We start from the raw sequence: 72,089 nt of genomic DNA on the forward strand, positions 1-72,089 counted from the left end.
TGCTCTTGCCATCCTTGTACTTCGCGGAGAAGTTAAAGGATTGCAAAAATTCGACCCATTTAGCATGACGCGGACTCAATTTTTGTGGACCGTTAATGTACTTAAGAGACTCGTGATCCGAGTGTAGAATAAAATGATTAGGACGTAAATAATGACTCCAATGATTGAGTGCCCTAACGATAGCATAAAACTCCTTATCATAAGTACAATAATTCAACCTAGCCCCTCCCAATTTTTCCGAGAAATAAGCAATGGGTCGCTTATTTTGAATTAAAACAGCCCCGATCCCCAACCCACTAGCATCACACTCGACTTCAAATGGTTGACAAAAATCTGGTAATGCTAAAATTGGGGCCGAGCATAATCGCTGCTTGATTAATTCGAAAGCCCCTTGAGCCTCCTTAGTCCACTCAAAAGTCCCTTTTTTTAAACAATTAGTAACTGGACTCATGATTGAACTAAAGTTGTTGATGAACCGTCTATAAAAAGAAGCTAGACCATGGAAAGAACGCACCTCACTTACATTTGTAGGAATTGGCCATGTTTTAATAGCTTCAATTTTGGTTTGATCAACGGACACACCGTCTTTGGACACCATGTAACCCAAGAACAGTACACTATCCACCATAAATGAGCATTTCTCCTTTTTCCCAAAGAGCCTCTGATTTCGAAGCACCTCAAATACGAGACGTAAGTGCTGCAAATGCTCGTCTACATTTTTGCTATATACCAAAATATCATCAAGATATACAACAACAAATTTACCCAAGAATGGTTTTAATACCTCGTTCATCAGTCGCATAAAGGTACTCGGAGCATTAGTAAGACCAAATGGCATGACGGTCCATTCATATAGACCGTGTTTTGTCTTGAAAGCGGTCTTCCATTCATCCCCTTCACGCATACGAATTTGATGATACCCGCTGCGTAAATCAATTTTCGAAAAAACCTGTGAACCATGTAATTCATCGAGCATATCGTCTAGCCTTGGCATGGGGAAGCGATATTTAATAGTGATGTTGTTGACTGCCCGTGAATCAACACACATGCGCCATGTACCATCTTTTTTTGGAACGAGTAGAACGGGAACGGCGCATGGACTCATGCTCTCTCGAACAAACCCTTGTGCAATCAACTCATCAATTTGTCTTTGAAGCTCCTTTGTTTCCTCCGGGTTGCACCGATAAGCAGCTTTATTAGGTAACGAAGCCCCGGGAACGAGATCGATTTGATGCTCGATGCCTCGAATAGGAGGCAAGCCAGGCGGTAATTCCTCTGGGAAAACATCGAAAAATTCCGTTAACAATTTATCAATATAATGATTAGAGTTCAGACCGGAACTTGCGCTCGAATCGTCCTTAGCAATCAACAAATACACGGTATCCCCTTGATTAATTGCTTCTTCAATCTCCCGTCCCCTAACCACCATAGCCGCCTTCTTCTTCTTGGTGCTCATAGACCGAATGGACTGAGAGGACATGGGTTTTAACACAATTTTTTTACCCTTATCCCTCAACTCGTACTCATTGCTTCTTCCCCGATGAACCACATCCCAGTCAAACATCCAAGGACGCCCCAATAAAACGTGACAAGCATCCATCTAATTACGTCGCAAAGTACATTATCGGTATAAGAACCCATCGCCAAACCTATCCGGGCCTGTTTTGTAACCTTCACACTGTTTCCGTCATTTAACCAGTGAAGAGCATATGGCTTCGGGTGCACAACAGTCGCCAACCCAAGTTTTTTGACCATTTCATCCGACGCTACATTAGTGCAACTACCACTGTCGATAATTACACTACACCATTTGTTATTAACTTGGCACTTGGTATGAAATAATTGTTCGCGCTGATCCGAATCAATAGACTCGGCTTGGACCTGCAACGAACGCAGAACCAGAACAGTGTCGAAATTGGGCGCCTCATACCTCTCTTCTTCCTCTTCGCTTTCAGCCTCATCAAAATTAAACACACTTCCCAATCTCTCTTCTTCCTCGGCTAACTCATCACGGTACGACACAGCCTCCCTCAATGTCACGACTCTCTTGTTTGGGCACGAGCTTTGATAGTGTCCAAACCCCTGACATTTGAAACACCGAACTTTCGACAAACTGGTCTCCTTAATTGACTCAGCGATTTTTGGTGTGGCCTTGATCGAACTGTTTACGTTTGGTGTAGGTGTAGTTTTAGGAGGAAAATTGGGTTTTGAATAATTATTAGGGCTACTGTATTCTTTACTAGAACTCCCTGTTTTGAATTTCCCTTGGGCCTCAATTTTAACACACAGATTGCACAAAGTATCAAAATCCGAATAAGGGTATAATTCGACTGACAGGGCAATATTACGATTTAAACCACGAAGAAAACGCGACATTTTTTGTTCTTCGTTCTCCTCCAATTCCCCCATTAGAATTAATTTTTCAAATTCATCTATATACTCGGCAACACTCAATTTCTCTTGCATAAAATCCGAAATTTTACGATAAATACTCAGCTTATGAGTAGCCGGTACATACCTCTTTCTCAATTTACGCTTTAAGGAATCCCATGATGAAACCTTGTCCTTTCCGGCGCGAGATCGACTAGCCTTCAACCCTTCGTACCAAAGTGAAGCCCCCTTGCTCAATCTCAGAATAGCATATTTGCATCTCTTCTCGTCACTGAGATCTTTAAAATCGAACAAACGATCGATTTTTCTTTCCCAATCCAGATAATCTTCCGGGTTGGTTCCTCCTACGAATTCAGGAAGTTCCGACACCTTGAACTCGTCCTGTTTCGGCTTCCCACCACTCCGACTTCCGGTGGGCCTATTTCGCAATAAATCTTGGAGCTTCTCATAAAACTCATCGTCAAATTGTTCACCAGCCATTTTTTTTTTTTAAAGTTTTTTTTTTTTTTTTTCTCTCGGATGAACAGTACCCGTGAACACTAAAGTTTTTTTTTTTTTTTTTTTTTTCGGATGAACAGTACCCGTGAACACTAATTTTTTTTTTTTGTGACGGAATAAGATTTCGACGAGCCCAAATGCCTAGGATCGTCTTGATAAATGGAAATCAAGAGCCGAAGCTCTGATACCACTAATGATACGAATTAAAAATATGCGGAAGCGAAATAAAATACGCGAACGAAGTTCGAGTATGAAGTTTGTTTGAAACGGATAAGTAGTTGTAGAATTAGACCTATAATTCGACAACAACGAACGAACTCAAGACCTATTGAGATCGAACAAATTAATAATCCAATACGCGATTGAATAATTAACGGGAGAATTGCCGAAAGCAAGCAAGACTGATTTTTTGTATGATTTACGAATGAATAAGAACTACAATCTCAAGACTATAAATAGCCTTAAGGTGACAACCGTACAAAGCAAATAAAAGACCTTTAAAGATAAAATTAATCTAGCTAATTATGACACTCACTAAGTAGGGTAATAATCACCCTTTATTGACACAATAAAGTGGAAGTGGAACTTGATTGTCCTGCACAATCCTTGTGCTTAGGGGAATCCCAAGTATTGTGCTTAGGGGAATCCAAAGCATTGTACTTAGAGGAATCCAAAGCATGTGACCAAACTTACGAACCGCGCATTCGGACTCGACAACCCTTCTGCCAACAAATTATGACCCAACGAACCATGGGTAGCCACATTAGCCACATCCGTTTCATTACTCATATCATTAATACAGTAGCAGAGATTCACATTTGGTCTTTGTTTTGTGTTGTGTGATTTGTTTTTTTTTTTTTTTTTTTTTACTTTTTCGATTTGGTGTATTGGTGTTATTAGATGTCGGTTGTGTTTTGTTTTGTTTATCTTTTTCTTTTTTTTTGTGTTTTGTTTTTTCAATTTCGTTTGTCTTTTTTTTTTTTTTTTTTTTTTTTTTATGTTTTAAATCTGGTATTCTTCTCATTATTTTTTAAATTTTAGATCTAGTTATGAAAAAAGTTAGATCTATTTTTTTCAGATTTTCTTTTTATTTGTTGATTTTTATAGTAAAGTTACACTTTGAAAATTAAACCTAGATCTATAGTAAAGTTACACTTATATTCATCTTTATTAAAGTTACATTTTTTTTTTTAAACTTACACTTTTCTCTATTATTAAAATTACATTTTTATCTATTAAAATTACACTTTTTTTATTAAAATTACATTTTTTCCGTTAAAATTATATTTTTCTCTATTATTAAAGTTATACTTTTTTCTATTAAAATTACACTTTTACCTATTAAAATTACACTTTTTTCTATTAAAATTACACTTTTTTTTTTGTTAAAGTTATATTTTTCTCTATTAAAATTACACTTTTCTCCATTAAAATTACACTTTTTTCTGTTAAAATTATACTTTTTTCTGCTATAATAACATTTTTTTCAGCTAAAATTACACTTTTTCTGCTAAAATTACACTTTTTGTTGTTAGAATTACACTTTTTTTCATTAAAATTACACTTTTTTTCTGTTAAAATTATACTTTTTTCTGCTAGAATAACACTTTTTTCGGCTAAAATTACACTTTTTTTTGCTAAAATTACATTTTTTGTTGTTAGAATTACACTTTTTTCAGTTAAAATTACACTTTTTTCCGCTAAAATTACACTTTTTTCTGTTAAAATTACACATTTTTCTGCTAGAATAACACTTTTTTCGGCTAAAATTACACTTTTTCTGCTAGAATTACACTTACTTCTATTGGACTAATGTTACACTCTCAATGGACTTGGTCATATTCTCATATTCTCATTGGACTAATGTTGCACTCTCAATGGACTAAAATTACATTCTCAGTGGACTGAAATTATACTTTTCTGGACTAAAATTACACTTTTTTGGACTAAAACTACATTTTCCTTGACTAAAAATAACAATCTCATTGGACTAAAATTACACTTACCTGGACTAAAATAACACTTTTTGTCATTAAAATAACACTCATAAAATGCTAAAGTACAATAACTTGTGATAAAATTACAAAAATTCAAAATATTATTCGTTAAAATCACTCGGAAAAGATTGAAGTTAAACTTGTAAAACGCAAAATTCTCGAAAATATTCCTTAAAATTACACTTTTTGCTGTTAGAATTACACTCGTAAAATCCTAAAATGTCGAAAACTTGTCTCGAAAAAAAAAATGAAAAATCCGAACCAGGAAAAATGTTAACAAAATTTTCACAAACTTTGAAGTATAAGACAAAAGGTGGTGTTAATTGTGTATGATAATGAATTAGTGAATGTATTACTAAAACTAGAGAGAGAAGTAAATTAATTAGTGTTAAGTGTGTTTCTTGCTTTCAATCTCAACCTTCCACCGTGCATGATCCAAGGGTTGTGGGAGGGACTTATGGACTCAAAATATATAAGGGACTCATTTGAACTTTACTATATATATATATATATATATATATATATATATATATATATATATATATATATATATATATAGAGGAAGGATCAACTAAGGTCCTCTATATATTTGAGTCCATAAATCTATTGTGAGCCATTGGATGGAGGGAGATGGATGGCCAAGATCAACCTCCAAAAGTGTGTTTATGTACTAATATCACTCATTCTCTCCTCCTTCACTAATCCTTCTAATTAATCACTAATTCACTATAACTTCTTTTCCTCTCATCCATTTCTCTCATATATCACACAACTCATCTTCTCTCTAAAACCCCAAAAAATAAAAACCCAAAAAATCCAAATAAATAAAAAACCCAAAACCCAAATAAATAAATAAAACCCAAAAATCCAATTAAATCAAAAAACCCAAAAAATCCAATTAAATCAAAAAACCCAAATAAATCATTCATTCTTCTCTTCCTCATTCACCACCACCCACCACTATCCCACCCGACACCAACTCACCGCCCACCACCGCCGCCACCACACCGCCGCCACCGCACCGCCGCCAACTTTTTTTTTTTTTTTTTTTTTTTTCTTTTTTTTTTTTTTTTTTTTTTTTTTTTTTCGTTTGGTCTTTATTTTCATGTTTTGAGTTGTTTTTTCCATTCATTTTTTGTTGTTGTCTTTTATTTTCTTTTATTTTGTTACTTCTCCTTTTTTATTCATTTTCTCAAATCTCTTCTTGTTATACTTTTTTTTAAGATTTCGGGTTTTAAATCTTGTTATTTGGTTTATTTTAGATTTCGGGTTTGGTTGGGTTGTTGGTTTTTGGTTTTATTATTGTTATTTGGTTTTTTGTTTTTGTTATTATGAGTTTTTTTGGTTTTTGTTATTATTTTTTTTTTCATATTTTTCATATTTATTGTTTGATTTTTTAACTATTTACGACTAAAGTTATACATTTTATGACCAAAGTTATACAAAAATGCACCAAAGTTATACAAAAAATGGACTAAAGTTATACAAAAAATTGGATTAAAGTTATACAAAAATGAACCAGAGTTATACAAAAATAAACCAAAGTTATACAAAAATGAACCAAAGTTATACAAGAATGGACCAAAGTTATACAAATATGGACTAAAGTTATACAAATATGGACTAAAGTTATACAAAAAAAGACTGAAGTTATACAAAAATAGACCAAAGTTATACAAAAAAAGACTGAAGTTATACAAAAATGGACCAAAGTTATACAAAAATGGATTAAAGTTATACAAATATGGATTAAAGTTATACAAAAATGGACCAAAGTTATACAAAAATGAACCAGAGTTATACAAAAATGCACCAGAGTTATACAAAAAATGCACCAAAGTTATACAAAAAATGGACTAAAGTTATACAAAAATGCACCAGAGTTATACAAAAATGCACCAGAGTTATACAAAAATGCACCAGAGTTATACAAAAATGGACCAAAGTTATACAAAAAATGGACTAAAGTTATACAAAAATGGACTTTGGTGCATGTTTGTATAACTCTGGTGCATTTTTGTACAACTTTGGTGCATGTTTGTATAACTCTGGTGCATTTTTGTATAACTTTAGTCCAATTTTTGTAGAACTTTAGTCCAATTTTTTGTATAACTTTAGTCCATTTTTTGTATAACTTTGGTGCATTTTTGTATAACTCTGGTCTATTTTTGTATAACTTTGGTTCATTTTTGTATAACTTTGGTTCATTTTTGTATAACTTTAGTCCAATTTTTTGTATAACTTTGGTTCATTTTTGTATAACTTTAGTCAATTGTTGTATCACTTTAGTCCAATTTTTGTATAACTTTAGTCTTTTTTTGTATAACTTTGGTCTATTTTTGTATAACTTCAGTCTTTTTTTGTATAACTTTAGTCCATATTTGTATAACTTTAGTCCATTTTTGTATAACTTTGGTCCATTTTTGTATAACTTTGGTTTATTTTTGTATAACTCTGGTTCATTTTTGTATAAATTTAGTCCAATTTTTTGTATAACTTTAGTCCAATTTTTGTATAACTTTAGTCTTTTTTTGTATAACTTTGGTCATAAAATGTATAACTTTAGTCATAAAATGTATAACTTTAGTCATAAAATGTATAACTTTAGTCGTAAATAGTAAAAAAATCAAACAATAAATATGAAAAATATGAAAAAAAATAATAATAACAAAAACCAAAAAAACTCATAATAACAAAAACAAAAAACCAAATAACAATAATAAAACCAAAAAACCAACAACCCAACCAAACCCGAAATCTAAAATAAACCAAATAAAAATAAAAAAAAAACCAAATTTAAATATCGTGTGTATAACTCTAATGCACGCAGTGTATAACTTTAATAGACAAGATGTATAACTTTAGTCCAAAAAATCAAATAACAATAACAACCAAATAAAAAAATAAAAAAATAAAAAATAAAAACAAAAAAAACAAAAACAATTGAATCAAAGCTCATTTAAAACAGCTCACCTACATTTCACATTTATTACGTCAATCATCAAAACCAATGAATAAAAATTAAGGAAAAGAGAAAGAGAATCTATCATGCAGATAAAAAATTTGGAACAAAAAAAACGGCAGAAAAGCAATTATGAATGAATGACGCCAATAAGATGACCACCATCTTTGCACAAATAATAGTAATCTTTTCAATTTTACAGATCTAATGTGCTAGATCTACAAGAATTAAAACGATATTTAGTTGGGTTTTCTTGCGGTGGTGGCGGTCTGAAATGGCGTCGAGGACGGAAGCAATAGCATCGTCGGTGGTGTATGAGGTGTGGGACGGGTTAGATGGTGGTGGCGCCCGTGTGGTCGTGCGAGGAAGGGGAGTAGATCCGGTGTCGGGTGGTGGTGGGTGAGTCGTGGGTCTGCCGGCAAGGGGTGGTGTTGGTGTTAGATCTGGGCACGGGAAGGTCGCGTGGTGGTGGTCGTGTGGTGGGTCTGGTGGTGGTGTTGATGAGGTGAATGGTGGGTGGTTCGTGGTGGGCCGCATGTGGGTGGTTGTGGGAATGGTGAAAGGAGGGCTGTCGGTTGTGGTTGTTTTTTTTTTTTTTTTTTGGTTTTTTTTTTGTTGGTTTTTTTTTGTTGTTTTTTTTTTTTTTTTTTGAGAGAATGAGAGAAAGATGAGAGAGAATGAGTGTATGAGAGAAGTGTGAATGAATGAATAATGAGGAAGTGAGTTGGGAGATTAGAATGGTGGAAGAGTTGTACAAAATTAGGTGGAGTTATACACAATTAGGGAGGGAGATTAGGGAGGTTCATTTGTGACCCTTGAATGAGATGTAATCTCATCCCTCCATCCCTTCCATCCAAAGGCCCTTATAAGGACTTAGGGACTTATTAGATGTAGTGGCCTTATAAGAACCCTTCTCTATATATATATATATATATATATATATATATATATATATATATATATATATATATATATATATATAGTGAGCATTTTGTGAGTCCAGCATCTTAGATGGGTCCGTCCTATGAATAAGGACCATTAGATCAAAAGATCCAAGAGTCCTCGTTCAACCACGTCACTCCAGTCATTATGTCAAAATATAAAACCTAAACATCTCTTATCTTACGTCTCTTTATTGTCAGAATTTTTCTCTCTCTTCAAAAATTTCCCCACCTCTCTCTCTAGATACTGCATTCACTTGTTTTTCAACGAGAAAAATCGATGCGCGTCAAATCACTCGTAGTAAATATTAAAAACTTTTCTCAACTTTTCGATCAAGCAAAAGATTCACACAAATCTAGTCAAGATTCATTACATCCGTTTCTCACACAACTAAGAGGTGTAAATTGCTCTCCTTTTCGCTATATTTTTTAAATTATTTTGTTGTGATTGATGTTATCGGATTTTAATGTTGATGTTGTTGATTGATATGAACAAATTGTTGATTAATTTTTTTTTGTGTTTAATTTTATTACATAATTTCAAATTTAATTTGTAAGTTGTTATTGTCGATTTTGAGTGATATGTAGAAAATGTTTAATTTGATTGTTGTTGTTCTAGATCTAAGGTTAACATTTTGCTCGAACTGAGTAATTGCTTTTTCGTCAAAAAAATAGGTTTAATTTAATTTTGTTGTTCTAGATCTAGAATTATATAAATATGAACTGTCAATTGATTGTATCTCCGCTTTTTCTCAAACTTAGAAATTGAGAAATTAATTCTCGTTTCATGTTGTTGTTGTTGTTGTTGTTGTTGTTGTTGTTGTTGTTGTTGTTGTTGATGTCGATTTTATGTGTTCCAACTGTTTGTGCAAAAAAAATTAGGGTTAAGACATGATAAAATCTAGTAATAATGTTCGTTTTATTTTGTACTTGTTAAATTGCGATTTATTAAATTAACTTTCGTAACATACTCGACACCTTGTACTGTAACACTGTTACAGTAACACTATTACTGTAACACTATTACTGTAACACTGTTGTAAATTATCACTAATGATGGTTCACCGTCATTTCCATATGTTTTAATTAGTAATGGCCGAATGTTTTGTTTTGAATGGCAGAAAGAAGAAGAAGAAGGTTTGAGAAATCAACCGACACAAAAAGACGCGCAAGGAGATAATATATATACAAAAAAGAGTAAAACAATGACTAATCAGTCATGAAGATAGGTGTGAAGAAGGCAACGTTAATGAAGTTGAAATGCTAGTTGAGGCTGTTAACATTGTTGTCAGATTTTGATGTGTGATTATGATGTATACTTCTTGTAACCTTTTCACATTAATACGATGTGATATTGACAAATTATTTTAGCGGATCAACTGGGCTAGTCTGTTTTTACTTGATTTTTATTGTTGAAGTAATTAAAATTTGATCTTTTAACACTGTATCCGTATTATTTTTATGAATGAATGATGTTACAGTAACACAATTACTGTATCAATGTTACGGTAACACTGTTACTTTTAAAATACGAAACAGAAAACTTTTTCATTACATTTTAGAACTACTTTATACACCGTCTTATATAATACACAAACTAAATAATAATTATTGTAACATTGTTGTCATGTTAGTTTAATGAATTAATGTTTTTATAGTGACATTGTTACAGTAATATTGATATACCATTGGTGAATTAAATATAACGAAGATGTTACTGATAACAACGTGTAACGTGATTAATGATGATATTCTTTGTAACACTATTATTTGTGTCGTGGCAGAATAAGGATTGGTTGTATTGGAATTAGGAGGAATGTACAAAGTTATCTAATAAACTAAAGCAATAAAGTGGTGTTGACCATACAACAAACAACACAACAATGGTAAAAGTGTCCACTAGCATTCCAACTTCAATAACATTGCTTTCTTCATGCATATCTCCATGATTGATTATTCGACGTCTTGCTTTTTTTTTGTATATATTGTATCCTTGTCCGCCTTTTTTTTGTGTTGGTTGATTTCTCAAACCTTCTTCTTTCTTCAATTCTTCTGACAACCAAAACAAAACATTCGACAATTACTAGATAAACCATATGCGAAAGTCGGTGGTCCATTATTAATGATAATTTCACAGTAACAATATTACAGTAACATCATTGCGAGTTTATGACAATGTTAAACCATCACATTTAATTGGAAAAAAATCACATAACATCAAATATACAATGTTGTAAGAATATATTAAGTTCAATTCTGTCATGCAGTTTTAATGTTACTGTAACGCTATTACAGTAACAGGTGTCGTTGATTATTTTACGAAAACTAATTGAATCCTCACATTTACCGCAATTTCATGAAAACAAATCCAGGTATGAATTTAATAATGTAAAAACCTTAATTTTTTTTACAAACACTAATAACACAAATAATAAACAGTAAATAATATAAAAATGATGTTATACCACAAAATAATCCATAAAACGCAAATTAACACATAAATCAATCACAACAAGGCGTCAAAAAACGAAAGATTGTTAGTTTCACCATGAAATAACCCTACCTTTTCAGAAATAGTTTGAATACAACATATAATCGACATTAATAGTATGAACAATCAACAATAACAATTTTGAAATTAACTAGAAGGCGTAGAACTAACCTGGAAATCGATTGAAGGTAATCGAACGAAAAATGCGATTTCAACTAAAGGATCTGAATCGGAGTTTGATTAAGTTGTTTAAATCGATTGAATAGAATCAATCCGAATTGCTAGAATCATGAATTAATTGAATTGATTGAACTAATAAAATTGCTTATTGCTTGAGTTTCTAAAATTGATGAGATTAATTAAACGTGAATTGTTGAAAATTGAAATCCTAAAATTTGGGGATCTGTAGAAGAAGATGGTTTAGAGAGAGATGGGGGAAGAGAGATAAAGTAATATTAGGTTATGATATTATTAGGTTAGATTTTTAAGTTTATATAGTATGAGCTAGGATTAATATCAGCCATTCATTTGTGTAAAATTGAATGGTGGAGAATCGCGGGACGGACTCACCTAAGATATCTAGACTCACTTTGATGCGGTTTATATATATATATATATATATATATATATATATATATATATATATATATATATATATATATATATATATATATATATATATATATATACATCTGCTCATAGATTAGATCTGTATTATCTTTAAAAAATTTAAATTTAAGATTAAGAAGGAGGGTTTTCAATGCGAGATCTAAAAACATATATTTCCGTCGCACCGGTACTAAGTACTCTATGGTTTGGTTCTTTAGCTGGTCTATTAATAGAAATCAATCGCTTTTTCCCCGATGCGTTGACATTTCCTTTTTTTTATCCGAAAAAATGGTTTGGTTCTTTAGTTGGTCTATATGTATATATATATATATATATATATATATATATATATATATATATATATAGAGTGTCAAGTTCTCCTAAGTCCCTTACATCTATTGAGTTCTTGAGTCCTTCTAAGGGCCTTAGGATGAAGGGGATGGAGGGAGGAGATTGCATCTCAATGGAGGGCTAGAAATGCATCTAGCTAATCTTCCTCCCTAATCATTCTTAATCCCCTCCTCATTCTAATCTTATTCTTATCATCCACTCACTCATCTCTCTTTTATTCATTCCAAAATCAAAACCACATCTCTCATCCTCTCTTCCTCTCATCAACAAACCCAAAAAAAAAAAAACAAAAAAAAAACACCGTCATTCGAACAAAAAAAAAACCCGACCACCACCAACCCGCATCTCCTTCCTTCCACTATCACCCACCACTGCTACCACCACCAGCCCACCCCACGAACCCGCCTACCCGACACCACCTTCACAACCATCGCACTACCAAACCCAGCCTCCCACCACTGCCACCTCGCCATTCGAATACCGCCACCAACACCGTCATTCGAACACAACCACCATCCTCTGCACCACCGCACCTCCTCCTGCGGCTGAATTCCTCCCGCCTCCTCTCCTCATTTCAATTTTTTTTTTTCGTTTTTCTTTTCAGATATGGGCAAAATTTTGTATTTACAAATTTTGGTGTTTATTATTTACAAATTTTGGTGTGTATTTACAAATTTCTTTTCACACCACCTTCACGTATTTTTTTTGGTGTGTATTTAAAAATTTGGTATTTTTTTTTCAGAGATTTGGGGAAGGGGTTGTTAGTTGTAATTTTTGGTTAGTTGTAATTTTTGATTTTTTGTTTTTTTTTTTTTCGTTTTTTTTTTAGATTACTATTGTTGGTGTTTATTTTGTATTTATTTATCGGTATCGTTTGTATGACATTTTCAAATAAATCGTCGTGGTGATGTGGTGTTGTTGTCTAGTGGTTGGTGTTTTGTGAGACGGTTTTTATTAACAAATTATATTTTAAATCTACTTGTGATTTTATTTTATTTTAAAAAATTTCAGATTTACTTGTGAATTTTTATATTTACTCGTCTTATTATTATATGGTCTTGTTTTATATTTCACAAATCTCGCCTTGTTAATATCCGTCTTGTTATATATATTTGCCAATTTTCGTATTTACAATTTTGTCTTGGTATTGTTTGATTTAGGATATATTAAAATTACACTATTTTCTGTTAAAATTACACTTTTTCCCTGTTAAAATTACACTTCTGTTAGCTAAAAATACACTTTCGTTGCTTAAAATTACACTTTTGTCTGTTACAATTACACTTTTGTTAGCTAAAAATACGCTTTTGTTGCTTAAAATTACACTTTTCTCTGTTACAATTACACTTTTGTTAGCTAAAAATACACTTTTGTGTTAAAATTACAATTATATTTTTTTCTGTTACAATTACACTTTTTTTTGGTTAAAATTACATTTTTTTTGGGTTAAAATTACACTTTTTTCCTGTTAAAATTACACTTTTTTCTATTACAATTACACTTATTTCTGTTACAATTACACAATTTTTTGTTACAATTACACTTTTCCTGTTAAAATTTCACTCAATTCTGTTACAATTATACTTTTTTTGTTACAATTACACTTTTTCCTGTTAAAATTACACATATCTCTATTAATGACTAAAGTTACACTCTTGGACTAAAGTTAGACAAACTAATTTGGACTATTTGGACAATTTGGACTAACTAATTTGGACAATTTGGACAATATGGACTAACTAATTTGGACTATTTGGACTAACTAATGGAGTTATTTACTACTAAATTGAATACAATATTTACAACTAAATTTGGACTAAAATTATACAATTTTGGACTGAAAATACAAAATTTGGACTAAAAATACACTATTTACGACTAAATTTGGACTAAAAATACAATTTTGGATTGAAAATACACTATTTACGAATAATTTTGAACTAATAATACACTATTTACGACTAAATTTAGAGTAAAATTACACAATTTGAACTAAAGTTACACAATTCATTTATTTTAAGTCATTGAGATTGTGCAATTTCAATCATTGTCCACTAAAGTGTAACTTAGTAAATTGATAGTGTGTGTATCTTTTATCATTTTAAGAGTGTAATTTTAGTCCACAAAAGTGTAATTTTAGTCCAAAAAAGTATAATTTTAGTCTACAAATGTGTAACTTTAATCCACAAATGTATAACTTTAGTCTACAAAAGTGTAAATTTAGTCCACGAAAGTGTAATTTTAGTCCATAAAAGTGTAATTTTAATCCAAATTGTATAACTATAGTCCAAATTGTATAATTTTAGTCCAAATTTGTGTAATTTCAGTTGTTCTAACTTTAGTCCAAAAGCGTAACTTTAGTCATTGAGAAGGTAACCTTAGTAGAGATAAGTGTAACTTTAATAATAGAGATAAATGTATCTTTAGTGAAGACAAGTGTAATTTTAAAGGAAAAAAGTGTAATTTTAACGGGAAAAAGTGTAATTTTAACCGGAAAAAAAGTGTAATTTTAACGTTAAAAAGTGTAATTTTAACAGAAAAAAGTGTAATTTTAACGGAAAAAAGTGTAATTTTAACAGGAAAAAAACTGTAATTTTAACCGAAAAAAGTGTAATTTTAACGGACAAAAGTGTAATTTTAACCGAAAAAGTGTAATTTTAACCGAACAAGTAAGTTTAATAGATCCTAAATCACACACTACCAAGAGAAAATTTTAAATACGAAATTTTACAAATATATATAATAAGACGGATATTAACAAAGTGATATCAACAAGAAAAAAGTAAAAAATGAGATTTCATAACTAATAGATTTAGTACTAAAATCACACTATAATTTGTAAGAATGTCAATAACCGAAAAAAAAAGACCAAAACATCAAAATTGAAAAAAAAAAAAAAAACAAAACGGAAATGAAAAAAAAATAACGGGTCAATGAAAATTGATCTATTTTAGTAGATCTAAGATTAAAATAAAAAAAACTCACAAATTTAAAACAATATTATATAGCAAGACGATATAAGGAGAAAAAAAACAACAAACAAAATAAAAAGACCACCCAAACATCAAGTTAAAAAAAAAATTAAAAAATTAAAATTAAAAAAATGACGTCGGGGCGGCGGTGGTGGCGGCGGCGGTGGCGGTTGGCGACTGTGGTGGTTTTTGGTGGGTGGTGGTAGGTGGATGGTGAATGAGGAAAAAATGAGTAAATGATTTATTTGGATTTTTTGGGTTTTTTTTTGTTTGGTTTTTTTGGGTTTTTTTTTTCTTGGTTTTTTTGGAGAGAATATGAAGAAGTGAGATATAGAGAGAGAATGAGGAGATGTGATAATGAGTTGATGAATGAAAGATGAGGAAGATTAATGTAGTTAATGAGAAAATTAGAGGAAGATGGCAAAATTAGAGCATTAACCTTAATTTTTTTGTTCTCATCTTAGCCCTCCATTTTCAAGATCCAATGGCCCATAATGGGACTTATGGACTCACATGTAAGAGGAGGACTCACTTGATCTTATTACTATATATATATATAGAGAGATTGAATCATGTGAGGCACCCTTCTTAGGGTGAGGTAGCTGTACCCATTCTAAACCATTGGATCTAAAAAATTGTAAATTCATCAGATTATGACACATGTCCCTATATTATCTAACACATACACTTTACATCTCAAAGCCATTTACGGTGTCCTCCTTCTCTCTCTTCAGCTCAGCTTCATCTTCATCTCGTCACTCGCCATTAACGCCGAGCTTCCGACCGCCATTGATAGTGAGCTTTTCATCCGCCATTATCCTCCTCAACTTAGGTACTTTCGATTCAATAGTTTTCATTTCAATTCATCCGTAATTTTCATTCCGTCTTCTCCGATTCATCTCGTTTTCGCCATTATCACTGTACTTTCATTACTAATTAATTTATTTTAATGCAGGTTTTAATCGTTATTGATCAAAATCGAGCACGAACGCATAAAATCAATTCACCGAAGAAGACGCCTATTCTCTCCTCCAACGGTTTTTTTTCTCTTATTCTCTTATTCATTTCTAATTTATAATCACTCCGTCTCAATCATTTGTTTACCTTTTCTATTACTCCCTCCGTACCAATCTTGAGACGGAGCGAGTATTTACAAATGATTGGGACAATTCAATTTAGTTTCTTATTAATTAATTAAAGAATTAAAAATAGGTGTCCGGCATCGACGATATTATTAGTGCTGCGAGAAGTGGCGCAGTATCCATCGGTAAAGATAAATTGGGAAAACTTGTTGAAGAAGACAAGTAGTGGTATAAAGTCTGCTGCTGAGCTTCAATTGCTATGGCGTCATTTAGCGTATCGACATCCGCTTCCGATTCCTCCTTCTCCTTCTTCTTCACCTTCTGATGACGATAGTGATCTCGAGTTTGAAGTCGAACCGTTTCCGGCTGTTTCGACTGAGGCTGCCTTTGAAGCTGCTAATTGTGTCAAGGTTAGACTCAGTCTGAATCAGTGAATATCCAATTTTGCCCCTAGTTAATTAACTAATTTCCGCTTTGTTGTGTCGCAATTTAATTGTTATCGGTGGAGGGACGGAGTGTTTGTTTCCCCTAGTTGATTAACTAATTTCCCATACTGCATCGCAATTTAATTGTTATCGGTGGAGGGAGGGAGTATTTGTTTCCGTATACAGTTAGTTTTGTGTAAGGCTGTTTTACACGAGACCATTGAAAAACCGTATACTTCCTTTGTGCCAGTCATTTGTTATTAGTTTGTGCGGTATCACTTAGTTTCAGTTCCAGCAATTTGTTATCTTCTTAGGTTAATCTACTTGATTTGTTCGTCATTTCCGAGGTTTCTGTCTTTATTTTAGATTTATTGTAGGAGTTGATGGTTTTACTAATTCTGTTGATGTTATTTTGACACTGATTTCTTTTGTTACATTTTCCATTCTTAAGTTTTGTGCCAGTCATTTGTTATTAGTTTATGCATCTTTTTTGTCTTTTGTAATCATGTCTTTATTTTGGCGTAAATGGCAGGGAGACCTGTGGGGCGTGGAAGGGGCAGAGGTCGTGGCCGTGGGCGTTAATTTTTTGGCATGTTGGTCAGCTTCGTTTGGTCACTGTGATCAGATCTTATATGAGCAGGAGTACATACATCACTGTATGGTATGAGATGCTGGCTATTGCTTCGGCTTTACCGTTATGCTTTCAGTATTCACTAGAATTGCTTATGACTTAAATTTTCAAGTTAAAAGGATGATCGTAATGGTAGTAGGTCTTTGTGGTGTAGTGTGTGAACCTTTTGTAGAATATAGTTATAATGGATATAATCGTAGTTGTAATTTTACCCTCGTTCATGTTGTTTAGATTGTAATTTTAACCTTTTGTAGAATATAGTTATAATAAATATTGCTGAAATTTGAATTGGTATGATATTGGTACGAACTAGTGGTGATTTTTGCGTCGTGAAAGGAATATGTTAGTGTATGTCAATAGTTTTTTTCACAATTTCTGTCATTCTAAAGTTTGATTATGTGCATCCATCTAGGGTACCGTTTATGTGGAGGTAAGGTTTATGAGGAAATCTGCTATGGGAGAAAGGGAGCCAAGTTAACGTGGGTCCGTGGCTTGTTTTCTAAGGTTTACTTTGGAAGTTTGATTTAGGTTATTGCTTCGATTCGTATAGATGACATTGTGACCGATCGTCTGTTTTTAGATGATGTGCTGAACCACTGCCAACATTTTGATAATCGGATTAGCCTACGTAGAAACATTCGTCTTTTTTATGTGTAGATAGTACAATATTACATGTGAGAGTGAGAGTTGAGACCAGTTTGGAGCAGTTGTAAGTTAGATAGAAATCTCTGTAGTTAGCATTAAGGCGTAGAAAAAGACCGCTGAAACCACTGTTTGGGCGATTACGATCTTTGTTATTGTTGTTTTGAGAGGGAATTCATTTCATTTTATATAGAGCCGCAGAGTCAGTATAAGTTGCTCACGAAATTGGTTGTGATTTTTGACTTTCCTGGTTGCGATCCATGTGGCCTAAATTCTGTAACTGAACAACAAGACGTTTATGGACGGAGCAATAATTGTATGGTCATCAATGAAAATAACAAGAATCTCACTTGAGCAAAATGTGAGAGAGACTTTCAGAAGTTCGTTCCTGATGCCCGTTCTACAATCACGGAGTCATATGGTAATGAATCTAGGGTTGTTCATCACATTGACACTCAATCGCAGGTTAGTCTTTTCATTGTTGCATATCTAAAGACTATTAGCTTAAGGTTCCCCTTATTTAATCTTTGTTATGTACTCATATATCTTAACGGCTATTAGCTCAAATGGGAGAGCAATGTGCAAATCTTGCACAAAGGTATGAGTTCGAATCTCATATAGCCTAGTTAATTTAAGAATCTAGTGTATTAAACTTAAATACAATAACATTGAGGATGAGTTAGCCAAATCCGTACTCAGATGTGCAAAATTGAGGATGAGTAGAAGAAGCTCAAACTTAGATGTGCACAAACGACGTGCATAAGCCAAAACGTCGTGCAGAGCCACTAAAGGAGCAAAGGATTACAATTTTGAGTCCTTTGTAAAGTCAATGTTAGAAATTATCTAAATTGGGTGCAATTGGACATGACAGAAAAGGCCAAAACCCAAAAGTCCACTAGAGAAATACCAATTAGGCTTTGAAGTAACGAATGCGAAATCAATAACCAACATGGGAGTCGAACCCACACCTTGTGCATTACACAACGCTCTGCCATTTGAGCTAATTGGTTTTAAAATAATTAAATCATTCCACTAGTTTTCATCATGTGAGTTGTTCCCTTATCTCTGCTCCCCCTGCCATTAGAGGAACGACTGAAGAAATTGATTCTCGAGGAGTGCTCTAGTCCTTACCTTGGAACTTTCCATTTTTTGGTTAATCACTCTGTTGAAAAGAAATAGTTGTCACTTTGGTATTTTGCTCTGTACTAGTATAGTTGTGTATATAGCTTCGATCTTTTCCACCTTCATGTTGAGGAACAAAATTAATTGCGGTTTTTTTGAATATGTGCTGCTTTAGTTCATTCCATCTTGAAAGAATGTGAAAGAAAATCATACCCCCATTTATTTTAACCACTTATGATGACCAAGTTTCACAAAATAAGGTTTGAGATTCACCAAATAAGGAAAAGAGCAAAAATCGTGATTTTAACCACTTATGATGATCAAGTTTCACAAAACAAGCTCTAAGATTCACTGAACAAGGTCTGAGATTCACAAAACACAGTATGAGATTCACCTAATAAAGAAAAGATCAAAATAGGTGATTTTAACCACTTATGATGATCAAGTTTCACAAAACAAGCCTTAAGATTCACTGAATAAGGTATGAGATTCACAAAATAAGGTTTGAGATTCACCAAATAAGGAAAAGAGCAAAAAACGTGATTTTAACCACTTATGATGACCAAGTTTCAGAATATTAACTTATAGGTTCACAAAACAAAGTCTAAGATTCACAAAACAAGATCTAAGATTCACAAAATAAGGAAAATAGCAAAATAGGTGATTTCACCATTTATGGCCAGGTGGGGTCAGAATATTAACTTACAGGTTCACAAAACAAGGTCTAAGATTCACAAAACAAGGTTTGAGATTCACCAAAAAAAAAAAGCAAAATAGATAGTTTCAACCACTTATGAAGAATTTTTACAATATTGCCTTCCAGTTTCACAAAACAAGCTTTAAAATTCACAAAATAAGGCCTAAGATTCACAAAATAAGAAAAAGAGCAATTAGGTGATTTCAACCACTTATGAAGGTTTGAGATTCACAAAACAAAACGTTAAGATTCACTGAATAAGGTATGAGATTCACAAAATAAGGTTTGAGATTCACCAAATAAGGAAAAGAGCAAAAAACGTGATTTTAACCACTTATGATGACCAAGTTTCAGAATATTAACTTACAGGTTCACAAAACAAGGTCTAAGATTCAAAAAACATTGTCTGAGATTCACAAAATAAGAAAAAGAGCAATTACGTGATTTCAACCACTTATTACCAAGTTTCGTAATATTTTCTTCTAGGTTCACAAAACTGGCTCTAAGATTAACAAAACAAGGTTTAAGATTCACAAAAAAAGAGTAAAATACATAATTTCAACCATTTATGAATAATTTTTACAATATTGTCTCCTAGTATCACAAAACAAGCTGTAAAATTCACAAAACAAGGCATATGATTCACAAAATAAGAAAAAGAGTAAAATAGGTGATTTCAACCACTTATGACCAAGTTTGAGAATATTATCTTCTAAGATTCACAAAATAAGGTCTGAGATTTACCAAAAAAAAAGCAAAGTAGGTAGATTCAACCACTTATGAAGAATTTTTACAACATTACCTTCCAGTTTCGCAAAACAAGCTTTAAAATTAACAAAATAAGGCCTAAAATTCACAAAATAAGAAAAAAAAGCAATTAGGTGATTTCAACCACTTATGAAGGTTTGAGATTCACAAAACAAAACGTTAAGATTCACTGAATAAGGTATGAGATTCACAAAATAAGGTTTGAGATTCACCAAATAAGGAAAAGAGCAAAAAATGTGATTTTAACCACTTATGATGACGAAGTTTCAGAATATTAACTTACAGGTTCACAAAACAAGGTCTAAGATTCACAAAACATTGTCCGAGATTCACAAAATAAAAAAAAGAGCAATTAGGTGATTTCAACCACTTATGACCAAGTTTCGTAATATTTTCTTCTAGATTCACGAAACTGGCACTAGGATTCACAAAACAAGGTTTGAGATTCACAAAAAAAGAGTGAAATACATAATTTCAACCATTTATGAATAATTTTTACAATATTGTCTCCTAGTTTCACAAAACAAGCTGTAAAATTCACAAAATAAGGCCTATGATTCACAAAATAAGAAAAAGAGTAAAATAGGTGATTTCAACCACTTATGACCAAGTTTGAGAATATTATCTTCTAAGATTCACAAAATAAGGTCTGAGATTTACCAAAAAAAAAAAGCAAAATAGGTAGATTCAACCACTTATGAATAATTTTTACAATATTACCTTCCAGTTTCACAAAACAAGCTTTAAAATTCACAAAATAAGGCCGAAGATTCACAAAATAAGAAAAATAGCAATTAGGTGATTTCAACCACTTATGAAGGTTTGAGATTCACAAAACAAAACGTTAAGATTCACGGAATAAGGTATGAGATTCACAAAATAAGGTTTGAGATTCACAAAATAAGAAAAAAAGCAAAAAACGTGATTTTAACCACTTATGATGACCAAAACAAGGTCTAAGATTCACAAAACAATGTCTAAGATTCACAAAATAAGAAAAAGAGCAATTAGGTGATTTCAACCACTTATGACAAAGTTTCGTAATATTTTCTTCTAGGTTCACAAAACTGGCTCTAAGATTCACAAAACAAGGTTTGAGATTCACAAAAAAAGAGTAAAATACATAATTTCAACCATTTATGAATAATTTTTACAATATTGCCTCCTAGTATCACAAAACAAGCTGTAAAATTCACAAAACAAGGCCTATGATTCACAAAATAAGAAAAAGAGCAAAATAGGTGATTTCAACCACTTATGACCAAGTTTCAGAATATTATCCTCTAGGTTCACAAAATAAGCTCTGAGATTCATAAAACAAGGTCAAGAACTAAAGCTGAATGTGCCAAAAGAATCTCATGCATGCATTCAACCATTTATGGCCAAAAGCTGAATCTGCCAAAAGAATCTCATGAATGCAGATCAGTCTCGTGTTTCGGCTTTGACAAAGAATCAGTGAAGGAAGATTATGTGGATTCCATCAACAGTCAGGCTTATAATCCGAAGAACATTCGGACATGTGCGCGTCACTACTACTAAACGATAATGACAAATTAAAGCAAGCAAAACTCAATCTTTACCACAACAACAATGAACTAGCAGCAATTCGAGTGAGTGAGGACGTCAGCTGCTACTAAACTGATAATGACAGACTTAACTTCTGATTTCCAGTAGAAATTATCTGTCACTGATTAAATGCTAAACAAACAATCACATTGGCAAACCAATTTGTACAAATAATCAACTAAGCAATGGCACTTGGCTGAAGATATGCAAAATGTTATAATAAAAAAAAAAAAAAAAAAAAAAAAAAAAAAAAAAACCACTCTCATTGCTAAAATGAGGATGTCCATGAAGTCTCAACTACGAACAGAACATCACGCCACGTCTGCATAAGCAACTGGACTCAACTATGGCAACATGGAAAAGTCACAAGAGTCCCATGTTTTTCGACAACGGTTGTATAGGTACTCAAAATATGAGCATGTACGGAAATGTTGTCCTAAATTTAGAGCTGAATTACTTAATTGATTACTTTGTTGAGCTGGCTCTCCGCCAGAGTACTAGTCCATTTATAACATCAGCTGGTCTATATTAAGCAACAAATGCTATTTAACTATCACAACTCATATTAAGGACTATTTTCAGTTTAGTAAACAGAGCAACTCAACCAAGTAAGCATTAGCAGTGTAGCACAACTAAACTAAAGAAGACGGAATTCCAAAAAAATGAAAAGGTACTCACTCACTCACACACTCAATCTTTACCACTGAAAGGGATTGCTCTCTGCTGTCAAGGCACTTCCAACATCGGAAATTATCAGTGGAGAATTGTGAATTTACGAAATCGCTCATCAATTGTGAATTTACGAAATCGTTCAATTTCGATCAATCGAGCCTTATATCATCAATTTATTATTGAATTTTTCGATCAATCGAGCCTTATATCATCAATTTATTATTGAATTAACAAAATTATATGAATATGCTCAATTTTGATAAAAATTATGAAATTACCTCAAAATTGAATAAGATCGGATGATGAGGAAGCAAATGAGGATGAAGTACGGTTCTGACGACATAGTAGGAAAGTCTTGGAAGTCGTTGAAGACGAATCGGGGAAAATGTCAGATAAAGATGTCAGGATGAAGTGCAATGTGGATGGAGTATGGTTCAACAAAATGATTTACGCAGCTAACCCTGTCTGACGTAAGACGACTTCCGTCGATCCATATCCATTGAACTTATCACTAAACTGACCACCATGGAAGTTCTTTTCAATTTTCTTTAAAGAAAATTGAAATGGAGGGAGTACATATCGAAGAAATTATTATGCATTCCAAGGCAATCAAACAGTATACTTCAATAACAATGCTCTACTCAGGCCATTCAGATGCACAACATGAATTTCCAGTTCTAGGCGTAGATAAGCAGCTTCTCTGGCTCAAAATTGCTCGAAATCTTTAGCTGAAATTGGTTAATTTGATGAAATCTTCTTCTAAAATTGCTTATTTTGATGAAATTTTCTACTGAAATTGCTTAATTCGATGTTGTTTAGATGAAAATGGCTGCTTTGATTCTCCGAAAACGAAAAATTTGGGGAACTTTGCGGGAAATTGTTTTGTTGTTTTTGTAGTGAGAGAATTTGGGCCTGTTTTAGTTTAGAGAGAGGAAGTATTTTGGTCTAAATGAAAAGATTATGAAAGACCCCAAATTTCCAGCCCAATGAACAATTGGAAATCAGTCCAATGTAACAATTTGGTGAGGCCGGCCGCCTCGCCATAATTAACGGCCTCACCGGATCCGGCCTCTCTCTCTCTCTCTCTCTCTATATATATATATATATATATATATATATATATATATATATATATATAAGTTCAAATGAGTCCACCTAAAATGGTGAGTCCACTAAGTCTAATCCTAGCCATTGATCTTCTAAGATTAATGGTTGAGATTTTAAAATTTTAAGATGAAAACTTTGATGTTTTATAAATGAAACTTTAATTTATGAGTGTAACTTTAATTCTTTACAATTATAACTTTAATATTTAAAGTCATTATATAAATAAAAATTTAAATTTATGTTATGAAATTTTATTTTTAATGATTTATAAATGTAACTTTACTGTTTTAGGAGTGAAATTTTAATTTTAAAAATTGAAACTTTAATTTTTTTAGCCGATTTCTAATATAAAATTTGAATTTTTTAAATTTTACTGATTTATAATTGTAACTTTAATGTTTTACGACTGAAACTTTAATACTAAAAATTGAAACTTTAATTTTTTTAAATAATTTCTAATATAAAAATTTGAATTTTTTTAATTTTACTGATTTATAAATGTATCTTTAATGTTTTACGACTGTAACTTTAATGCTAAAAATTAAAACTTTAATTTTTTTAACCAAGTTCTAATATAAAAATTTGAATTTATTTAATTTTACAAATTTATAAAGGTAACTTTAATGTTTTACGAGTAAAACTTTAATGCTAAAAATTGAAACTTTTAATTTTTTTAGACAATTTCTAATGTAAAAATTTTAATTTACTTAATTTTACTGATTTATAAATTTTATGTAATGTAAATACTGTAATTTTATGAAGGTAACTTTATTGTTTTACGATTGTAACTTTATCCATAATTTTTGAAACTTTAGTCCTTGGCGAGTATAGTTAGTCCGTATCAGAGCGTAACTTTAGTCCATATAAGCGTAACTTTAGCCCATGCGGCTGAAACTTTATATTAATAATCACCCACAACCACCACCCTCACCTCCTCCAACCACCCGACCCATGACCACAAAACCACTACCACCACCTCTGACCACCAACCACCACACTCGCCCCTGCAACAACCGCCACCACGTACCACCAATCTGGAAAAAAAAATTGGAAAAGGCCACGACATCACCACCATCCCTATCCCCACAAATGACCCACCACCACCACCAACTATAGATCTAAAAAAACGAGTACCACGCCGCCATCAACAACCAACAACATCACCATCAACAACCAACAACCAACAACTAACAACAACACCAACGTCGCCATGACATCTACCTGACGCCACCATCACCAACAACCGACAAAAAAAAAAGAGAAGAGGAGAGGGAGTAGGCGGTCGGGCAGTGGAGGACAAGAAGAGTAGAGGAAGCAGGCGGCAAGTGACGGTGGCGGGCGGGCTGGTGGCGACGAATGGCGGATCTGTGTGTTGTCGGGGGTAGTGGCCGAGGTAGCACGGGGAAAGAGGGAGGATTAGAGGGGTGGGTGGGAAAAAAAAAGGGAGAAGTGGTGGTGTTGGGGTGGTGGCTTAGAGGGGCGAAGGTGGTGTAGTTATGGAGTTGGAGAGAGAAAGCGAGGAAGAGAGAGAAGTGAGAATTTTTTTTTCTAAGGCAGTGAAATGGAGAGGTTAGGGTTTTGTTGTGTTTTTATATAGTCCTTTTATTTTGAGATTTAATCTTGGCCCTTGATTTAGTTATACTTTAATGGATAAGATTAGAACTCATGGACTTATCTAAAGGAGGTGGACTTAGTTGATCTCATTTATATATATATATATATATATATATATATATATATATATATATATATATATATATATATATATATATATATATATATATATATATATATAGGTTGAGATCCCATGAGAACCCCCTTCATATGAGAACCATGAGAACCTCAAGTTCAGAAATTATGTACCAAAGGTTCAGAACTTTTATACGTCGGGGTCAGAACTTTAATACCAAAGGTTCAGTCATTTAAGAGAATATGGTACTTCAATTTCTAATTCAGGTACACACGTGATATCCTCTTAATTGTTTTGTGTCACGGAACCAGATTTTCACAAATGGTGCTTTTAAATATAATGAAGTTGTCTACCGTTATTATCAAAGTGCTGATTTTGTAGTTATGCAGGATGATAAATCCATACTAGGTACAAGTAAATTATTATCACTTTTTAATTTGTATTTGATTATCCACAGATCATGGAGGTTCCTAGTTTAACTTGCGATTTAGATGAGAAAAATGAAGGGACACGATATAACGAGATGAACAGAAAGAAGAAAAGCGGCGGCTTGCGGCGGTGCGGCGGGGAAGACGCGGTGGTCTTGGCCTACACTGGGCTCCATGGAAGGAGGAGGGAGCAGGGGTGGTGGTTTTGGTGCGACACGAATAGGAGATCAGCAAAAGGGGAAAACAGAGGGGTATGAGGCTGTAGTGGTTGATGGTGGTGATTGGCGGCCAATGGTGAGTACCAGGTTGTTCACGGTGGTGAATAGAGTTTGGTTAACGGTGTCGATTTTATGATCGACGGTAACGATGGAGGTAATTTAGCTTTTTGGGTTGTTTGTATTTGTTTTTAATGTCGATGATGATGGTCATTTATGCGAAAATATTGGTCGAAGTGCATGGAGAATGGTGGTTATTGTGTTACAGTAGCGGCGTTGGTTTGGGTGGTAGGCTATTGACGCAAATGTGGGTGGTGGTGGTAATCGGGAATGGTTGTGATTTGTGTAGGCGTGGATGGTTGTGATAATGATGTAGTGTGGTACGACTATGGTGGCGATAAAGGGTGTTTTTGGGTTCTGGACATTTGGTATTAAAGTTCTGAACATGGGGTTCTCATGGGAAGGGGGTTCTCATAGGATCCTATATATATATATATATATATATATATATATATATATATATATATATATATATATATATATATAATTAGGTTCAACTAAGTCCATCTAGTTTAGATGAGTCCATAAGTCCTCATCTAAACCATTAGATGAAAATATAATGGATGGCTGAGATTAAAATAAAAAACATATCCACCCATCCATCCACTTACATTAAATTTCGTCAGTTCCCAATTTTTTTTTCATTCCCCATAAATCTCATCTCTCTTACGATTAATCTCATCTCTCTTTTTCATTTCCTATTAACCCAATCTCTCTTTTTCATCTCACTAAACTGATCATCATCCATCATCTCACCTTTGGGCTTCCACCATGAAGCTACTATTCGAAACACAATCAGACCACAAACACCATCAACTCTCTTCCTTCAGTCAAACAATAATCTTCTGTCAAGGAATTAGTAAAGCGGGTTTGTCAACGACTCAGCGACAACGGAACAAATAAAGGGAGAAAATAAAGGGGGTCAGTAATTGGCTAGTTTCGGTGGCAGTCTCGGTCTCGATTTGAATACGAGGTATGCGGCTGCTAAAATGGTTATGGTGTTGTGTTATAATTGTGCCATCTATTTGTGTGTCTTATTTCATGTTAAACAACTATGATTTTTTTTTTTATCAAACTATTTTGCGATTTTAATTTTAGATGTATTAAAAACAAAGTAAAATTTCCTATGGTGCTTTAGATCTTAAATATTTTGGTGATTTTAATCTTAGATGTACGTATTTGATTTTAATTTACTTTGATCTTGTTTTTAGTCGAAGTCATCATTCTATATGGTCTTGTTTTTAATTTACTTTAGTGGACTTGAGTTATTGGGTTTTGGAAAATAAAAAGGGAGATAATTTCCTATTGTTTACTACTTTTCATCTGGTTGTCAATTTGTTGTAGAAATACAGTACACTAAATTCAATTTTATCAAATTATAGTTTTATTGTCACTATTAAATAATGCTCATCTAAAAATATAAGGCCGGCTACTAATTTTATGTTTGTTTGATTTCCTTGCTTGAAGTTTGAAGTTTCCACTGATGGTGGTTGTGTACGCAGGATCGAAGTCTTCGCCGCATCAAATACTAGCCTCGATTTTTATACATCTGCCACTAGCCTCGTAAATAAGAGTTGCTAATGGTGGTTAGGGGCGACTAAGACGATAAGAGTGCAATGGTGTTTTATGTGGTGGGTTCATGGTGTTCATTGGTGGTTCTAGTGGTGTTCCATGGTGGTCGCGGTGATGATGAGCGCTAATTGTAACGTTAGGAAGTAGCATTGCGTAACTTTAAATAAATACTGTGTAACTTCAAATCGTTATTTATGTAATTTCAATTCATATTTGTGTACCTTTAAATTAGTATTATGTAATTTCGAATCGTTATTTATGTAACTTCAATTCATATTTGTGTAACTTTATTTAGTATTGTGCAACTTTAAATTAATATTGTATAACTTTAATTCATTAGTCGTATAACTTCCATTGATATTGTGTAACTTTAATTGATATTGTGTAACTTCAATTGATATTTTTGTAACTTTAAATCAGTATTGTGAAACTTTAAATAAATATTGTGCAACTTTAATTCATTAGTCGTGTAACTTTAATTGATATTGTGTAACTTCAATTGATATTGCGAAACTTTAAATAAATATTGTGTAACTTTAATTCATTAGTCGTGTAACTTTAATTGATATTGTGTAATTTCAATTGATATTTGTGTAATTTTAAATTAGTATTGCGAAACTTTAAATAAATATTGTGTAACTTTAATTCATTAGTCGTGTAACTTCCATTGATATTGTGTAACTTTAAATTGATATTGTGTAACTTCAATTGATATTTGTGTAACTTTAAATTAGTATTACGAAACTTTAAATAAATATTGTATAACTTCAAATCGTTAGTTGTATAACTTTAAATTAGTATTGCGTAACTTTAAATAAAAATTGTGTAACTTCGAATTGTTAGTTGTGTTACTTTAAATAAATATTGGGTAACTTTAAATTTGTATTGCGTAATTTCAAAACATTAGTTGTGCAACTTTAAGTAAATATTGTGTAACTTTAAATTAGTGTTGTGTAACTTAAACTGTTATTTGTGTGACTTCAATTAATATTTTGTTATATTAATTTATTACGGAGTATTGTGTAACTTTAAATCAATATTGTGTAACTTCAAGCCGAGATGTTGTAACTTCAATTAAGATATGGTGCAATTTCAAGCAACTTCAATTGATATTCTGATACTTCAATTATATGATTAGATTAATTAATTAATTTCAAATAAATATGATGAAATTTCAAACGGATATAGTATAACTTCAAAAATAAAGGGTAGAACTTCAAACAGTGTAAGTTAAGTAATTAGTAATACTGAAAATTTTGGAAACTCAATGGTATATGAAAATATTACCATTGCGACGGGCTCGAAAAAATAATAAATTTAGACTTTTATTTCGTCTTAATCGGAGTCCGGATGAAGATTTACGGAGCTTTTTTTCAAAATCGTTTTCATTTTACGCGGGTTTGAAAAATTTTGATTATAAGCAATTATTTGGAAGTCTGAAATGGAAATAACAAGTTGATGAAAAAGAGAATATAATTAATTGGTTAATTGAGAATTAAATTTATGAGAGAGAAAAGTTAATGGGTCATTAATTACTAGTTGGTGGGTGTGCTTTACCTTTTAATCCCAACCATCAATTTTATAAGATCTAATGGCTTAGAAATGGACTTAAGGACTTATTTTTTTAGGTGGATGTGGGAAATAATCTGTATATTTCCCTTTAACATGAAGGATTATAACGATTTAATAAAGATGATCTAAGATCATAAAATAAAATATATAAACAAAAGTAAAAGGATTTAGAATTAACCTCAGGTCCTAGCAAAATTGGCCTAAGAACAATATCAAAACTGATATTCGCCTATTAGTTGCACCCAAGACGATCTGAGATATACCCTTTGATTAGGCTAGAAATCAATCTAAAAAGAATTAGGTCAGAAATGAAATAATTCTCTACCTTTAATCAATTAGGAAAGAAACAACCTCCTAAAGTGTGTTAAATTGTCACTACCTTTGATTATGCTAGTTAGGATCGAACCCATGACCTCCTGGCTTGTGTACCCTCACTATTACCACTATGACACATTCAACTTGTTGATATTAAATACAACTGATTATATTTAACTACGAATTAACAGATTAATTCGTCCAAACTAACCTTATATATATTTAATTAAATATAACTTATTATATTTAATTTACGAATTGACAGTTAATTTGTCTCAACTTAATATTATTTAATTTTCATTAAATAATTATCTCATCAACACATTGACTAACTTTTTAGTCATTTTGGGAATCAATGTAATTATATTTCTATAACCACATTTCTCAAATACGTCCTATAGGTGTGACCTTTAGGGACCAGTTGATCACTGCCATCTGTATGATAATAACGTCAAACTTTCTAGCAAACCAACCGTTATTAGGTAAACGTTAATCAACTGATTAAATATACGAAGTATACCCTTGTGAACCTGTAAGAGATTTACAAATGTTATCACACTAATTTGTAGAGGACACCGACTCCAACAGTGGACTCATTTGAAATTGCCTCTATGTATATATATATATATATATATATATATATATAGGCGGAATCTCGTGATTTTGGTTTTTATGGTGAGTTTGTGCTTTAAAATCTCAACCCTTAAATAAGATGAAATTAATGGCTGAGATTGAACTAAAAAAAACATACAAAACCCAACAAAAACACGGATAATACTCCCGCTGAAAACATACCAATCCCATTGAAAAATTTCTCTTCAACTCTTCTCTCTCTCTTACATTATTCGTATGAAGACGGATGAAGTATTGATTAATTAAGTAGTCAATTAAATCCGTGTATTCTGATGATACTGTGTTGATGTTTGTAGATCATTAACGGCCGTGAGACAGGAAGATCAAGAGGGTTCGAATTCGTGACATTCGCCAATGAGAAATCGATGAACGATGCGATCGAAGGAATGAATGGACAAGATCTCGACGGCCGTAGCATTACCGTCAATCAAGGTCAATCCCATGGATCCGGCGTTGGAGGCGGTGGTTACCGTGGTCGTAGCGGAGGAGGAAGCCGAAGATATGGCGGTGGAAGTGGTAGTGGTGGAGGTTATGGAGGTCGTCGTGAAGAAGGAGGAGGTGGTTACGGTGGTGGAGGTGGAGGATATGGAGGTGGTGGATCTTGTGGAGGACCCGACAGCCGTAATACTTGACATTTTTCATTGATGCAATATGCTCAAATGCATAAGAGTAGTTTTAGCTCAAATTAAAGAATTTATTAGAATCTGGTGAAATAATTATAGGGAGAATTACTGTCATTGATGCAATAGGCTCGTGGTGCAAGGTTGAAGACGAAAATGGAAGCTTGTGGTTCGAAGCAGCGGCTGGCTTGATTCGTGTTTGCTGTGATGGTGGCTTCCACTGGTGTGGATGTCCTGTTTGCTGTGATGGAGGATGTTGGATGTACATGTGGCCTTAGCACTGTACTGTAAAAGTCTATATCAAGTAGATTTGACAAGCATATCGTTAGAATTGCATGGTTGAGGGTTCGGTTCATGGTGGTCGAACTGAGGGAAAAGGCAGAGGTACGAGCTAATGTAGGAATTGGTGTTGGAGCATTGCTGGAAACCAACACCCGGACCTTCTCAGATGTGCAATTACCATAAGCTTCCAATATCTAGGAGTCCTAAGTGTTAGACAATTGATAGCAGAGCCGGTAAAAGTGCAATAAGGTTTGGATGTGTGTAATTGTAGTATATATTATCGAAAGTGGTCTACCTTAACAAATGTACAATTATTAACTAGCAATTAGTCACAAGAGATGTCAGCTCTAAACTCTTTGGTTGGAATAAGAGATGTCATCCGTATAACTTGTATATTAGTCATCAAATTCATAGTAGTTAGCTTGCTTTAGTTTTCTCGGAGTTGGCAATTGCTATTGTGGTCTGTCATTTTGAATATTCTTTCCCATTTACTTTACCAATAAGTCTCCCCTATAAAAAAATGTAACCATTTTGTATAAATAAATAATTGGATTTGAAATAAGAGAATATTAACACCACAATAACAGTACAATAACATTGAGAGTAACACCAAAATAACATAAGAATAACAGTACAATAACACCAAAATAACAGTACAATAACACCAGATAACACCAGAATAAAATTACAATACCACGTATTATTGTAGTGTAACAAAAAATAAAATAACACTCCAATAACGAGTATTAACTAAAAATAACACTACAATAACAATACAATAACACGAGGAAAAAAAGTAAAAAAAATCGAAGTAGTAAAAAAAATCAAAGTGACACCGGAATAACATCACAATAACACCAGAATAACAATAAGACCAGAATAACAGCACAATAACATGTGGTAGAAAAAAGTAAAAAAATCAAAAGTAGTAAAAAAAATCAAAGTGACACCGGAATAACATCACAATAACACCAGAATAACAATAACAGCAGAATAACAGCACAATAACACGTGGTAAAAAAAAAGAGAAAAAAGAAAATCAAAGTCGTAAAAAAAATCAAAGTAAAAAAAAAAGCACAATAACAGCATAATAACACGAGGTAAAAAAAAAGAGAAAAAAAATTAAAGTAAAAAAAAAAAAATCTGGTACAAAAAGAAAAAGAAAAAAAGGTAACATAATAAGAAAATTAGAGAAAAAAAAAATCAAAGTCGTAAAAAAAAAGCACAATAACAGCATAATAACACTAGGTAAAAAAAAAAGAGATAAAAAAATTAAATTAAAAAAAAAAGAGTAACACTAGAAAAAAGAGAAAATAAGTAAATGACAGTGGTTTTATATGACAAGTAAGATTAGATCTTGGTCATTCATCTGTAATATACACTATTGGTTGAGATTTCAAAGTACAAATTCACCATAAGAAACAAAACTTAGAAGAACCTAACTCACACTCCCTCTCTCTCTCTCTCTCTCTCTCTCTCTCTCTCTCTCTCTCTCTCTCTCTCTTCTTTCTGTCATTTACTCTCTAACTGTTTCCCTCTCTAATTAATACTCCATATTATTGCAAAACTGTTTATATAATCATTATCAACTGCAAGCGTTCCTCTCTCTTCTATTATTCTTGTGTTATTCTTCTTCAACTGTTCGTCTCTTTCGTGTTTTCTCCCGTTTTCTCTTCGCCGTTCATCATTTTTCATCCGATTGAAGGTAATTTCATGACATTTTCCTCTTTTATTTTGTCATTTTGTTTTATTTCATGCTTTTGTATGCTTTTTTATTCGTTTTTCCAGTTTAATTATCGCTAGGTTTACTTAATCGAGTACTTTAATGTCATTATTGTGTTTATGCAGTTTCTTCATTGTAATATTATGCTGCATTTTTAAGTTTTTGATTTTTCTTGAACTGATTTGCATGTTCTTAGTCGTTTCTGCAGTTTTCTATTGTTTTGAAGTGATTTGCATGTTCTATGTGACGAGTTGTGTTGAGAACTTTACTATTGATCTCTACACACTTTACTTTTTGTGTTATTCCGCTGTTATTCTATCGCTATCAAGTTATTTGTCATGTTTTAATTGTTTAATGTGTTTTTCTAGGGTTTTTGTGTTTGTTCGTGTTGTCTTCACTTTTCGATTTCGTTATTCCGCCGTTATCTTGGTCCTATGGTGTCATTGCAACGTTACTCTTCCCCGTCATTGTAGTGTTTTTCCCGTGTTTAATTTTCTCATTATTCTTTTTGTGTTATTCTCACATTATTCTAGTGGTTTTGTTTGTTTGGTTTTGTTTGTTTGTAGGTTTCAAAGATCACTAATGGACTTAGTTTGTGAGGGATGTGCAATAAATATAGTGAATGAAGATAAATTGTTATTTGCTAGAGAGTTCAAGCTCAAAAGAAAAATAAATTGGGTTGGTTATTGGAAGATAAGAGTGATAAGTGCTTTGAAGTTAATGTACGAGTTCGTCGTCGTAATCAATCAATCAATCGATTTTAAATAGCCAGGACCTAATGGAAAGAGTATTCGATCATGTAGAGACTACTTTGGACAAGAGCAATATGTGTCTTGTTTGTAAGAAATGGTCACAAATATTCCTATTTCATAAAAGTGCGCTCGGTGTTCACGCCGAATATATGAAAGTTCTAACAACAAGTCACAGTGAAGGTTTTAAGATTTTGTCAAGGGGCTCGAAAGTATTTTCCAAACGATGCAAGTGCTACATGCTTACAAGTGAGCCAGCAAAGGCGGTGTTGCATGCTTGCCGTTATATACACGATCGTGACTCGATCCTTGATGCACCTGTATCTGAACGGATCAAGCTAATTCACGAGTACTTTGAAACACTCAGGGACTATCCTGCTGCTTATGATCTTGCTTATGAATTGTATTATAAGTCAGTCGATGTTGTTGACGTTGACTGACTTTTTACGTTATGTCCTGTATTTTCGGAAGTACATTTTGGTTCTTTCTCGGAAAGAATCTATTTTGGGTATTATGTAATTTGAAACTGTCTCTGGTTGTAATTTAGTACGTTATTTTGTTTTATGAAGGCTTATGTAGACCGTCTGTAATTTTGAAACTGTCTTTGACTCTTTATTCAAAGAGGCTTTGTTTTGATTCCCTTTGTGTTTTTGTTTACACTTCCGTGTTGGTCTTTTTGTGTTTTAACTGCTGTATTATAACGGTTCTGTTATTAGTTTGACTAATTGTTAGTGTTCTCGTTATTCTCACTGTGATTTGTGGCGGTACTCTCATTCAAAGCGTCATTTTTAAAAAGTCTAGTTTGAATACCTATTTATCATTGAAAGTGATCCTTATCTTTATTTTCCGGATAGTACAGAAAAATGAAGTTAAGAATCAAATCCGCCGCTTCATCAAAGTCTACTCAACCGTCATCATCAAATTCTCCGGGTCCGTCTCCATCCAAATCCCCTGTCACATCTCCATCAAAGAGCACTGCTTCTCAGAGAAGGAGTACTCGTAGTCAAGAAATATGTACAACCGAACCACCCACTAAAAAAACCAAACGAAAGGCCGAGACCCAAATTGCGAAGTTGTCGTCTAGTCCACCAAAGACTAGTAGTAAGTTGGCTGGCAAAGTTAAGCATGCGAAGGAATTGTGGTAAGTAGCAACCAACCTCGGTCGAGTTGTCTTGAAAAATAACCCAGTGTATGTACTACTGTTATTCTACTTTTATTTTGCTATTATTTTGCTATTAATATGTTACTTTTCGTGTTATTTTTTGATGCTCTCCTGTTATTTTGCTATTATTCTGCTGCTTTGCTTATGTTATCTTAAATGTTTTAATGCATTGTATATTTTTTCCCCTTGTGTGCACAAAGTCTTTGATCCATTTGTTAGTCAGTTCGGTCCCCGCCTTTTCTTTTCAAAGTTATTGAAGCCCTCACCGAGGAGCAAAAGGAGGCTGTTAGGGAAATAGGATTCGGGGGTTTACTTGAGTTGAAGCTTTCTTCCCTCCCCCATACCATGTTCCGGGAGTTTATATATGCTTTTAGGAGTGGGAAGTATTTTGAAATATCTGAAACGGAGAAGTTCGAGTTGACTGCAGATGATGTGCACGATGTGTTTGGTTTACCAAATTCTGGTCCAAAATTGGATTTGGTTATTACTGGGTTTCGTGGTTCTGCAGACGCTGATGGAGAAGCTTTGAAGCGTGCTTGGCGTGAGAAGTATGGTATCGCCAATAACAAAGTTCAGGAGACCCTGCTAGAGTCTTTGGTTGCGGATGATGAGTTTAAGAAGACTTTTGTTCTGCTTGCTATGTCGTGTTTCGTTGCTCCTGTGTCGGGTTATGTGGTTGATCTTAGACTTCTAAGCGCTGTGGAAGATGTTTCTAGGATCAAGGAATTTAATTGGTGTCAGTTTGTCTTCTCAGACTTGGTGACTTCTGTGCGTGAAACGCTTAACGGGAGGAAAAATATTCGTTGTTGTGTAGTGCTGTTGGCTATCACCTATTTTCACCGTTATTTCTTTAGCGGTGATCAGGTGAATAATGAGCTACCGCTCATTAAACATTGGGATTTTAAGTCTTTCAGTGAGAGGTTGCAGCGTGAGGCAGCTGCTGGTGCTCTGGGCACTGGGGAGCGTTCAGACGTTGCTTTCCCATTGTCTCGTCCAAACATCGTTGGCTCTGGTCAACGTACTCAACGTCGATGTCTTGTCTTTGGATCTACCGATGATATTCTTACGGATGAGCAAGTACAGTCCGCCGCGGTCGACGTAAGCACCTGTTTGATTGTTTTAAAACGAATCATTCTAAAATGTTATTCTCATATTGTCTTTAAGCATTAGTTGTCATACTTGTTTATTATTTTACGATTATTCCACTTTGTTATTCCCCGTTTTCCTCTTTTGTCATTCCACTTTATTCTAATTTTCATTCCAATTGTTACTCCACTGTTATGCTACTGTTATTCTACTACTACTCCACTGTTATTTATTCTATTGTTAGTGTACTGTTATTCCTTTGTTATTTTATTACTGCACTGTTATTCTACTATTAATCAACTGTTATCTATTTTGGTCTTAGTGTACTATTATTCCTCTCGTTATTCTACTATTATTGTCTTGTTTTAAGTAAAATTTTGGGATTTTATCTTGACAGGATGTTCATTAACTTATCTTTGCTTAATGAGAGGGACTCTCAGATTTTATGCCGCCGATACTTGGAACAGGCGGAACTTATAAAGTCGAAGATGATGAAGAAGAACCAAAGCAGGCTATGTGTCAAGCACCCGCTTTGCTAAGTTGCCCACCAAGTAACCCGACGAGCCGCTAAAGAAAGCACAAATCGAATAGTCGAGAAAAAGTTGGTTGTGAAGGGTCAGAGAATTTGGTTGCCACCCCATCTTTCTTCACGGATCAAGTTATCCGTGAGCTGGACGAACGGGTAAAGCATGTATTGGCTATGCAAGCGGCAAATAAATCGCGATCAACTGTTCCTGAAGAACCAGCTTCCAAAAAATCTAGACATGAAGATGTCATCATTGAACCCCCATCATTTAATCTGTTTTCTCAATTTTATGAGGAGTGTGTCGGTCATTTGGATGTGCGGCCGACTATATAGCCGAAAAGAAGGGTGTTGAACATAGTCCCGTCATTCAACAAAGTGCAAAGGTGGGGACTCCACAATTGTCACCACTTGGTTTAGATTCTATTACGACGGATATCCTGTGGCCGACATTCGGCCATGTTATGGAGAGCCGGATGATGTCGGCGAAAAAGTAGTTGATGTTGGGGATATTACCATTGACGTGGAGGATGTTAACAATGATGTGGAGGACGTTAACATTCAAGTTGAAGACTATCTTGTTGATAATCCGCCGGAGGACGTGCCTAATCTTTTGTTGAGTGTACACCGGTAGAGGTTCAAGCAACTCAAATTCCAAAGACCGATGCTTGTTTGCCGAGACCGAGGTGACGGATACCGTCTTGACATTCCTTTGCGTAATGACACTCAACATTCCACTCAAATTGGCGGTGAAGCATTTGTGACGAGAAGAGGAAGTAGCGGATGTGGTGATGTCTTGTCATGCGGACTTGTTGCTTGGGGCGTCGAGATAGATAAATCGATAAACGAGGATTCCGAGGTTGTGTTGGAGGCCGGTATCTTTGTTGTTGGTGAGGCTGTCCGAGAGGACAATGGCGTTGCTGGGTTTAATGTTCCTAATATCGGTACAAGTTATTTGCTGCACTCTGCTGCGCATGAGGAGCTACTGTTGTCTGTTGTGCCTCAGAATTTCGGATGCACCTATAATTGTGGTCATGTGGATCCTCAGGTAGTTGTCCTGTCAAAATCAATGATAACGATGGGACATGTTTTCAACCCAATGCTATCCAAGCGGAAAGAGGTCACAGACTCATCGCTTCTTGAATAATCATAACATTTCGCAAGGGTAAGAGCTCATTTTTATTGTAAAAATTTTCTGCTTTCTGTTTAATATATTATACTGCTTTTTGTTCTTCAAAAATATATTTATGTGACTCTTATTTTTCCTGTTTATTCGGTTTTGAAGGGAGAATCTTGTCACTTGAGGTGTGAACAATTACCTAAATCGAGAGGATATGGAATCGATGGTTCCAGATACAATGATAATGCTTGGTGTTGTGGACTGGTGGTCTCTCTTTCTTAATGATACTTGTATAAGAGGAAGTCCAAGTCGACTTTTCTTTGGGATGGGTGCAACGGTTAGTTATTCTATCTTATCGTTTCTTTTACTTTATTTTTCATTTTTGCATCACGTTTCAACTTTTTTCTCTACTTTTTGTTTAGTATCCATTGCGGCGACTTTGTACGCCGTCGAAAGATGAGAAGCCTTCCAGGAGTGATTTATGTGCGGAAGTCATATTGTCATTTACTGTGTTTGTTAATAACAATAAGAGAGAGTGTGATCTTACTTCTGATATGGTATGTTTTCTGTACTTTGTGTGTATTCTACTACTATTCTACTGTTAGTCTACTATTACTCTACTTTGTTATTCTCATTGTGTTTTTACGCTTTTTAAAAAAACCACATAATTAGTAACAATTTTTTTGGCCAAATATTTTCCCAGATTTTCATCCCAATTCTTTTGTATGAGCACTTTAGCTGTTTGTGCATCAACTTCATTGCGAAGAGGGTTGAATATCTTGATAATGTATTTCAAGAGGCGATGTTTGCTGATGATCAACAGGCGTGCGTACGTTTGGTGTATTGTCAAATTGCTGTAAGTCATTTATTGTGCCTAATTTTCTCTTGGTGTTTAGCCTAGTTTGTTTAAGTATTGTTAGTAATTATGTTTTCTTTTCCCTTTTTTTTGAAGGTGAGCTTGATGTCTGATTTCCTGCTCAACAAAGGAGTTGCCCGAGGCGGGGAGGTTAAAGATTATAAAATTGTCAACGTCCCTTTTACCTGGCAAACCGCAGCGATTGAAAATTTGGACTGCGGTGTATATACGATATTGCACATGCTCTTTTACCGTGGAACTGTTTTTGATTGTGACTTGGGTAATTCTGATTCAAGAGCGCTTTACCGCGCTGAGATCGTTGCCTTGTTGGTGCTGTCTGATATGAACGAGTCCAAGGAAGATGTGTTGAAAACTTTGGAGGAGTTGAACAAGACGAGAAAGGAAACCCTGAGTGTGCTTGAAGAGAAACGGCGTATTGAGGATGCGGAAAAGAGGGTTTCTCAAAGCGGTAAGAAACATCGTGGTTCTGGCAGGGTGAAAACTGATGGTAAGAAGGTTAAGACGACGCAGCCTGTTGTCGAGCCCGTCGCTTCTCCTACTGTCATTGATAGCAGTGAATTCTCTACAAACACCCATACTGGCAGCCGTCAAGTGGAAAGCAGGGGTGTGGATAGCACAGTGAGTCCAAAGTCGGCTTTGGGTAGTAGTAAAAGGGGTAAGGCAGACGATGGGTCAATGGCCGCTCTATGGATTGCGGGCCAGAGGACAGTAGTTTTGTTGCGGTGTCGGATTTCTTTCGGAAGAACAAAAAACAGTTCTCTAAGATGCTGAAGGTGCGGAAGCAAGTGGTGGACTTTGTTCTTCGTGAAGACGCTCACTTGAAAGAAGAGTATGTGTCGATTTTCATTTCTTTGATTGTGGTATTCCTGTTCTGTTAGTCTTTTTGTTTCCCACTATTATTATGCTGTTAATCTGCTGTTATTATGCTGTTATTTTGTCAAACTAGTATTAGTAGTTCCACTATTAGGTCCCTTTGTTATTCTGATGTTATTGAACTATTATTTTACTGTTATACCACTATTATTCCGCTGTTAGTCCAGTGTAATTCCACTGTTAATTCCTGTTGTTATTCTGCTGTTAGTGAACTGTTATTCTACTGTCATACCACTATTATTCAGCTGTTAATTCCCACTGTTATTCTACTGTTATACCACTATTATTCCGCTGTTATTCCACTATTATTCTACTGTTATTGTTCTATTATTGAACTGTTATTCTGCTGTTTATACCACTGTAATCCCACTGTTCTTATCATATTTTTTTTTTGGTGAATGCAGTGAGATGTTAGTGTTGTACAACGACGACGTCGGCGTGTTTTTGGACAGGGGGGATATTGTTTCCATTGTGGATGCAACTGTTATGATGTCAACAAGAGTAGTCGATGTTTGGCCGATTCTTTTGAATTCGTTGGAGTTTGAGGAACGTTCAGAACCAAGCTCAATGTTTTTCGGACTTCGTCATATGGTATTTTGTTTTTTGCTTTGATATTTTGCGTTATTACCTACATATTTACTCACATGTACTGATACAAAGTTAACACTTGTGCACTATTTTTGGTTGTTTATGCTTTCTGTTTAGGAGGATGCTCTTTATTCACTCTTAGAGAACTTTGATTCCTCAAGCCCTCTTGACGGTCCGGGTAAGAAGTCATTGAAATTGGAATGTGTTTTTCGATTCTGCCGAATGGAAGATGTCGTCTGAACTCGGACCTTGTGTTTGTGCCGATTCTGTACAATGATCACTACTCTTGTTTCTGCATCAATTTTATGAATGAATCGATTAATATTTTTGACAACATGACTCACGATGCCAACTAATTAGCGGATTACAGAAGATTGACCGAGATTGTGGAAAACTATATGTATGTTTTTATGGAGGGTCATAATGTTATGAAGTCGCAAGATTGCCGCAATTTCGAAATCGTTGATGTTCCTTTTAAATGGAAAAAGAAGGAACTGCTGAATTCCGAGTCGGGGTGTTTATTGTTGTACACGATGGCCGAATATGGTGGAAGTGTGTTTGAGTCCAATCTTCACAGCAAGATTGCTCGTCGAAGCTTCTGTGTTGAAATGTCGGCTTCCCTGATCTTGGCGGATATTAATATTTATAGGCAAGTAGTTCTTGATAAAGTGACGGCTTGTGAGAATCAAAGGCCGAAGACGTTGGGTTTAGCGTCAGCAAGGAACAAGTTGAAAGAAGTGAAACCCCAATAATCTGCTGGTAGTGAAGAGTCAGGCACCGTCGTGAATGCAGTACCTTTGACTGTTGTGTATCCAGGAAAGTCTGACTAAGTTAGTGTAAACTGTTTGTTAAACAATTAGTCTGCTGTTATTGTACTGTTATTCTGTATAATAACTAGTTTATTGTGCCGTTATTCCCCTATTATTCTAGTGTTATTCCAGTGTGTACTCTAATTTAATTGAGTTTTCATATTACTTGTACTTTTTTCAAACACCATCCATTTTTACTCTAATCCCACTGTTATTCTGCTGTTATTGCAGTATTATTCAGCATAATGAGCAGTTGTTGTGCTGTTATTGCCCAATTAGTCTACAATTATTTTAGTCTAATTAAGCTTTCTTATTATTACCTTTGTTTTCTACAAACACTATCCATTTTTATTCAAGTGTAAATTTAGTCAAGTGTAAAAACAGTGGTTTAGATTGCATTTATTCCACTGTTATTCTACCATTATTCTGCTGTTATTGCAGTATTACTCCGCATAATAAGCAGCTACTCTGCTGTTATTGTACTATTAGTCTACACTTATTCTGTTGTTATTCCGCTAGTTTAATTAAGGTTTACAAACACTATCCAATTTCTACGAAGAATGCATTTTCTATTCAACTGTCAATGACTGTTTTTTCTCAACTGTGATTCTATTCTTATTGCACCGTTATTCTGCTGTTATTGCACTATTATTCCGCATAACAAGTAGTTTATTCTGCTGTTATTGCAGTATTTATTCTGCATAATTAGCAGTTATTATGCTGTTATTGCACTATTATTCTGGCAAAGACTTCTGTTATTCCAACATTACTTAAACATAGTAGTAAATAGTACTTAAAGATAGTACTTACATAATAAACATTAACGATCTAAAATATTAAAGCCATTATTTTTAAAGCAATAAATATTTTAAACATATTTTAAAGCAGCAGCCCTGTACCATCATTGTTAGATTTTTATATCTTTATTCTATTCTCTGACGCCTGCGCGCCGGTCCTTGGACATTGCTCTCAACTTCCACCGACTCACCCTGAAAAGGGTTTTTGTATGCTTCCATAAGTTCCATAGCTATCAGAACTGGTGTCCAATTGCCAGAGATTGAAATATCGACTTCAGTGTAATACTTCCTCAAAGCATTCACACCAGCAATGAATTGATTGTCCATGTCGGCTTCTGTGTAGGTCCTATTTTTCTTTTCCTTCAACTGTCTACGCATACGTTCATTTTGAAGTTCAACAACCTTCAACTGTGCCGTAAAATTGTCGACCTCTCTTATTAAGGCCTCTTCACGGTTTTCTGCTGCCTCTAAATTTGTCCTTGTGTCGATCAACTCTATCGTGAGGGACTCTATTGTCCGTTTTGCTTCATCAATTTCCTCCCTTGTCGGGGACCTTCGGTTATCGTCAGTTACGTCACTCATCCTGCAAAGATTGGAAGTATGAAACTTTTTGCATTATAAAAAGATGTTTAAAATATTTCAACCAAATTAAAAGCAAACCAAAGCAGAAGAAAAAGAATTACCTTTTCTGCAGCATCGAGTATAGTGTAGACATATAAGAAAAATAAACATCAAAGAAAAATAAAGAATAGAAAGATAAGAAATTACCTTTTGTAGAGGAGATAAAGTTTTTTTTTGGAATGAACTTCTTCAGTGTGTGGGTTTGTCTTTTTAGTCGAAATAGCAGTATTTATAGGGGCTTGGGGAATAGAAACAGTTTTTGTGTAATAAAGTATAGAAAGATAAGAAATTACCTGTCTACCAAAAAAAAAGATAAGAAATTACCTTTTGCAGAGGAGATGCAGAGTTTTTTCTGGAATACAAACAGTTTTTCTGTACTTATTTAGTGTGTGTGTGTGTGTTTTTTTTAACACGCAATAACAGTGTTTATAGGGGCTTGGGGAATACAAACAGTTTTTCTGTAATTATATTAGATTAGGTTAGGTAACTGTTTTAATAAAAACTGAAAAGTGGAACTGCTTTTTATAAATATTACTAATCTGTTATATTCAACTATTATTGTAGTGTATAAATGCAGTTTTATTTTATGGGTGGTTTGTGAAAAAACAGTCAGATAATATTAACAAAAAAAATTAAAGTAACTAGTATTAATTCTCAAATAATGTAGGTCTCACTTTATTATCTAGAAGAAACATTTTAGGTTAAAATGTAATTCAAACAATGACAAATAGTAAAAGTCTTTGACATTTTTAGGCGAGGTCTTCATCGTAGCCGCTGTCTTTTGCGTCTCTTTTGTCTTTGTTAGTTCATGCATCTGATTCATATTCCTTCAATGTTTGCTTAGTATTTAGCTGCTACATTAATAGCAGAATAGCGAGAATAACATTAATAGCATTAGAATAACAATTAGAGCAAATTTAGCGGCTACTCTGCTTTGTTATTACGATTACTATCCATTTCCACGAAAAATATCCATTTTCTATTCAAAAATAACAACACATTAATAGCGAGAATAGCAAAGTAGAATAACACAACAACAAATGGAATAGCGAGTAACACCGGAATAATAGGGGAATAACAGTAGAATAAGAGGATAACATTAGAATAATAGGAGAGTAATAGTTGATTCATACCTCTTCGAGTTTCGATTCTTCTTCATCATCGTCATCAGAAGGGGGACTTTCAGCAAATGGAAGATTACAAGTTCTATTGTTGTGGTTCACCCACTTCTTGCAGTTACCGCATCTTCGCTTCCTCTTTTGTGGCTTGCTCTTGGCCTTTTCTTTCGGCGACCTTAATCTTTTACCACTGCCCTTATTCCTGGCCTTGTTTGGCGGTCGAAGGTCAATATCATTTGAAGTTGTGATGCCAAGAAGAGCCTCGATTTCCTGGTTTTTAGTTTTCGGTTCAGTTGGTCCTTTGATGTTCTCCCTGAACTGTGTCAGAGTTTTCTGCAGTTGCTTCATCTGTTTAACCGTAGCATAACTGTCCATCACCCCGACAGTTGCATAAATCTCAGACCAAACCTTAGACATCTCAGCTTTCTTGATGTCAGCTTCATCAATGTCTTCTATCACCTTTCCATTTTCATCTCGGACAATTGGCATGTAGTATTTCTTTGTCCATCGAGCAAGGACATAAGGCTCAGGTATCCTGTGTACCTGCCTACCATTCCACACCCACAGTATATGCCGACAGACAATGCCATGCCTCTCAAACAGCTTACATGCGCACATTTGCTCTCGTTAGTTTTGGTGTTAAATTCAACTCGGAAGCTTCTGTGCTTCAGTCCATCACGAACGTCTTGGTACTCCACTACCCCTACTGTTGTCAAACCCCCGACCCCCATGCTGCATATCGCATGTTTGACTTCATTCTGAAAGTCTGCAAAGATAGGATGTGTGTAGACAAGTGAGACATGCATCTCAACCTTCATCGGCCCTGCTTTCTCGAGCATATTATGCTCATTGGCAGTGACCATCCTCCTTTGTGTATACCTTTGCTGTTCTATTGTGGAATTGTACCTCATCCAGAACTCGACAAGGGTTCCAAAGAGGCTTTCAAACCGCTTGAAATAGTTGTTTGAACTTTCGGATCTCTGGGTTGTTCGCAACAAACAACCAAGAGGCAGATCCCGAAAGTATGCCGGTATCCACTTTTGTCTGATTGCAAAGACATACTTCAACCACCGGTTGCTTTGCATACCATGTGCTTCAATAACAGTTTTCCAGTTCTGTTCAAATTAAATGCTGTTCAAAGTCACATCCCAAACAACGGCATTTATGTCGGTCATAAATTCCGTATCATTGCAGATTGCCCTTCCCACTTTCTCAGGCATTTTCTGCATGATATGCCACATGCAGTACTTGTGCACAGAATTCTTGAAGACATTTGGGCAGGCCTTTTTAATTCCAGGGCACTGGTCTGTAATTACACAGTGAGGTTCTTTCTTTGCCCATTGCTTCGAGGAATTTTTTAAAAATCCACTCAAATGAAACCTGACTCTCGAAGTCAAGTAACCCAGCTGCAAAAGTTACCGTCTTCTTGTTGTGGTCTACTCCGGTGAACGGAGTAAACACCATGAAATATTTGTTTGTCCCATAAGTAAGGTTAAACAAGATCGTGTCTCCATATAACTTGTAGTTGTTTATCCCTTCTTTATCAGCCCAAATAACCTTCGTCAAGCATTTGTTCTCATCCTGATCATAAGCAAAATAGAACCCCTTTGTTTCAGCCAGCATTTTGAAATGCCCAATGAACATACTAGCATCCTTATCCCCAATGTAACACTTGATATTTCGTTTGAAGTTTTTGAAGTCTAGCAAAGAGGCGCCGATATTCTGATAACCATTTGAGTATTCCTTGAGAATTCTGAAGCTGAATGTTGGACCTATGTTGAGCTTAGTATGATCAATAATGGTCCTCTTAATGTAGTCATGGACGTCCCTTGAGAGCTTTTGGAACTCTCTGTTTTTGACAGAGTAAAGAGAGTGATTGTGAACGTCTACAAAGACATCCACAATATACCCAACGGTCTGTCGTCCTGTTTTTCACGAGGTTCTCAACCTCATGTGCGCCTTGCAACCACACCTTGTCAGAGCATGCTTCTTTGGGTGTCTAATTCGTCGCTCTTTGTTCTCTACTGTACTCAAATTAGCAGCTTCGTGATTTGTTGCTTCAAGTCGCAGTTTTCTTTTCATATCCCTTTACCCCTATCTGTTACAGACCAGTGATTTGACGCTGACGCCCCCCTTATATTGCGCATTTGTGTACCTTCTCACATCAAATCCGCAAGCCAATGCATATATCTTTGTAGAACTGCATCTTTGCATCGTCCAAGGTAAGAAAGAACATGCCACGTTTAGGCGTAAAATCACTCTCAACAGATCGTTACCCACTTTCGGTACCCCGGGTGTCTGCTTTGTAATGAAGAGTTGGAACAAACTCATCGTTTTCTTAAATCACGAACAGGTTGGGCTGGTGAATATATTGTTATTAGAAGAATCCCCAATAGTTAAGACGCATTGTCTTCAACAATAGACACAATGAGAAAGATCTGGGATTTAAATTATTATAATGAGTACGATCGTGGACAACAAAATGACAATAACATTACAATAACGATACCATAATATCGAATAACATCTGATAATATCATCATGTTTCTCTACTTTTACAACAATAGTACAAAGAATATCGAATACCAAAGACTCGATTCTACTTTATTACATACGAAAAATCGTATTTTTATTATGTTACTCTTTTGCAAGACATATATTTTCATGCTCTTTGCACAATAATAGCACAATAATATTACAATAATATCACAATAAATGATCGAATAATATAATCATGTTCTTTGTATTGTTACAATAATAGTACATTAATATCATAATAACAGTTCTCTTTTTCTACTCTAATACAAGCCAGACAAGATAATAATATCGAATAACAATTTGAGAAACACATAGAAATCAATAATTGATTTATAAACAACGGGATAAAGAGATAAGAATCAATAGCGATATTACATGTTTCCATATTTCTTGTCGAGTTGATTTCTTCGCTAACATTGTTATTAATCTCGTTGTCCATCTTTTATACCTGAAAACAATAAAATCAAGTATTCAATTCAATTAAAATCAACGAATTTCACGAATTTTACATTAATTCCGAAAATACGATTGAATACACTAAAAATCAACGAATTTACATTACCTGTAATTCGATTGCAGCTAAAAATCAACGATTTTGTGTAATCTTATTAGGTTTTTTATGAGATTGCTATAGTCGGCGTTCTGATTTTTGTGTTTCTCTGTTTTTGATTTGTAGAGAGATGTAGAGAGAGAGAGAATATCGTTTGAATGAAGTTTACATTTTCATGTTTAATTTGCTTTTGTATTTTTCGATTTTTCCTTTTTTTTTTCTAATTTATCATTTAATCTCAGCCCTTGATTTCCCCAACTCACAACTCACCATAAGACCCCAACTCACGAGATCCCGGCTCTCTCTCTCTCTCTCTCTCTATATATATATATATATATATATATATATATATATATATATATATCTTTAAGTACTATTTACTACTATGTTTAAGTAATGTTGGAATAACAGAAGTCTTTGCGAGAATAATAGTGCAATAACAAGATAATAATAAGCTGCTAATTATGCGGAATAAATACTGCATAACAATGAGAATAAACTACTTGTTATGCGGAATAATAGTGCAATAACGTTGTGAATAACGGTGCAATAAGAATAGAATCACGATTGAGAAAAAACAGTCATTGTGATTGAATAGAAAATGCATTCTTCGTAGAAATTGGATAGTGTTTGTAAACCTTAATTAAACTAGCGGAATAACAACAGAATAAGTGTAGACTAATAGTACAATAACAGCAGAGTAGCTGCTTATTATGCGGAGTAATACTGCAATAACAGCAGAATAATGGTAGAATAACAGTGGAATAAAAGCAATCTAAACCACTGTTTTTACACTTGACTAAATTTACACTTGAATAAAAATGGATAGTGTTTGTAGAAAACAAAGGTAATAATAAGAAAGCTTAATTAGACTAAAATAATTGTAGACTAATTGGGCAATAACAGCACAACAACTGCTCATTATGCTGAATAATACTGCAATAACAACAGAGAAATAACGTGGGATTAGAGTAAAAATGGATGGTGTTTGAAAAAAGTACAAGTAATATGAAAACTCAATTAAATTAGAGTACACACTGGAATAACACTAGAATAATAGGGGAATAACGGCACAATAAACTAGTTATTATACGTAATAACGATCTATAACAATGTGAGACTAATTGTTTAACAAACAGTTTACACTAACTTAGTCGGACTTTCCCCGATATACAACGATCCAAAGGTCTGCATTCACGACGGTGCTGACTCTTCACTACCAAAGATTATTGGGGTTTCACTTCTTTCAACTTGTTCCTTGCTGACGCTAAACCCAACGTCTTCGGCCTTTGATTCTCACAAGCCGTCACTTTATCAAGAACTACTTGCCTATAAATATTAATATCCGCCAAGATCAGGGAAGCCGACATTTCAACACAGAAGCTTCGACGAGCAATCTTGCTGTGAAGATTGGACTCAAACACACTTCCACCATATTCGGCCATCGTGTACAACAATAAACACCCCGACTCGGAATTCAGCAGTTCCTTCTTTTTCCATTTAAAAGGAACATCAACGATTTCGAAATTGCGGCAATCTTGCGACTTCATAACATTATGACCCTCCATAAAAACATCAACGATGGAGGGATGAGATTTCATCTCATTCAAGGGTCACAAATAAACCTCCATAATCTGCTTCCCTAATCCTTGTATAACTCTTCCTAATCTGTATAACTCTTTCCCATTCTAATCTCCCAACCCACTCCCTCATTCACTTTCATTTCTCATTTCTCATTCACTTTCATTTCTCATTCTCTCTCAATAAATAAACCAAAAAAAAAACCTACACCTTAATCATCAACCCATCTTAACAAAAAAAAAAGACCCATCATCTCCCCCTCACTCACCCCAAAACCGACACCCACCAACCGCCATTTCCACCACCATAGCCGCGCCGACAGCCCACTAATCCTCCTCCCTAATCACTCATAACTCCCTTCGTCCTTGCTCCCGCCTCATGTCACGCCGACAGATCCCACGCCCACCACCCCGACACCACCCACGACCACCATTCCCCACACTCCTTCCTCCTGCTGCCCCGACAACATTCCCGACCACACCACCCCTGCCAACCCGCCACACCTGCCAACCCGACCACACCTGCCGACAACACCACATCCGTCCCAGATCTGAAATTTTGTTTTGATTTTGTTTTTTGTTTTTTGTACTCACAACATCCACAAGTACCTGAACTCATATTTGTTCCTCAAGTTTATAAACTTGTTTTATAGTTAAAACGACCACAAGGATATTGTTTACTACATTCTAATTGCTTGAATTTGTTGTCGTGGAAATAGTATGTATATCATATTCATATGATAGTTATGGTATCGTGTGCTTTTTAGCCACTTAATTACATGAATACCTAATTTGTTTTTGTTATTTTTTTTATTTTGTTATTTGGTTTTGATTTAGAAAGCCGGTTCTTGTTGTTTTTTTATTTTTTTTTATTTTTTTATTTTGTTTTGATTCTTGTTGTTTTTTTTATTTTGTTATTTTGTTTTGATTTTGTTTTCCTTAGATTTACGAGTTTTTTTGTTAGATTAACGGGGTTTTTTTCCTTATTGGTTTTAGATTTGTTGATTTTAATTTTTCATATTTATTTGATTTTATAAAAGTTACACTATTTATGACTAAAGTTATACACTTAAAACATTAAAGTTATACTATTTACGACTAAAGTTATACCCTTAAAACATTAAAGTTATACTATTTACGACTAAAGTTATACACTTAAAACATTTTTTTTTTTAAATTTTCGTTTGGTTTTATATTGTTTTTCTGTGATTGTTGTTTTTTTGTGGGTGTTGTTTTTTTTTATTGTTATTTGTTTTTTTGTTTTGTTATTGTTATTATTGTTATTTGGTTTTTATTATTGGTATTTGGAATTTGATATTTGGTTATTGTTATTATTGTTATTTTTTTTTTCAGATCTACTTTTTTCAGTACACTGCGTGCATTAAAATTATACATCTTGTCTATTAAAGTTATAGACTACATGCATTAAAGTTATACTTCTTTTCTTTTTTTAAAGTTATACACACGATATACATCTTGTTTATTTTTTCAGATTTGTTGATTTTTCTTTTTTAGATCTAGATGGTTTTTATTTTTTATATCTATTTGGTTTTTATTTTTTCAGTTTTGTTGGTTTTTTATTTTTGGACTAAAGTTATACAATTTTGGACTAAAGTTATACAATTTTGAACTAAAGCGATACGTTTGGACAAAAGTTATAAGTTTGTTGGATTAAAGTTGTAGGATTTTGGACTAAAGTTACACGCTTTTGGGCTAAAGTTATACATATGAAGGACTAAAGTTATACAAATAAGGACTAGAGTTATACAAAAATTGACTAAAGTTATACAAATATGGACAAAAGTTATACAAAAATGGACTAAAGTTATACAAATATGAACTAAAGTTATACAAAAATGGACTAAAGTTATACAAATATGGACTAAAGTTATACAAATATGAACTAAAGTCATACAAAAAGAACTTATATAAATTCCAATTAATTCATCGAAAATAGACTAAAGTTATACAAAAATGGACTAAAGTTATACAAAAATGGGCTAAAGTTATTTAAATAAGGAGTAGAGTTATACAAAAATGGGCTAAAGTTATACAAAAATTGACTAAAGATATACAAAAATTGACTAAAGTCATTGAAATTATACACGCTTCTACTGGAGTTATACATTCGTTGAGTAGAAGTTATTCATATCGTTACTAGAGTTATACATTCATTGAGTAGAAGTTCAACACATTCCTAATGTATTTGTATATCTTTGGTCCATTTTTGTATAACTTTAGTCCATTTTTGTGTAACTTTAGTCCTTATTTGTATAACTTTAGTCCATATTCGTATAACTTTAGTCAGTTTTTTTTATAACTTTAGTCCTTATTTGTATAACTTCAGTCCATATTTGTATAACTTTAGGCAATTTTTGTATAACTTTAGTCTATTTTTGTATAACTTTAGTCCATAATAGTATAACTTTAGGCAATTTTTGTATAACTTTAGTCCATTTTTGTATAAATTTAGTCCATAAAAGTATAACTTTTGCCCATAACTGAAAAATTTATAATAACTTTAAAAAAACGACATTTGTAAAAATAAAAAAAACAAGACGAATTTTAAAGAAAGACATTTGTAAAAATAAAAAACAAGACGATATTTGAAATTTCAAAATATGCATTATAATAACTTTAATATGTCAAAGACTAATACTAACAAATAGAAAAAAAAAACAACTACAACCAAAAGTTATACAAAAGTTGTACCGTTAAAACATTAAAGTTATACAATTTACGACTAAAGTTATACTCGTAAAACATTAAAGTTATACAATTTACAATTAAGGTTACACTTTTTATATTTTTTTTTGGGAGTGTTATTGTTTGTGTTATTTCAAATCTGAGTTTTTTTTTTTATAAAAAAGCGAGAATTGAGAAAATAAGTAAAAAATAACGAATGAAAAATAAATAAATAAAATAAAATATAACAAAAATAACGAATGGAAAAAAACAACTAAAAACATAAACTAACACGAAAAAAAAAAAAAAAAACGCAGCGGCGACGGTGGGGTTGGCGGCGGCGGCGGGTGGTGGGGTGGTGTCAGGTAGGGTGGTGGTGGGTGGTGGTGAATGAGGAAGAGATGAATGAATGATTTTTTTGGGTTTTTGGTTTATTTGGATTTTTTGGGTTTTTTGATTTATTTGGATTTACTTGGCCTTACATGATCTCTTCTCTCTCTCTCTCTCTCTCTCTATATATATATATATATATATATATATATATATATATATATATATATATATATATATATATATATATATATATATATATGTTAAGACCAATTTAGCCTGGTCTAATTGTAACCTAGCCTGGCCTTATTAGGCTGATTGGGGCAACCAGAGTTCGAGCAAGTATAGTTATTATTTGACAGGAGAAGAACACCAGAGGATAAATAAGCTGTTAAGGTCCAGGAAGAAAAGCCTGATAATGATATTAAGATAGCTTGATTGAATTCTCCAGCAAGACGGCTGATCAGCAAGCAAGCAAGACAATTATACACATGCCCTATCATCACGGAAGACCAAGTCCAACTCTAAGAATAGTATTGATGGGGCATATTCTGCACCCGCTAACCAGTCAGCATATTGAGCAAGGTCAAAGATATCCACAGCAAGTCAACGGCTTAGACAAATTAGCAACCGACGACTGTCCGGCTGTCTCTTGGATCCCGGCCGGGGAAACTAGCCAGCCGGGGCACACATCCGCGAACTCATATCCAAGACCCCTCGGCGGCGAGTCAACAGGGCCCGCCGGCTTGCCATGGGTCCCTCGGCCGAGGGTAGATCAGTCTTTCCACCTGCTAGCCACTTGGCCACTTGGCCACTACGTGACAAAAGGTGAAAGTCTATAAATACTCCTCAACTCTCATTGAGGAGGAGATCCACAATTTAACCTAAGAATCACTATTCATCTGGTAATATCTTCCTTATCTCTCTACAATATATACTTCACCAAGTAACAACAACTTATCTTTCTAAGTTTACTGACTTGAGCGTCGGAGTGAGTTCGCTCGGCCCAAAGCCGAGCCCTCAGTTTGCTCATTGTTTCAGGAGACCGCAAGGAGGAGTCAACCAAAGACGTCATTCTACAAGCACGGGTGGTAACGTATAATCGCTCTCGAATTACACCGGAACAATTGGCGCCGTGCAGGGGGAAAAAGATACTAGAAGCTAGTCACATTCATTCCCAAACAAAAAAAAACAAAACAAAAACCCACCCAAAAGCTAAGAAGATGTCGAAACAACCAGAGAAGGTGTTGGTGGAAAACGAATTCTACCAAGACGACACATTCCACAACTCGAAAATCGGGCGGTCCCCACCGGCCGTATCACTGATACGACGAACGGGACGCCGAAGGAACAAGATATGCCGCCACGCCCGCCGACCAGTCACCATCATTGGACATGTGATTGATGTAGCAAAGTGGCTACTCCTGGACCTCATTGGTAGTACGTCGGCTCACACTTCACACCGACAAGAGCGGCGGAACCCGTCCGGAGACCAGGGCCCAGAATGTGACTCCGAGAGACTTGAATGGAGCACTGGAAGAAGCCGGCCCTGTCAAGACGCCGGGGGAGCCCAGAGCGCTAGTGGTAGACCTTAGTCCTTCCCGCACTCGCGGGAGGACGGCATCGCCGCAGCGCCGACGAGGCATCCCCCAGAAGAGTGAAAGAAGTCCGACTCACCAGAGTCGGAGAAGAAGCCCGACTCACCAGAGTCGGAGAAGAAGCCCTTCCCGCCACGGGGAGAGGAGCCGGACTAGGGATGCGAGGAGCCGGTCGCCGCGTGTCGTTTGACACGTGGTCAGACAGCCCCTCAGCACCTACGTCCTAGATACCCCGGTGCCGACTAAGCTGAAGTTGCCACCTATAGCATACCAGGGAGAAGGCGACCCAACTGACCACGTCGAGGCCTACGAGTCTCACATGTCAGTATGGGAGCAACCCGATGAGGTTTGGTGCCGAGTCTTCCCAACGACACTGCATGGGATGGCACAAAGTTGGTACAAGGGGCTACTCGACGGGTCGGTATACTGTTACGCCGACCTAAAGGACACATTCCTAGCCCAGTATTCCTGCAACAAGAGGAGGGCCGTGGAGGCCTCGGACCTCCTAACTATCAGACAGGAAGGAGGCGAATCTCTCCGAAGTTATGTGAAGAGGTTCGACGCCAAGGTTCAGCAGATTCGTGAGTGAGCAATGAACCGGCGACCTTCAGCGGCGATGAAAGGCCTCCCGAGAGGAGACCTAAAGAATGAGCTCATCAAGTGCGGCGGCCAGAGACTAGACTCCGCCAGGAAAATGGCCGATCAAGCCATTAAGGTGGAGGACTACCACAAAACCAGGTAGGCCCAGGCGAGGCCGAGCACTCGAAGGAAAAGCCGCGGGAGGACAACCGGATGAAAGACGCCGTGACAATAATGGGTCACGGTCGACAAGTCCACCAGGGAAATGAGCTCGGCGGACGCCGGGGAGTTCGAAACGAACCGCCGAAGCGGTACAATGATCACACCCCCGGCCGTGTCTCCGCCGCCGAGGTTTTCGCCCGAGCAAGAACGAGGGTCGAAGTGGGAGAGGCCTCCCGGCCGGAGTGAGTGACGGTGACACGAGCGATCTTTGAGTACCACGGCCACACCATCACCTTATCGACAACTGCCGCATCGAAGAATGCCATCGAGGAACTGATCCGGAAGGGGAGCCTCGGCAAGTATGTTGCCAAAGGCCAAAAGATCGATGCCGGCGGTTCGGATAAGAAATCCGTCTTCGAACGGATAGGAGTAATCCATGTTGTCATCGGGGCAACGAACGGTGGGTCCGCTTATGGGCACAAACGGCACTGAACGAGTCATGTCGGGCCATCAACTTTGTGCCCAACACAAATACTCCCGCTTCCGGCATCCCCGATATAACTATTGGGAAGAAGGACTACGAGGGAGTCATCGCCCCTCACAACGACCCACTCGTAGTCCACTTGGACATAGCCAACCACCTGGTGAAGAGGTGCCCGATTGACACGCGCCTACACAAACATTATGTACGGCGAATGCTTTCTCAACCTCGGCCTGAAGGTTGAAGACTTGAGCCCCTGCACCAACCCGTTGTACAGCTTTTCTGGGGCCTGGTACCCCTTGGGTCAATCAGGCTGCCGGTGAGGTTCGGCGAGGGAAGTGCGGCCAAGAACGTTATGTCTGAGTTCGTGGTCATTGACGGCTCGTCCGCCTACAACGTTCTCATAGGCCGAGTCATCCTGAGCGAGGCCGATGCAGTAATGTCCATCCGGGCTCTGACATTGATATATGTCTCGGACCGGGGGGAAGCGCATAAGCTCGTTTCAAAGAACGAAAAGGACGAAGTGGTCAATGTCCAAGTATCCGCCAGAGGATGTAACATGCAATCCTTCAAAGTGGCGAAGAAGTCAGAGAAGGGGAAGAGCCCATCCTTGCAACAGGAGGGCAAGCGCATGGACACCACCGTCGGCATGGTCGAAGGAGCGGAGACCGAAGAAGTGGAGATTGACCCAGGCCGCACCGTAACTATCGGTGTTAACCTGGAGCCAAAATTCAGAGCCGCACTTCTAGATCTGCTGAGAAAGAACAAAGACGTCTTCGCCTACTCAGCGGCCGAGATGCCAGGCGTGAGCCGGGAGGTAATTGTTCACAAGCTGAACGTACTCCCCACCGCTCGCCCTGTCAAGCAAAGGATGAGGAACTCCTCAGTCGAGAAGGATGAGGCCATAAAAGCCGAGGTAGATAAATTACTGGTGGCGGGCTTTATCATGCCTTGTACCTATCCTGAGTGGTTAGCTAATGTTGTAATGGTGAGGAAATCATCGGGGGCATGGAGGATGTGCGTGGATTTTACCAATCTTAATAAAGCATGCCCCAAAGATTGCTATCCCCTACCTCGAATAGATAGTTTAATCGACGCGACGGCATGTTACACTACGCTGAGCCTGCTGGACGCCTTCTCAGGGTATCATCAGGTGTTCATGGCCGAGGAAGACATGCCTAAATGCGCATTCATCACTGCTAACGGCACATACATGTACAAAATGATGTCGTTTGGTTTAAAGAACGCCGGCGCAACTTACACAAGACTAGTGGACAAAGTGTTCCAAAATAAAAAAGGGCGAAACATTGAGGCTTACGTCGACGATGCTATTGTAAAAAGCAAGTCCGACAGCGAGCACTTAGCCGATTTACACGAGACATTTTGTTCACTAAGGAAGTACAAGATGAAGCTCAACCCAATGAAATGCAACTTCGGTGTCCGGACAGGTAAGTTCCTCGGCGTACTTGTCGGTGCCGGGGGAATTGACGCCAATCCGGACAAAGTCCAGGCGATCCTAGACTGCCGGAGCCGAGGAATCGAAAGGAGGTCATGATGCGACCGGGAGGATGGCGGCTCTAGCCCGTTTCATCTCTCGGTCAACCGACAAGAGCACCCCATTCTTCAAGGTGTTGAAGGGGAATAAAGACTTGGTGGGGGGAGGAGCGAGCACGGCTTTCAAACAACGAAAGCTCATCTTGGACTCTCCCAACCCCGTCCGTGCCGATCTTTGGGGAAACACTATATCTCAGTACATAGCGATTACCTCGGCCACGGTCGGTCTGCCGTGATCGTCGAGAGAAGAGGACAAGCAACGACCCAATCTACTTTGTCGACCATACATTGTTGCCCGCCGAGAGAAATTACCCGTGATTGAAAAAGCGACCTTTCTTTGTCGTCGTCGCAAGGAAATCGAAACCCTACTTCGACGCACATCCCGTGACGGTCCTAACCGACCAGCCGTTGGAGAAAGGATTGGAAAAATTTGAGCAATCCGGCAGGCTCATCAAATGGGCAGTAGAGCTATCCGGCTTCGGCATTCAATACAAGCCGAGGCCCTCGATAAAAGGACAGGCACTTGCAGATTTCCTGGCCGAATGCACATACCAAGAAGAGCAAAACCCCGGAGTATGGGAGGTATACACCGACGGGTCCTCAACGACGAACGGCTCGGAGCCGGCATACTTATCATCAACCCAAACGGGGACGAGTTCGAGTACGCCTTGAAATTTACCTTCTCGGCCTCAAACAACGAATCCGAATACGAGGCGGTGATAACCGGAGTCGAGCTAGCTAGGGCGCGCGGGGCGGAGCACATCATTTTGAAAACAGATTCACTTTTGGTGGCTAATCAAATCAGAGGAGAGTACGAGACTCGAGACGACGGAATGGTAAGATACCTGGAAAGGGTAAAAGCTGACACCTCAAAGTTGAAATCTTTTCAGATACAATGCATTCCCAGGTCCGAGAACAACCGAGCCGACGCTCTCTCAAAACTCGCCAGTTCAACCATCAAGAATGTCGGCCGAACCGTGCTGGTGGACATCAGGAATGCCAAGAGCATTACCGAGGCCGTCGGCATGGTTGGTAACATAGAGACCGAGACAACGTGGATGACTCCGATAATGAAATACAAATTGACAAGTGAACTACGGAGGACCGCAGATCTCTCGCGAGAAAATAAGGAGGATCGCAGCAAGGTACTTGGTGTTTGAGGGGGAATTATACAGGAGGTCCGTGACGAGGCCACTCTTAAAGTGCGTCGGTCCGGTAACGCGAGCTAATAATGCGAGAGATCCACGAAGGCATCTGCGGCCATCACATGGGGGCAAGAACACTAGCCCACAAAGCTCTCCGAGCCGGCTACTTCGGCCCACCATGCTTGCGGATTCCGAGCCAAGACCAAAAATGCAAAGAATCACAAATGCATGCTCCGGTGATACATGCGCCATCCCGAGACTGCAGCCGTACTTAATCCCCTTCCTTTCGCACGGTGGGGGATGGATCTACTAGGGCCATTTCCAACGGCATCCGGCGGAAGAAAGTTCTTGATTGTCGTCGTTGACTACTTCACCAAATGGGTTGAAGGCTGTAGCAGTGCTGCAAAGACGACGGCGTACCGTAAGAAAGGTAATCTGGGAAAATGTCATAACTCGTTTTGGGTTACCCCAAGTCATGGTATTCGACCATGGCCGAGAGTTTTGGAGTGACACAATAATGAGCTGGCTGGAGGAACTCGGTATCAAATTTGCATACTCCTCCGTCTGTCACCCACAGAGCAACGGACGAAAAGGCGGCGAATAAAACAATCCTCAACGGTTTGAAGAAGACAGTTGAAGACCTAAAGGGAAGATGGGCCAATGAACTACCCGGCGTCCTGTGGTCCCTGCGAACCACGGAAAAAGAAGCAACGGGTACGTCAGTTCCACTTAGTCTACGGTCCGAAGCGATCCGCGAATTGAAGCAACGGTGCCGACATTCAGAACGGCCACCTTTAACCCGGTTGAAAATGAGGAAGGCTTAAGAACCTCCCTAGACCTGGTTGAAGAAAGCCGAGATACGGCACGCCTCAACTTGGCGGTATACCAAAACCGAATGAGAAGAGCTTACAACCGAAGAGTCAACAGAAGGGACTTGAAAGTAGGAGATCTAGTCCTAAGAAAGTCGGCCGCCACCAACAAGGGAAACATTCATGGTAAACTAACGGCCAACTGGGAGGGTCCCTACAAAATGGTTGAAGAAATGAGGCCGGGCACATACCGGCTGACCGACATGGAGGGTGTGCCTCTGATGAGCCATTGGAACACTGACAATCTCAGGAAATACTTTGTGTAGCGGCGGAGGTGCCCAAAGACAACTGTGGGCACCCCGACGCATGTTTATATCTAATGAAGAACCATCCAAGTTTTCCATCAGTGTTCATTTTCCCCATAGTCACCATCAAGAAGTAGACACCGCGGAAGTCACCCCAAGAGGTACATACGCTGTCGCGTCGTAACCCCTAGTCGCCTCGGCCAACCGAAGGCCTGGCAGGGGACACAACGATCGATACGCTAACATATGCTGTCGCGTCGTAACCTCTAGTCACCTCGGCCAACCGAAGGCCTGGCAGGGGACACAACGATCGATACGCTAACTCACGCTGTCGCGTCGTAACCCCTAGTCGCCTCGGCCAACCAAAGGCCTGGCAGAGGACACAACGATCGACACGCTAACGTGCACTGTCGCGCCGTAACCCCTAGTCGCCTCGGTCCGCCGATGGCCTGGCAGGGGACACAACGGTCGATACGCTAACATGTTCACAACGGCGGTTGGGGAGCGCAAATCCGACGCTTCGGCCAGACCGAGAGTGAAAGAGGAAGCGACCAACACGCTAGCATGTTCAAGAAAAAGACGTTAAACGCAGTTGAGATACGCATTCTAGCTGCCTCGGCTAAGCCGAAGGTAAAAATGAAAAAGCGCTCAATTAATAACGCAAGAAGACAAGAAAAGACCTCGGCCAAGCCGAAGGCAAAGCAAGCAAACTTTCATTAATGATAACAGATTACAAACGAGAAGAATGCGGACGACGGCCGTCCCCATAGGGATAAGCCAAAACGCAACCTACCAAATTTTTACAAAAACAAGGAAAAGAAAAGCAAAAGGTTACAGACATGACATTTGAAGCGCCAAAAGATGGCAGGGAGGAAAGGCTCAATAGTTGGCCCCAGAACAGACTAAAGCTATCCGAGACGCCGGGTGAGTCCGGTGACGACCGCCCGTCTCCCTACGCTGATGTCGCCCACCATCGGCCGCGACGGCGTCAACTTGGTGGCGGCCCGGAGGAAAGCTTGTCATCTCCACATGCCTTGACCTTTCGGCCTCCTCTTCGGCCTCCTTCACCTTTGCATCATAGGCCGCCTTGGCCTCGGCTATCTGAGCCGCCTTCGCCGCCTCCTCCTTTTCCGCAACCGCTTTTTCCGCGGCGTCGGCCATCTCATCCGAAGGTTTGTTCAAATTTTTCCCACGGGAAGGAGTCTTCGAGGAATGAGCCTCTTGATTGCCTCCCCGGTCGCTTCCTCGGCCGATCCGGAATTGAGCGCACGGGTCGGGGAGGATCTTAGTTTGAAGCACCTCAATATCTTTCTCCCTTTGGGCAAGAATGACCCTAGTGTCCGCGAGTGCCTCCGATCGAGCCTCATACATCTCCCTCCATTCTTCCCTTTTGGCAACAACGGCGTCGTAGCCACCCTTATACTGTCCCGCTCCTCCAAAGAATCGGGCGGGCGGTGGCATCAGCGGCCTCAACTTTGGCCCTCTCGGCGATGGGCGCTTCTCGGCTTCCTCCGCACGCTCCGAGCGCTAGGAGGTCAAGCTTAGCCTTCCCGGCTTCCCCTTTTGCGGCGGAGAGATCAAGCTTAAGCCGTTGGATCGGTGGCCCAGGCTGGGCCATGGCCTGTTCTTGCTCCATAAGGTAGGAGCCGGCGATTGAGTCCACTTCGCCACCTCTTGGATATTCTTGTACCCTCCGCCACAAGCTCGGCGGGGAACCTTCTGAGTCAGTCAACGGTGACATTCCTATCACCCGCCTTCTCGGGATGCTTCTCTAATTGCCGCTCGGTAAGAACGGCGGCTGCGCCGACGGCGGATCTACAAAAATTTACACGACCCATCCATGTCAACATTCATTGACACATCGAGAGTCTGTCATCGGAATGCATAATGAACCGACTAAGTCTCGAACCACGGGTTTGGTCCGTACCAGTCTGGACCCTCTTAGATGGAGGACCGGGTGAATCACTCTTTTCCCCGACGAACGGTAGAAAGCCGGCGGTGGCTCTTTTCTCTTCTTTGGAGGAGGAGGGCCCTTCGCAACGGTCACCACCTCCTCGGAGACATCGATGACCTCCACATGCTCCTTCTGGACCGTTGGGGTTGAAGAGGGAGTTGGGATCGACGCCGTCGCCGACCTGGACCTTGCCTTTAATGTTCTCTTCGGCACGCCCCCGAGAACCCGTGCTTGAGCCGCCGCCGGATCCAAAGTGCCTTCACCGCTTGTCCATAAGTTCGTTGGGAGCCGCCTACGATCACGCGCGTCGGCGAGGGTTTCGCTCAACGACGTTCCCGTCCTTATCAAGCCCTAACCTCTTCAAAGTCTCCTCGGACGGATCCTGGCCAAACCGGTCCGCAAGAAACCGGATAAGAGTTACATAAAAGAAGTAAAACAAAGCTCTAAAAACAAGAGCGTAATAGGCAAAGATGGGCCTCACACCGACCCTACTCACCCTGGTTGAGGGCCGGTATAAGGCCGACGCGCAAAGCGACTCATCCTCGAAGAATAATCTGAGTCGGGGCACCCATCCCTTCTCAGCATCAAACAGCTGCATCGCCCGCTCCTCATCCGCACCAAGAGGAACCCTACTGGCATCCATCTTGAGCTTACTCTGGGAGACCCATTTTTCACGCTCCCTCTTACTCTCGCACCGCAAGTTGACTTGGTCTTTGGAAGGACGAAGGAGGGGCGCGGATAGTCATCCGGCACTTCGACATACACCCACCGCCCCTTCCGGTCCTTGCGGAAGAAAGCTTCTCAATCGAGAGGACGCCGGCTCCATCCGCACGCCGTACCACCCCACTTTACCGGGGTCGACGCCAAGATGATGAAGCCGGCGGAATAAGTTAACTGTAGGGACCTCCCCCTTAAAAAGACAGAGCCACACGAAGCCAACTATCGTTCTAACGGCCAATGGATGCAGTTGAGCCACGGCGACGTTCATAGCTTTGATGATGGCCATGACGTGTTTATTCAAAGGAAACCGAGCCCATACTCCAGGTGCACGATATACACGCCGATATGACCGGGGGGAGGGCAACAGACACCGACCCTCCTCGGGGATAACAATTTTGTACCCCTCACCGAAGTAGAAATGACCCTCGAAAAGAGTTCCACCAGAACAACTGGCGGATTTATTGGTCCAGGCACGGTCAGGGCCAGTCATGCACGCCTCGCCGTGATCCAGGATATGCGGCCTCTCTTCACCAGAAGGAATCCTTTCCTCACAGTCATCATCAACATCATCATCCTCCCAACCCTCCAGAGCTTTTGGATTGACTTCAGGAGACGGAGACCTAGGGCCCCCAAACCTTATCGGGATGGCGTTTAGTATCCCCTCCTCATCAAGACGCGACGGGGAACCCCCCGGCGCAGGCTTACTAGGTCCGGCACCAGCAGAAGACATGTTACAACAAAACTTACGAGTTAAAAAGAGGAAAATTATTTGTTTACCTTGAAGAAAAATGCCACGCCGGAGTAATGATTCTGAAAGCTAGAGAGAAGTTTCGTCAAAGAGGGCTAGAAAGAAGAAAATTTTTGAGAAAATGAAATTGGTGCCCAATTTCAGGGATTAACTGCCCTATTTATAGGGGAAAGCCCATAAAAAAGGACCAATCAGGGCGCAGCCCATGAAACGCCAGCCAATCAACAAACAGACACGTGTCAGACATGCAACCACGGAATGTCAATCGTTGCAATAGTTGAACGTCAATCAATGCAACAGTGACCAAGCGTCTTCAACACGCCCCTTCATATCTCTCTGCCTGTTCATCTTCCTCAACAAATTCCTAAGTATCTGTTTATCCGCCGGCCACATGATCAACCAAGCCGTAAAGCACCGCCAGGGGGGCAATCGAAACAACCTTGCACTCTCCACCCTGGTCTCAGCCAGCGTCATTGCCTCTTTCCACATCGGATATCCATTACACATCCATGTGGAGGGGGATATGGTACGGCCTAAGCGAGCCATGCCGGGAAGAAGAGGCGGGCAGAAAATTTTCACTTGCGCAGAATATACGCTCAACATACATCGGAGCCCATACCACGGCATAGACTACACTGGGGGCAAATTGATGGGGCATATTCTCGCACCCGTTGACCATCGGATATTGAGCAAGGTCAAAGATATCCACAAAGAAGTCAACGGCTTAGAACTGACCCTAACAAGCGCGACTGTCGGCTGTCTCTTGGATCCCCGGGAAACTAGCCAGCCGGGGCACACATCCGCGAACTCATATCCAAGACCCCTCGGCGGCGAGTCAACAGGGCCCGCCGGCCTGCCATGGGTCCCTCGGCCGAGGGTAGATCAGTCTTTCCACCTGCTAGCCACTTGGCCACTTGGCCACTACGTGACAAAAGGTTAAAGTCTATAAATACTCCTCATTTCTCATTGAGGAGGAGATCCACAATTTAACCTAAGAATCACTATTCATCTGGTAATATCTTCCTTATCTCTCAACAATATATACTTCACCAAGTAACAACAACTTATCTTTCTAAGTTTACTGACTTGAGCGTCGGAGTGAGTTCGCTCGGCCCAAAGCCGAGCCCTCAGTTTGCTCATTATTTCAGGAGACCGCAAGGAGGAGTCAACCAAAGACGTCATTCTACAAGCACGGGTGGTAACGTATAACTGCTCTGGAATTACACCCGGAACAAGTATATTTCCACGTACCAGATCGTGCAAAGGAATATAAGCCAAAGTTTGTTGAAGAAGACTGGGTCAAGCGGATAAATAGGAAATGTGCCCTATTTTCTAGCTAACAACTGAAAACGGTCAAGAAGAACGTTGGGTGGCATCCAACGTTAATTTTTGAAGAGTATAAATAGCACTATTAAACATTTGTAAAATATATAGGTTTTTTTTCTCATTATTCTCTATTGAATACTCATATTACATACAAGATTTGTAATCGGCTTATCAAAGGAATACAATAACACTATCTATATTTAATCTCCGTCTATAATTCTTCTATAATTTTATCCCTAATTTACAGAACTAGATACCCTTTTTTCATAATAATTAGGCCTGATCCCTTCAGGGAGAATCCTGCTAAAACAATTGGCGCCTACAGTGGGGCATCTAGTTCATTAATAAAAAAAAAATTCCTTTTTCCTTTTTTCATTCTTCATTTAATATTCACATACAAAAATGGTAGAACTCACCCCAGAACAACAATTGGCGGCTGCCTTGGCTAAGATTAAAGACTTGGAGACAATTCAAGAAAAGGCAGCCCAAGTAGAAGCTGAAATCAGTAGACTGAAGGAATCTGAGTCTATCCTGAAAAAGAAATTGGAAAATCAGGCTTCAGGCTCTAAGACCAGATTCGAACCAGGAACCCCATTCTCATCCATTATCAAAAATATTGACTTTTCCAATTTTGGAACTCCGGAGAAGGATACCTCATCCGACACCCAAATCATCCCCAATGATGAAACAAACAAAACTGAAGCAGCAATAATGATGGCTATGCTTCAGGAAATTCAAACACTCCACAACAAATAGAAAATATACCGGACTACTGGACCACTCGTGGTCAAGTAAAAGTTGATGACTTCACCGACTCACCCTTGCGAGATGAAATTGCAAAAATTGATCTTCCCAAGAAATTTACCGTCCCATCCATGAGAACCTATGATGGGACCTCTGATTCACAAAATCACGTTGCCATATTCAAACAAAAGATGTTAGCCGCCTCAATACCCGGTGAACTCGGGCGGTCCGCATGTGTAAAGGCTTTGGTACAACCTTGACCGGAGCAAAGATTACAATGGTTCATCAATCTCTCAAATGAAAGTATCAAGAATTTTGCGAGAATTGGTCAATGCCTTCAATCAACAATTCGCAAGCGGCAGAGACATGGCCAAGAGACCCAAGAACTGCTTCGAGGTAAAGCAACTTCATGAAGATACTCTCAAAGAATTCCCCGGCAAGATTTGTCAAAGAGATGGTAGCCATTCCCGTGTGTGACGAAGAGACAAAGCAGGAGAAGCCTTCAGGCAAGGAGTCCTGCTGACAAAGTGACATCTATGCAGACTTAACCAAAAAAGCACGCCCACCTTTGCCACTTTGTTCAATCCATCGCCTTAGAACATGTCGATTGGAGGAAGATCTCAACTTGAAACAAATTCGTCCGGAGGAAAGCAAGGCTATGGACACACTAACAGGAAAATCTCCTACCAGAAAGGAGGCAACCCCAGATCAGCACCCTATTCCAGGCCTGAATGATCTGAAGTCAACATGGCACAAGAACACAAAGGTAACCTTTCTAGCCTACCAACTATTCCTGAATATAACTTCTCTATAAATACTGCAGGATTAATCAAACGCCCGGAGAGCTTGGGGGACACGGTCGGATGGCCTAAAAAAATCCGACAACCCCCCGGAAAGATCCAACGAGATGGTGTGACTTCCACCAGGACATCGGGCACACCACGAAGAATGCATCCAACTCGAAACAAGTAGCATACCTCCTAAAGAAAGGTTATCGAAGGACTTAATCCAAAGAGCCAAAGAACAAAGATGAAGGACAAAACAAGAGAGATTCAGGAACGGAAGAGATCCTCCTCCTCCTCCCCCATCTATAAAGTTAAGTTCATAAATGGAGGATCGAAATCTGCGGTCTAACTAGCTCTACCGCCAAAAGAATATCCAGGAGTCTAGACTTGACCCCCTCGAGATCTAAGTCATTGCTGCTATTACTTTTGATGACTCGGACTTGCGGGGAATATCGAGATCTACACCATGACAACTTGGTAATTACCATGCAAATTGGCACAACTAAGGTATCAAGAATCCGATAGACGGGGCGATTCAATCAATTTGGTAATGCTTGACGTCCTCAAAGCTATGAAGATAGATGAAGAGAAGATCATCAAGAAATCCAGCGTCCTGGTTGGGTTCAAAGGAGAAACAAAGAACACCCTGGGAGAAATTAGCTTTGCCAACCTATGTAGAAGGCGTGGCTTCATATGAAAGATTCGGGGTAATGGATTGCCTATCCTCATATAACGTAATCCTGGGCGGACCATGGATCCACAACGTCAAAGCAATCCCATCAACATACCATCAATGTGTGAAAATACCAACCGAATTGGGGATAACCACCATCAGAGGAGAACAAAGGACGGCTCAGGAATGCTACACCCAGGCTTTGAAACCCTCAAAGTCGGGTAAGTCCCTTGCATAGTAATTAAAGTCACCCGTCGGAAAGAATATATTGCACAATCACGGATGGAAACAGGAGAGGTCATTCTGACCCGAATTCCCGACAGGAAGGTACTTGTAGGGTCGATGCACCGGACTCGGTCGGACCAATCTGGTCGATTCTCAAAACTAAAATGTCCTGTTTTGCTTGGTCACATTTTGATATGACTGGAATAGATGCTGATATTATAACCCATAAGTTAAATATTGACAAATCCCCTAAGCCTTTACAGCAAAAAAGAAGAAAATTTGCTGCAGAGAGGCATGAAATCATCAACCAAGAAGTTGACAAGCTATTGGACATGGGAATGATCAGGGAAGTAATGTACCCTGACTGGCTTGCAAATGTAGTAGTCGTCCAAAAGAAACACGGCAAATGGAGAGTCTGTGTAGACTACACCGACCTAAACAAGGCCTACCCCAAAGATCCATTTCCCCTGCCACACATCGATGCAATGGTGGATGCCACTGCAGGCCACAAGATGTTAACATTCATGGATGCTTCCAGTGGATTCAACCAAATAAAGATGCACCCTGCGCAGATCGGGGAAAGTCTGACTTTCATCACTTTGAAAGAGGAATATCTTTGTTATATCTTGCTATGCCATTTGGATTAAAGAATGCAGGTGCAACCTATCAAAGGTTAGTCAACATGATGTTCAAAGATCAAATAGGAGATACCATGGAAGTCTACATAGACGACATGGTAGTCAAGTCAAAAAAGGCAAAAGACCACGTCAAAGACCTGGAAGTAGCCTTCTAAATACTGGAGAAATTCAATATGAAGCTCAATCCACAAAAGTGCCATTTTGGAGTCTCGTGAGGCAAATTCTTGGGCTATATAGTGACAAAAAGAGGGATAGAAGCCAACCCGAACGGATCAAAGCCATCCTGGAGCTAGAACCACCAAAGACAGTCAAAGACATACAAAAGGCGACGGAAGGATAGCGACCACAGCAGTTTATCTCTAGATCATCGAAAAGGTGCAAGTCATTCTATAATCTCTAAGGAAAAACAAGGACTTTCAATGGACCCCGATCATCAGTTGCCTTTGAACATCGAAAACATATCTATCCTCTCCTCCCTTACGGCAAAACCGATCAAAGACGGACCCACACAGATATACCCGTTAGTCACGAAATCGCCGGTGCGATCCTGGTCAAAGAAGAGGACGGACAACAACACCTGTCTACTACGTAAGTAAAAGTCTATTAGATGCGAGATCGGATATGGCCTACTTGAAAAATACGTTTTAGCTTTAATTATGAGTTGCACAAAATTAAGACCATACTTTGAAAGCCACCCTATAATAGTCGTAACTAATCTTCCTATCAAGTCTCGTACTTAGGAAACCAGAATTGTCCAGGCGAATGTTCAAATGGTCATCCACTAAGCACATACAACATAACATTTGAACCAAGGACAAAGAATTAAGTCACAAGCACTAGCTATTTTGTGGGCGATTTTAGTCCATCCTAGAACCCGACCTAATAAAAGAAGTAAATAGACTGACCAACGACCAAACAGACCTAGAATGGACCCTATTTGTCGATGGTGCAACCAACATGAGGGGCACAGGCCTGGGGGTAGTACTAAAATCGCCACAAGGGGATAAGATAGTACAAGCTATAAGTTGTGCATTTGAAGCTACCAACAATGAGGCAGAATATGAAGCCCTAATAGCTGGATTAAAGGTATGTATTGACCTTGGTGTACAAAACCTAAAGGTACGTACTGATTCCCTTCTTATTTCAAACCAAGTAAATGGAATATATACTGCAAAAGACTAAAAAATGATGCTTTATTTGGAAGTTGTCCAAAATTTAAAATCAAAATTTCGCAATTTTAATATTGACCAAATTCCCAGGGACTTGAATACCCAGGCCGATGCCTTAGCCGGCCTAGGATCCAACTTCAGTCCCCTTGACTTTGACAAAATACCCATCGTACATTTATTAGAACCTGCAATAAATAAGCAAGATGAAAGTTTCCCAATATATGTTGCCAATTCTTGGACAAAACCTTACTACGATTGGCTACAACAGGGAATCCTTCCCCTAAATAAGCAAGATGCCAGGGCACTAAAAATAAAAGCTGCTTCATATACTATTATTAAATAAGTGCTTTTTAAGAAATCGCAGACGTGGCCATACCTCGGATGCCCTAACCACAAGAAGTTGAACAGATATTATCGTAAATCCATGAAGGATACTTGTAAAATCATAAAGGCGGAAGGAGTCCGGCAAGCAAGGTACTCGAACGGGTTATTATTGGCCCACCTTGAGGGCGATTGCACTGGAAATTCGATTCTAAATGCGAATCTTGCCGTTCATGGACCATATATCCATCAACCATCTGAGGAACTACATTCCATATCCGCACCCTGGCCATTTATGAAGTGGGGCATGGATATAGTAGGGAAACTACCTCAAGCACCCGAACAAAAAGTTTTCATGCTAGCAATGACTGACTACTTCTCCAAGTGGATAGAAGCTGATTTATACAGGAAAATCAAAGAAAAGGATGTCATAGCATTTATCAAACACAACATCATATGTAGATATGGCATCCCCTCCGAAATAGTATCACGACAATGGCACGCAATTCGTGGAAAAAGAACAAAGACCTTTTCCGTGCTCAATGGAACATCAACCTAGTAACCTCCACGCCAGGATATCCAAAAGCTAACGGCCAGGCGAATCCAAGAACAAAGTAATAATCAATTTGCATAAAGAAGAAGCTAGAAAGAAGGAAATGCGGATGGGTGAAGAGCTCCCCTTGGTCCTCCTGGGGTGACAGAACCACGCCTAAAACATCCACGAGGCCAAACCCCTACTCCTTGGTCTATGGATGTGAAGCGATAATCCCACCGAGGTCGACATTCCATCGACCAGGATGCGGCTGAACACAATAACGAGCAATATACCTCTAATGGAGGACAACCTGGACTTAACGGAAGAGCTAAAAGATGCGGCCCCGACATTAGATTGGCGGATATCGGCAAAGAGTTGCAAAAAGCTACAACAAGACCGTCAAAGCTAGAGTATTCGGGGTAGGAGACCTTGTCCTCGAAAAAAGTCTTTCAAAACACAAAAGAGAAGAATCTTTGCAAATTGGCCCCAACCTGGGAAGGTCCCTACCTGATTGACTCAATAGTCGGACATGGAGCTTATAGATTACAAACCCTGGATGGCGAAATGATCCCAAGAGCTTGGAATATTGCACACTTAAAACTTTTTCACATATAAAATATACCTCCCACCAATTATAATTTTCATCTTAACATTTCTTGCTTGACCTGATATGAAACTAAATGTATGATACTTGCCATTATATGAATAAATGCCTTATATAATTTCTTCCATTATGTGCCCAAGTACTTGTAAATATTCTCATATTTCCTTTTACCAAGTAGAATCTTCAATATTTGTTTTACATACTGCACTTTACTTAAAACAAATCTTGAAGATTGGGGGCCACCCCACCGATATCAATCGATACCCAACTTTCGATTGCAAAAAAAACAGCCTTAAAATATTGAGCTCAATTTAATATACAAATCCGGAAAACCTTTTCCTGGCTTGTATAACATAGATGGGTCATAAGCCCTCCAGGCAGGCGGAGACATAAGCCCTCCCAGGCATGTGCAATAACCCCACCCATAACACAATGAACTGCGATCCGGACAAAATCGCCCGATCGGTCGAATAACTCGGCCGATCCAAGTACACATCCAACACTACAAATGTACCTTATCAAAACACAAAAAGAAACCAACAAAGACCAAATATTTATTCATCCAAAATAGCCGGCCTTACCACATACCTAATAATTATCCATTCCAGGAACATCCCTCCTGGATGGGCCAAAATATACCTAATAAATATTCATTCCAGGAACATCCCCCCTGGATGGGCCAAAACGAAAAGGAAAAACATAAATCTAAGCAGGTTTCGAGCCAGTAACCGACTCACAACCATCCACCATTTCCCGATCACCAGATTTTTCCCTGGAAGGAGGAGAATCCACTTCTTCTTCTTGACCCATATTGGCCAAATCAGGATACTGAGTGTCCAAAGCTGTCTCATCCCGATCCGGATCCCAATTAGCCCGATCAGATTCCGGATCCCTCATAGCATCAACCCGTCCTTTCCCAAAGAAATACGAGCGGCATCAATGAAGCCGCGCCTCCACTAGCTCCTTTTCAAAGACCAAGCTCTTCATTTTTCCTCACCGATCTGCATTGCCTCGCTTCTCGGCGGCCACTCTTCCTTGACAGTCTTGACTCTTCCCTTGACCTCCAACTCTTGCCGACAACCTTCTCGGCGTTTTTCCAGCCACCTCACAAACCAAAGCGACCCTGGATGCCTTTCTAGCCGTCCCCACCGAGATTGAAGTACTATCTCATTACCTCGGATGTGTGCGACTCACGATTAACTTTATCTAATTTCTCTTCCAAGCTAGAAACCCTAGCACAGGCATCCTGGGCCGACAAGCGAGCCAACCCGACATGCAATCCCTACAAGAAACAAAAGAAAGTCAATCAGCCAAATATAAAGCAACACAAAGAACACATAACAATAAAAAATAAAAATCCCTTTACAACTAACCTCCTTAGCTTGAGAAGCAAGTTCAAAGACCTTTGTCACAAGAGAAGACAGGATGGAAACCACCTTAGTAGAAGACTCAAGGGTATTAGCGATATAAAGTCGACCGCTCATACCAAGTGAGAAAAATTTATTTATCCGTGCCCGGGCAGTATCCATGTCGTCCATCCTAGCAGACACTTGCCTGATGCTCCTGATTGGTTGAGCCTGAATAGGCTCTTTCTCTTCTCCTTCCTCTTCAGGAATAACATCTTCCCTTCTCCTTTTAGAAGCCTGAACAACCTCTGGTGATACTAGCCTGGGCGGTTCCTAGGGAGGCTGGACATCAGAAACCAAAATGTCAAGCGTCTTGTCACTCCCGCTAGCCTTCTGGCTCTTGGACTGCTCAGCAATTCTAGCAACCCCAGCCTTTAAATCTGTCGCAGTAAAACTGGCCAACCTAGAAGAAGACCTGAATACTGAACATATAGAGAATATACGTAAATATCAGAAGAGAAGCAATAAGAAGACAACAATTGACATAAAGACATATAGAAGACATACAGGAAAGAGCAGTGGAGCTAGGCTTGCCTTTGGGTACTTTGACCACACTCAGCTTGGTCTTCATATACCGGGGCAATAAATCCCTGCCCAGACTAGCAGGCCAAGCCCTCTCTTCCTCATGAATAGAAAGGAAAGTCTCTATCCTTGAAACAGCCTCCCCGTCAAGAGGGTCGAAGTTCCAATCAGGAGCTACAAATATTACCAAAAAATGCACAGGTGAAACTTAAATATCCTAATTTTGTTTAATATAAATTGCAAATTAAGAGTACAGGAAACCTACCACTCTACAAAGGTGGATATCTCAAATAATCAAAGCCTGACCCCAGACTCTCAGTCCAGATAAACAGGAAAGTCTTCGCCCAACTTTTATCATCTCCAGAGTCCAGGTTAGTAATTAATGGAGACATTTTTGACTTAATTCTCAAATTAAAACGACCAGTAGAAGAATTTTTCATATGATATACTGCCTTTATATCATTAATAGTAATTACAAGTTTATGCTTGGCACATAAATTTTCAATAGAGTGGATAAGTTTCCAAACCATTGGCATGATTTGAAAAGGTGATACTTCCATATCACGAATAGTATCGATCATTAAAGGAGTAAAAGGTAACTTACAACCTGCCTTGAACGCCCATTCATAAATACAGAACCAACCAGGTGACACCCAATTAGCTCGATGACAAGACTCGTGAATCCAAACCTCGGTCGAATCGAATTAATTTTTCTCCCTTAAAACCCTATCATAGTTCGTTTTCAATAAGTTTTCTTCAGGGAAATAAGGATCCAGAGATTGAAGAGCAGAAAAAATGGAATCCTGATATTTAAAAGCTATAGCACGAGCAGGAGGATCAATTTCAACCACCTCCTCCTCATGGACATCTTTGGGTTCATGCTCAGCAGCAGCTTTCTGGGAATTTTATTTAATGAGAAATTATAAATCAGCAAACTAGAGTTCCTGGGAAATAGGGGAGAGTTTTAGAGAAGATTTAGCAAGGAAATTGGAAGAAATTTGGTGAAAAACAAACTCATCACAAATACCGTATTTATAGAGGGGGAGCAACGGTGCAAAAACCCTAGAAAACGCAAAACTGTCAGCATGACATCATACAGTTAGCCGTTGCAGTGTTTAAGGTCACTAGAAGTCTAAAAGTCCTTGAATAAATCTGATTCTTTTTATTTGTTTAGCCCGGTAAATTGACATCTCACCCCTGGCCTGATCCAGCACGGATAAAATGTCAAAGGGCAATTGTTAGGACCAATTTAGCCTGGTCTGATTGTAACCTAGCCTGGCCTTATTAGGCTGATTGGGGCAACCAGAGTCCGGGCAAGTATAGTTATTATTTGACAGGAGAAGAACACCAGAGGATAAATAAGTCATTAAGGTCCGGAAGAAAAGCCTGATAATGATATTAAGATAGCTTGATGGAACTCTCCAGCAAGACGGCTGATCAGCAAGCAAGCAAGACAGTTATACACATGCCCTATCATCACGGAAGACCAAGTCCAACTCTAAGAATAGTATATTTCCACGTACCAGATCGTGCAAAGGAATATAAGCCAAAGTTTGTTGAAGAAGACTGGGTCAAGCGGATAAATAGGAAATGTGCCCTATTTTCTAGCTAACAACTGAAAACGATCAAGAAGAACGTTGGGTGGCATCCAACGTTAATTTTTAAAGAGTATAAATATCACTATTAAACATTTGTAAAGGATATAGGTTTTTTTTTTCTCATTATTCTCTACTGAATACTCATATTACATACAAGATTTGTAATCGGCTTATCAAAGGAATACAATAACACTATCTACATTTAATCTCCATCTATAATTCTTCTATAATTTTATCCCTAATTTACGAACTCGATACCCTTTTTCACAATAATTAGGCCCGATCCCTTCAGGAGAATCCTGCTAAAACAATATATATATATATATATATATATATATATATATATATATATATATATATATATATATATATATATATATATATATATATATATATATATATATATAGAGAGAGAGAGAGAGAGAGAGAGAGAGTAAAGTTCAAATGA

The 72,089-nt window shown here is 37.7% G+C and overlaps 2 long non-coding RNA genes across 2 annotated transcripts; both read left to right on the forward strand.

Annotated features, from left to right (window-relative positions):
• Positions 1–16,167: 16,167 nt before the first annotated feature.
• On the forward strand, positions 16,168–17,644 carry LOC141633944 (uncharacterized). The gene is made up of 2 exons (XR_012538714.1): positions 16,168–16,249; positions 16,425–17,644. It is a non-coding gene; the product is annotated as an uncharacterized LOC141633944 (long non-coding RNA).
• Positions 17,645–26,936: 9,292 nt separating this feature from the next.
• On the forward strand, positions 26,937–28,183 carry LOC141633945 (uncharacterized). The gene is made up of 2 exons (XR_012538715.1): positions 26,937–27,290; positions 27,820–28,183. It is a non-coding gene; the product is annotated as an uncharacterized LOC141633945 (long non-coding RNA).
• The last annotated feature ends 43,906 nt before the right edge of the window (positions 28,184–72,089 follow it).

Source organism: Silene latifolia, chromosome Y, assembly GCF_048544455.1.
Source record: "Silene latifolia isolate original U9 population chromosome Y, ASM4854445v1, whole genome shotgun sequence".
Lineage (NCBI taxonomy): Eukaryota > Viridiplantae > Streptophyta > Magnoliopsida > Caryophyllales > Caryophyllaceae > Silene > Silene latifolia.